The sequence below is a fragment of the Passer montanus genome, unplaced genomic scaffold (genome assembly GCF_014805655.1).
Source record: "Passer montanus isolate IOZ18808 unplaced genomic scaffold, ASM1480565v1 scaffold8, whole genome shotgun sequence".
NCBI classification, from domain to species: domain Eukaryota; kingdom Metazoa; phylum Chordata; class Aves; order Passeriformes; family Passeridae; genus Passer; species Passer montanus.
In genome coordinates this window covers 2,991,417-3,052,364 of record NW_024373256.1, presented here as the reverse complement: position 1 = coordinate 3,052,364, position 60,948 = coordinate 2,991,417, and the positions used below count along the sequence as shown (strand labels likewise).

General features: G+C 50.2%; 6 protein-coding genes across 10 annotated transcripts; 3 read left to right on the top strand and 3 right to left on the bottom strand.

Moving 5' to 3' along the window:
- The first annotated feature begins 331 nt into the window (after positions 1 to 331).
- Positions 332 to 7,527, top strand: ARPC1B (actin related protein 2/3 complex subunit 1B). Of its 2 annotated transcripts, XM_039732481.1 has the most exons (10): positions 332 to 587; positions 2,915 to 2,988; positions 3,850 to 3,954; positions 4,521 to 4,743; positions 5,191 to 5,298; positions 5,581 to 5,787; positions 6,305 to 6,380; positions 6,460 to 6,656; positions 7,036 to 7,126; positions 7,241 to 7,527. In XM_039732481.1, exons 2-10 carry the CDS (start codon positions 2,925 to 2,927, stop codon positions 7,277 to 7,279), a joined length of 1,110 nt encoding a protein of 369 aa, XP_039588415.1. In that variant the 5' UTR covers positions 332 to 587; positions 2,915 to 2,924; the 3' UTR covers positions 7,280 to 7,527. The 2 variants fall into 2 exon arrangements, with proteins under 2 accessions (XP_039588415.1, XP_039588416.1); XM_039732482.1 differs by lacking the exon at positions 332 to 587 and having other exon boundaries at positions 2,909 to 2,988.
- Positions 7,528 to 8,742: 1,215 nt separating this feature from the next.
- Positions 8,743 to 16,510, bottom strand: PDAP1 (PDGFA associated protein 1). 2 transcript variants are annotated; one of them, XM_039731686.1, is made up of 6 exons: positions 16,476 to 16,510; positions 13,708 to 13,799; positions 11,673 to 11,780; positions 11,184 to 11,305; positions 10,214 to 10,365; positions 8,743 to 9,588 (listed from the first exon to the last, which is right to left on the bottom strand). In XM_039731686.1, exons 1-6 carry the CDS (start codon positions 16,483 to 16,485, stop codon positions 9,530 to 9,532), a joined length of 543 nt encoding a protein of 180 aa, XP_039587620.1. In that variant the 5' UTR covers positions 16,486 to 16,510; the 3' UTR covers positions 8,743 to 9,529. The 2 variants fall into 2 exon arrangements, with proteins under 2 accessions (XP_039587620.1, XP_039587621.1); XM_039731687.1 differs by having other exon boundaries at positions 13,714 to 13,799.
- Positions 16,511 to 16,516: 6 nt separating this feature from the next.
- On the top strand, positions 16,517 to 18,567 carry BUD31 (BUD31 homolog). 2 transcript variants are annotated; one of them, XM_039731689.1, is made up of 5 exons: positions 16,517 to 16,577; positions 16,959 to 17,105; positions 17,530 to 17,652; positions 17,832 to 17,998; positions 18,298 to 18,567. In XM_039731689.1, exons 2-5 carry the CDS (start codon positions 17,012 to 17,014, stop codon positions 18,346 to 18,348), a joined length of 435 nt encoding a protein of 144 aa, XP_039587623.1. In that variant the 5' UTR covers positions 16,517 to 16,577; positions 16,959 to 17,011; the 3' UTR covers positions 18,349 to 18,567. The 2 variants fall into 2 exon arrangements, with proteins under 2 accessions (XP_039587623.1, XP_039587624.1); XM_039731690.1 differs by lacking the exon at positions 16,517 to 16,577 and adding an exon at positions 16,618 to 16,862.
- Positions 18,568 to 18,991: 424 nt separating this feature from the next.
- On the bottom strand, positions 18,992 to 23,623 carry PTCD1 (pentatricopeptide repeat domain 1). Of its 2 annotated transcripts, none has more exons than XM_039731684.1 (9): positions 23,208 to 23,623; positions 22,978 to 23,101; positions 22,304 to 22,444; positions 21,894 to 22,112; positions 21,465 to 21,566; positions 20,404 to 21,153; positions 20,050 to 20,166; positions 19,549 to 19,731; positions 18,992 to 19,317 (listed from the first exon to the last, which is right to left on the bottom strand). In XM_039731684.1, the coding sequence occupies exons 1-9, from the start codon at positions 23,531 to 23,533 to the stop codon at positions 19,138 to 19,140; spliced, it is 2,142 nt and encodes a 713-aa protein (XP_039587618.1). In that variant the 5' UTR covers positions 23,534 to 23,623; the 3' UTR covers positions 18,992 to 19,137. The 2 variants fall into 2 exon arrangements, with proteins under 2 accessions (XP_039587618.1, XP_039587617.1); XM_039731683.1 differs by having other exon boundaries at positions 22,978 to 23,176; positions 23,277 to 23,623.
- Positions 23,624 to 23,727: 104 nt separating this feature from the next.
- CPSF4 (cleavage and polyadenylation specific factor 4) lies at positions 23,728 to 30,292 on the top strand. The gene is made up of 8 exons (XM_039731685.1): positions 23,728 to 23,952; positions 24,875 to 24,925; positions 25,265 to 25,417; positions 26,153 to 26,248; positions 26,396 to 26,489; positions 27,196 to 27,268; positions 27,823 to 27,915; positions 29,079 to 30,292. The coding sequence occupies exons 1-8, from the start codon at positions 23,850 to 23,852 to the stop codon at positions 29,145 to 29,147; spliced, it is 732 nt and encodes a 243-aa protein (XP_039587619.1). The 5' UTR covers positions 23,728 to 23,849; the 3' UTR covers positions 29,148 to 30,292.
- An 862-nt stretch (positions 30,293 to 31,154) lies between these two features.
- Positions 31,155 to 32,749, bottom strand: ATP5MF (ATP synthase membrane subunit f). The gene is made up of 4 exons (XM_039731691.1): positions 32,700 to 32,749; positions 32,501 to 32,608; positions 31,604 to 31,720; positions 31,155 to 31,309 (listed from the first exon to the last, which is right to left on the bottom strand). The coding sequence occupies exons 1-4, from the start codon at positions 32,710 to 32,712 to the stop codon at positions 31,281 to 31,283; spliced, it is 267 nt and encodes an 88-aa protein (XP_039587625.1). The 5' UTR covers positions 32,713 to 32,749; the 3' UTR covers positions 31,155 to 31,280.
- Between the last annotated feature and the right edge of the window lie 28,199 nt (positions 32,750 to 60,948).

Genomic DNA, 60,948 nt, shown 5'->3' with positions numbered 1-60,948 from the left:
GTCTGCTGCGTGGGGCTGCAGGCACGGTGACCGCAGCCAGCCTGGCCCTGGGTCCCGCTGGGCTCCGCGGGATGCAGGAACCGGCAGCAGCTGCTGCCGCTCCCGGCCCCGCGGGGTCCCGGCGGTGGGAGGCGATGCCAGGGCACGGCTGTTCCCGGCTGGGGCAGCACAGACATCGGGGAGCCCCCATCCCCATCGGGGGCCGAGGGTGAGCAACACCCGCTGCCGGAGCGAGCCGCAGGGGATCCTTCCCTTCTGTTCTCCCGGCTCGATCCTTCCCTGGAGCTCCCAGGGCGAGCTGCCCACGCCCCAGCCAGGGCCGGGAGCATCCCGGGGCCGGGGGCCCGTCCGTGTGCGGCCCGGCCCCAGCACAGGGGCAGGGCGGCCGCAGAGTGCTCTGCGCTCCCCCAACGCCCACGTAAGGAAGTGGTTGCATTTCTCGGAGAGGAAAAGGGAAGTCGGGCTGCCTCGGCGGGGCAGGCACAGCTCCCGCCGCTCGCTCCGGGCTCCGTTCGTGTCGACTGCCCAGAGTCCATGAACGAGCCCCGCCGCCCAGGAACCGAGCCCAGCCCGCGCTGCCCAGCAAGGTAAGGACGGGCTGTGCCCCGCGGGACCCGGGGCTGTCCCGTGGGGCTGTGGCTGTCACCGCTCCTGGGCTCGGGGGTCCCCCCGGGCTGGGTCGGGGGGTGCAGGCAGCCCCTTGCCCCTGCGAGTATCGCTGTCGCTGTCTTTCGGATGTTTTGGGGTTTTTTTTCTCAGCTTTGTCAGCAAGTTTGAGGGGTTTTTTTTCTCTTGCCGGCGGTCTGACAGCTTTGGGGGGATGGAAAGATTCCTCCCGTGGGGGTCCCCTCGGGGTTGGTGCCGGCAGAGACAGAGCTGCCGCGATCTGCCTCCCCTCCTCGGGAATCAGCTGCTTCCCGCTGTGCCCGCTGCGAGGAAGAGGAGGGTCAGAGCAGCGCTCCTTGCCCTGGGACGGGGGTGTCCCCTCAGGGCTCGTGGGGTACCCCACCAGCGCTGGGCTCTGGGGACGGGTGTCCCCAGCCTGGCTGGCAGGAGCAGGGGGTGACACCTTCAGCAGGGAGCAGAGGGGCTCCGGGGGTCCCTGTTGGGGTCTTGGTGGTGCAGGGGTCTCCACAGTGTCCGGGGAGACTTTCAGGGGGTCCCAGCTGCCAGCAGGATCCTCACTGGGTACAAACCCTCCTCCCGCCACCCCGCCAGGCTCGTAAAACCCCAAACTCGGCTCCTCTGGTGTGCGGCTTCCTCCCGGGACTGGGAGGAGCCCCCGGCGCTCGGCTCTGCCAAGGTTTGGTTATCGCCTCCGAGGATGTTTCCGAGCTGCTTGGGCTGGCCGGGGAGATAACGGAGCTGTTCCAGCTCCCAATCCCGCCCTGTCTGGCCGTCGGAAAATTCCCGTTTTCCTCCCTCAAGAGCCCCCGGGTTGGGGGGAAGGGAGGGATGGATCCACAGCTCCTCTGGTGCTCTTCCAGCTGGGGAAGGGGCGGCCGAGCCTGGAGGGTCACTCCAGGGCGGGGCAGGACTCAGCCAGGGGGGAACTGGCTCTAAAGGGGCCGTGGGGAAATAAAAACACCAAATTCCCCACTGCAGGGAGGGCCCTCGCAGCCCGCACTCCTTCTCGTGCCTGGCAAAGGCTCCCGGCCCTGGCACTCAGCTGAGCTCGTCCCTTCGGGTGGCACTCGGCAAGGGAGCAGCAGGGACCCAGCGAGGAGGGTTTGTGCCTCCGAGCTCCCAAACCACCTGGAAAAACAAAAAGCATTGCTGTATTCTTAGTGTCAAAGCCAGAACGAGCCTCGGTGTGTCCTGCCTCCCATCCCTCCTCCCGGGAGCCCTTTGGGCCAGGTGCCCGTTTCACCCAAATCCCTTTTTCACACATTTTTTCTTCTCCTGATCTCTTGCAATGTGCCTGTTGCTGATGGTTTTGTCCATCCCTCGTGGTGCTGCTCCATCTGCAGGGCTCGAGGAGAGGCCCGTGGTGGCAGCAGCAGCTTTGTACCCTCCGTGGGACACCCTGTGCTGCATCCCAGGGGGGGCAGTGGGGCTGCACAGGGCAGCAGCCTCCTCATCCATGCCCGAGTCCTTGGGGCTGTGTGACAGCAGGGCCGTCCTGCATCAGCCCTGGCATTTCTTCACATACAGAAGGCAGCTGATGGAGCTCCTCAGATTTTGTTTTCCCCAGCCCAGGGATGGAGCTTTGCTAAGAGGAACTTTTTCCCCTTCCCCTGTAACGTTTTTAGCTGCCAAAGAAAACGGGACGTGTTCAGGGAGTTCCCAAAATAGCCGAGAGCAGGCTGTGAGTAATTCCTGTCCTCAGCCACGCCCTGGCGAGGTGTTTCCCTCCATCCCTGGGTGGATGGCCAAGGAGCTGTGACACTGCTTGGAGCCCTTCTGGGGCACCTGGAGGGGCCTTTGGGGCAAACTGCTCCATCCCATGGCAGCTGGGGACCGGCAGGAATGGCTGGAGTTCAGCCAGGAGCAGGGATCAGTCCTGGGGGCTGAGCGCTGATGGGGTGGGAGTGCCTCCATGGGGCTTTGGCTCTCCCTAAATGAGAGGTGTGGAAGGAGGGAGTGGACCTGGCCCTGTTGAGGTGCAGAGAGGAGGTGCTGCCCATAGTGGGACCCCAGGGGTGCACATGGGTCTGCTGGCACCAGGGTCCCTGTGTGCCCTGCCAGTTCCAGCCAGGAGGAGCAGGATGACAGCAGGGTTTAGAAGTTCCTGGAAATGGACACTTTCTGAGCTTGGAAATCCTCAGGAAAATCCTCTCCCTGGCAGAGGAGAGACATGGGCTGGAACCCAGGGCTGATCCCAGTGGGAAGGGTCACTCTGTGGGGCTGGGATCTCATCCCTGTGGCTGCAGCAGCCTGTCCTGACAGCCTGGGGGTCTCTCCCTGTCCCCAGCCCGTGAGCCATGGCCTACCACAGCTTCCTGCTGGAGCCCATCAGCTGCCACGCCTGGAACAAGGACCGCACCCGTGAGTATGCCCGGGGCACCCGACATTCCCGGGGACACCCCAGGCACTGTCCTGGCTCAAACCCCCGTGGGGGCCCTGCTGCGGGGCAGGGCAGGGCTGGGCTGGGGCTGGGGAAGCAGTTTGGGGCTGGGACAGCACATCCCGGTGTGCCCGGTCCCGGCGCCGGGACAGAGCCCGGCACGGGGGTGGCACTGCCGGGACAGAGCCCGGCACGGGGGTGGCACTGCCGGGACAGAGCCCGGCACGGGGGTGGCACTGCCGGGACAGAGCCCGGCACGGGGGTGGCAGCGCCGGGACAGAGCCCGGCACGGGGGTGGCAGCGCAGCCCCGGCCCCGAGGCACCGGCAGGGAGGGAGGGACGGGGCAGAGCCGGGTGATTCACGGGCGATGGCATTTCCCGAGCGCGGCCCGGGGGATGAGGAGAACAAAAAGGGCTTTCTCTGCTGCGCCGGAGCGCCGGGCGGGGCGGGATGGGGCTGGATTTGTGAGCTGTGCACCCAAATTGGGGCTGGATTTGGGAGCTGTGCATCCAGTTTGGGGTTGGATTTGGGAGCTGTGCACCCAAACTGGGGCTGGATTTGGGAGCTGTGCACCCCTAGCCATCCTGTTCCATCCCATCCTGTCCTGTCTCATCCCACCAGCCCCATGGGATCATACTGTAGGGAAGGGATGACACTGGGCTGTGGGCTGTGGGGTTCTCCCTTCCCACAGGGACAATTTGCAGGAGCAGGGCAGTGCAGGAGCAGGGCTGGGGGCTCAGTGGGAGCCTGGAGCCCAGAAAGGGGAGGGGGTGGGTGCTGGTTGGCCCTGCAGAGCCTGTGACCCAGGGAAGGGCTTTGTCCTGGCCACTGTCACCCCCAGAGATCGCCCTGTGCCCCAACAACCACGAGGTTCACATCTACCGCAAGGATGGGGCCAAGTGGAGCAAAGTCCACGAGCTGAAGGAGCACAACGGGCAGGTGACAGGTGAGTCCTGGCTGGCAGAGGGGACAGGGACACGGGTGGTGGCTGGGCCTGTCCCAGAGCTGCTCCCAGCCCTGCCCATGGCACTGGCACCCCATGGATGGGGTTGTGCAGGGGTGGGGAGAGAGGAGCAGGTTGTGTCCCGCTGAAGGCAGCCAGGGGTGGGATGGATGGGATGAGAGATGAGAGGGATGAGGTGGAGGGAGGGAGGGATGGGAAGGGATATGGATTGATGGGTGAGATGGAGTGGGGTGATATGGGATGGATGGGAAGGGGAGGGATGGGTAGGGTGGAATGAGGGATGGATGGATGATGGATATATGGGGTTGGGATGGAATGGAATGGTGTGAGAGGCACGGGGAGGGATGGGGATGGATGGATGAGAGAGATGTGGTGGGATGGGTTGACATGGAATGCTTTGAGGTGGGAGGGATGGTGTGGGGCAAAGAGCAGCTGTGGAGCAGAAACCACCCAGAACAACCACACCTTCAGCCATCCCCCAGCCCTGAGTGCCACCACTCCCATTCCTGAGGCTCCCTGGGCCACCATCATCCCCCTGTGCCTTCCAGGCATCGACTGGGCCCCCGAGAGCAACCGGCTGGTGACGTGTGGGACCGACCGCAACGCCTACGTGTGGACCCTCAAGGGCAACGTGTGGAAGCCCACCCTGGTCATCCTGCGCATCAACCGCGCCGCCCGCTGCGTCAAGTGGTCCCCCAAGGAGAACAAATTCGCCGTGGGCAGCGGCTCCCGCCTCATCTCCATCTGCTACTTCGAGCAGGAGAACGACTGGTGAGGCTCTGAGTGGGTCTGTCCTGAGGGGAAAGAGAGGGGGGATGGATGGATGGATGGATGGATGGATCATGGATGGATGGATGGATGGATGGATCATGGATGATGGATGGGTGGAGGGGTGGATGGATCATGGAGGGGTGGATGGGAACGGATGGAGGGATGGACACATGGGTGGATGGATGGGTGGATGGATGTATGGATGGGTGGATGATGGATGGATGGATGGATGGATGGATGGATTGGGAGATGAGAGACTGGAGGTGAAGACAGATGGGGAAATGGAAGGATAAACTCCCCATGCCCAAGCTGATACTGCAGGACAGTGGCCCAGGGCAGCTCCTGGGGCACTTGGAGCCCTGACCAGCATCAGGCAGCTCCCCAAAATCCCAGGGGGGCTCTGGGGATGGTGATGCTCCCCTCTGCTGCCACCCCCTCTCCACACAGGTGGGTCTGCAAGCACATCAAGAAGCCCATCCGCTCGACGGTGCTCAGCCTGGACTGGCACCCCAACAACGTCCTCCTGGCCGCTGGCTCCTGTGACTTCAAGTGCAGGTGAGGAGCAGGGGCTGGGTGACTGGGGCCTGATGCAGGGGATCCCCAAGGATGAGCTGGGGGCAGGCTTCACCCCAGGTGCTGTTTGGAGCCTGGAATGGAGCACAGGGGAGATGCAGGGAGGCCTGGGGACCATCCCGGGGTACAGCACCCATGGGAGGTAGGGGGACACCCCCCAGGCTCTGCCAGGGAAACTGAGTCACACAACTGAGGCAAGGGGCAGGGATGAGGGTGGCAGAGGTTCTGCATCCAGGGACACATGCAAGGCTCTCCCCCTCCCAGGATCTTCTCAGCCTACATCAAGGAGGTGGAGGAGCGGCCCAGCCCCACGCCCTGGGGCTCCAAGATGCCCTTTGGGGAGCTGATGTTTGAGTCGAGCAGCAGCTGTGGGTGGGTGCACAGCATCTGCTTCTCGGCCAGTGGCTCCAGGGTGGCCTGGGTGAGCCATGACAGCACCCTGTGCCTCGCCGACGCTGGCAAGAAGATGGCGTAAGCAGGGCTGGGGACAGGAGGGGGACTGGGGGAGGCTGTGCTGGGGGTGGCAGCAGGGCTTGACCCCCAAACCAACACGGGGATGGAGGAATCTGGGTTGGGTTGGGATAAGAGCGCCCCTGCATATGGGTGGGGGAGAGGGAAAGGTTCAGCCTCAGGAGATGGGTTAGCCCTAGAACATCCCTGGAGCATCCCTGGGCATCTATGAGTATCCCCTGAGCATCTACTTGTGTGGGGGAGGTAGAGGAGTTCAGCCTCAGGAGCTGGGAGCAGCCCTGGGTATCCCTGAGCATCCCTGGAGTATCTCTGACCATCCCTGGGTATCCCCTGACTGTCCCTGTACATGGGTGTGGGACACGGAGGGCTCAGCCCCAGGACCTGGGACACCCCTGGAACACCCCCAGGTCACCAGGGTGGAGGAGTGGTGTCTCCCCTTGTGGGCTCCACCCGTGTGATGAGCTGTGCCACTCTCAGCACTGAGGCTGAAGCTCAGCTGGTGTTTCACACCTCGCAGCGTTGCCTCCCTGTGCACCGAGACGCTGCCCCTGCTGGCTGTCACCTTCATCACCGAGAACAGCCTGGTGGCCGCGGTGAGTCCGGGCAGGGACACGGGCTGGGGGCCGCGGCTGCAGCCGGCCGGGGGCTGACCAGGGCGGCTTTGCTCCCCAGGGCCACGACTGCTGCCCGATGCTGTTCACCTACGAGGAGAGCCAGGGCGCCCTGACCTTCGGGGGGAAGCTGGATGTCCCCAAGCAGAGCTCCCAGCGCGGCCTCACCGCCCGCGAGCGCTTCCAGAACCTGGACAAGAAGGCGAGCTCGGACACGGCCAACGCCACCCTGGACACCCTGCACAAGAACAGCATCAGGTGGGGCTGGCAGGCTTGGGGTGATCCCTGAGCATCCCCTGGCTGTGCTGCTGTCCAGCCCTGGAGCATCCTTGGATAGCCCCAGAATGTCCCTGGGCATCCCTGCAAGTGGGAGGAGAGGCTCCAGCCCCAGGAGCTGTGACAGCCCTGGACATCCCTGAGTTTCCCAGAGTATCCCCAGAGAATCCTTGCACGTGGGAAGGGGAGATAGAGAGGTCTGGTCCCAAAAGCTGGGATGGTCCTGGAGCATCCTTGGAGCATCCCTGGCTATCCCCAGTGCCTTCCTGCACTGGTGGGGGAGATGAAGGGGTCCAGCCCCATTCCCACTCCTAAGGGCTCAGCCCTGGGACTGATTCCTGCTCCCTCTTTGCACCCACAGCCAGATCTCGGTGCTGACTGGTGGGAAGGACAAGTGCTCCCAGTTCTGTACCACGGGGATGGATGGGGGCATGAGCATCTGGGATGTCAAGGTAAGGGATCCCGGTGGACCCCTCAGGCTGGGAGTACCAGCCCTGAACCTTCCCAGTTCCCCCCTTCCACCTCCCCAGCCACCCCAGTTTCTTTACCCTCCTGTTTCATTCCAGAGCCTGGAGTCGGCGCTGAAGGATCTCAAGATCAAATGAAGGATCCACCCAGGAAGGGCATCCTGGCTTCCAGCTGCCCCTGCTCTGCCCCTGCCTGCTGCCCTCTGCCACCCCCACCCCGTGTCACAATGCCACCAGTGCCTGTCCCTGCTGCCAGCCAGCCCTGGTGGCTGTTTCCAGACAAAGAAAACCATTTTTCTTACTGTTTTTGTTACCATCCTTCCCAATGCTGGTCATACATTGCTTGGAGAAATAGCAAATAAAGGATTTTCCTGAATAAACCAAAATGGGGGTTTTTTTGCACTTTTTTAGAACGAGTTCAGTGCAAACACAGGTGTGATCAGGGCAGAGCACAGTGCTGTGCCACGGGTGGTCACATCCCTTCTGCCACCAGTGCAGAATGGGAATTGGGACTGTGGGGATAAAGGGAATGTCACTTTTCTGTTCCCTGCTTCGGCACCATTTCAAACCAGGATTGGTGTTAGGGAAAATGGAGGGCAGAGGAGGGAAGGGAGCACAGGTTTCCCATTCCCTGAGTTCCCTGGTCAGGTGGGCAATTCCCAAGCCTGGAGCCAGCTCAGGGACCTTGGGCTGCCCAGCTAATCCTGCACCTTCCCAGGGCCTGGGAAGGGAGCACTGGCTGCCACAGGGACAGTGACATCTGAGTTCTGCTCCAGCCCTCAGTCAGTGGGAGCTGTTACTTGGAGATTTTTCCACATTTCCATGTGTTTCCAATCCTCAACCCTCTCCCCCTCTGTCTCCTGCCCTGCTCCATCCCAAAAACCCCTCATCCTGCCCCATCCACCTCCCTGTGCTCCAAGGATCACCAAACATCCCATGCCAGGCTGTCCCACATCAGCTCCTCCCTCCTGGAGCTGACAGCACAGGCACCTCTCCTGCCAGCACTCCTCACCTCCCACAGCTCCCTGAGAGCATTTCCTACCCCAAATCTTGGCTTGGTCGGAGCCAGCAGCTCATGGTGACACTCCCTGGGGCACAGCCCTGTGTCACACCCTTGTGCCCAAGTCCCTGCAGCCAGGCCCGGCCAGGGTGACACGGAACAAATCCCATTTGTCACCCTTCACCTCCACAGCTGCAGCCCCTCTCCCAGCGCCTTCCAGTGCTCCAAGCCCTGGGGCTGATGTCCAGCCTTTGGGAAGTCTGGGAGCACTGGTGTCCCTGAACAGACCCCAGAGCCCCTGGGGCACAGCAGACTGCAGCTTCTCCCCTCCAGAGACACCGAGAGGAGGTGACAGTGCGGTGACTGCCCTTGTGACAGGGGGCCAGGCCAGACAGTGGCCTGAGGGTAATTGTTTCCTGCCGTGGTAAACAGATTGTGCAAAACATCCATCAGAACCAGCAGGAAAAGCTTTTTCCCTGGGGCTGTGTGTGCTGACAGAGCTCCTGAACCCTGAGCCAAACTCCACATCACAACCAGCAGCCCCCAAGTGCAGCTGTGCCTCCCCCAGCTGTGCCCTCACACACACACGAGGCCACAGCAGTTCTGATAACTTACAGTTTAATCAGCCAAATATACAAGTTCTCTTGGTGGTTTTTAAACTTGATCAAGTTTTTTTTTTTTTGCGTTTTGGTTTTTTTTTTTTCCATCTGGATCTGACACAATAAATGTTTGTTTTTCTCCTTTAAACAAAGGATGATGTGGTTAAAAACTGGCACTATCCCTAATAAGGAGGAGAAAAAGAAAATGAAGAGGAGGGAAAAGGGGAGACTGGCTGCAAGAAAGGAGGGATGAATCCAGGAAGGAACGGCACTCCAGATGTCCATGAAGTCAGGCTCCCAGCTTATACTGCAATGCCCTGCAGCAAAATGTGATGGGCTCTTTGCCAACTGGATTCCTCAGATACATTATCCTTTGGGATTTCATACCAAGTCAGTTCCCCACCCCATGCCCCACCCTAAAACGACCCCACAATCTATTTTCTTGCAATCTAGTATTTGAAGCACCTCCCATCCCACACAGCTCCCTCCCACCCTGCCCCCCTCCCACCGTCTACGAGTTCTTGATCCTAAAAACAGCAAAAACATTCATGTTTCCAAACTGTTACAGGGAATTGCTGTCCAGCACAGCTCTGCACTGCAGAGAGCAGCTGCCCCTAACCCCAAATGGAAATCTGTGCCAGGATGAGGACAAACACATCGTCAGTGTCTCTTGGAGGTGGAGGTGAGGTCAATGCTGCAGGATGCCCTGCGTGGCAGCGGTGGAAGGCAGAGCTCCTGGCAGGACCAGGCACAGTTCCCTGGTGTTTCCTCCTCTTGCATGGCCTGTGCTTACTTGTTAAGGGATAGTGACTGCAGTCTTTTACCTGCCATGGCCGCTTCGTCTTTTGCTGGGGAGGAGAACAACAGAGTTTCATCATTTCACGGTGCACGCCAGGGACTGGGGGAGTTGTGGCAGCCCCAGGGATCAGAATCCTGCCAGCTGGGCAATGGAAAAAATCCCACCCTTCCCACCAGCTTCTCAGAGGTAAGAGGCACAGCTCCTCTTGATGTTCCCTTCTATCCCTGCCTCTCTCCAGGTGTTCACAAGCCACCCTGATGCCCAAATTTCTCTGTGGAAGCCACCAAGGAGCCGTGTTCAGAATGCTGGTTCATGCCTCCAGAGAGGACTCCTCCAGGAGTGCTGGAACTCCCTGGGCAGTTCAGATCCCCACATGCACAGCAGACAAATCACCCAGCACAAGGAGCCTGCTAAACCCCCAAACTGGAGCCAGCATTGCCTGGGAGGCAGGGGACAAGATGGATATCAAGGGCAATTCCTTCTCTCTTTCCCTGCTCTGGTGCCCAAGTTCTTGTTTATAAAGCAAGAACTTTATGAGAGGGAAACAGCTGAGCCTGGCTTTGCTGAGGGGAGTTGATGACACCCAGCAGCACCACACAGGCTCAGAGGAGGGATGTGTGGCACTGCAAACATGGCATGGAGAGGTAGGAGAAAATGATTAATTATTCTCTAACCTTTTCTTTCTTCTTCTTTCTTCCTGGCAGCTTCTTCCCTTTGCTTCCGAATGATGGCTAATCGGGCAAGGTCTGCCTTGGCTTGCTCTGTTTTCCCAGCTAGGTGCATTTTCATGTATCTTTCTTTTGCCTTTTGCTTCTCTATTTCCTCTCTGCCCAAAGGAAACACACCAGTCACCAGAGTATCCAGGCAAGCCCACAGGAACAGGCAGAGCAGGGGTTTCCAAGCAGGAAAAACCCCAAAACTGGGCATCCTTCACCAGTTTTCAAGCACAGGTTCTGTCTATTTGCAGGGTTTGAACAGGGGTGAGGTGAGAGATTATTTCTACCTTCCCTCAGCTAAGGAAGGACATGGACACACAAGGAGGTCAAATGAATTATCCCCACATCACAGGAACTGTGACAAGTTTTTCCCTGCCTTACCCTCAAAGGTGTCCTCCTGCTGAAGCAATCTATCCCAAACAAAAAAGATTAAACCTTCCCTTCCAAACCTCACCATTACTAAATGAAACTAGAAGATTAAATTTTGATCTTCAGGTAATTAATCTGGCCAGATAAAAATTTCACCACAATATCTGGAATCTGGGAAAATGCTACCTGTCACTAGAGCACCTTCTGCAGCACGACTAAAGTGGATCCAAAGTGACCTCTGGTTAATGGATTTCTGTTCTGATTTTTGGCATAAAACCTCAGGAAAGGAATGGCCTAAATCCCTTTCTCTCAGAGCACCAGGGCAGGCTGCCTGGCTCCAGGATGGCCACAGCTGCTCCCAGAGGACAGACAACCCCTCTGAAGTTTCTAAGGAACCACATTCTGAAGCACAGTGAGCCCAGTTTGCTGCTGCTCAGTGCCTGCTTTAGGCAGCAACACACTTTTACGGGCCCCCCTGAAACACTGACACAGAGCAGGGGAAACACCTCCCTGCATCCAATTCCAGGGTGAAATTCCAGGGTGAGCAGGGAACACTCACCTCTCTCGTCGTGAGAGCTCCTTGGGTCCATCCAGGTCCAGCTGAGTGACTTTTTTGGTTGTCTGAATGACACGGTTGGGGTTCTCTATGTCTATCAACCCCTCCACTCCTTTGCGCTTTTGCTGTGGGTCAAGAACAAGAGGGAGCTTGAGCAGCTCTCACATCCAGCTCTGGTGGCACCAGAGCTCCCCAAACTCACTGCAAAGCACCCCAAAAGCACAAGGCAAGACTTTACTACAAGCCAGTAAAACAGTTTATGAATCAAGGTACCTTCAGCCTTTTAAAAAATCTTGTTGCCTTTTTATTTCATTTGTAAATGTTCACAAGTTCTCATTCTGAGGGCAAAATGCTGTCAAGTCAGCATTTTTTGGCTTCTAAAAGTAGTTCTATAAAAAATGCACTCCAGGTAGCTCTGCTCAGAATCCAGAGTGTGCATCTCCCCCCCCTGCCCAAGTATTAGGTGCATTAAGTGCCCTGAGAATGCAGTACCTGATAATCCTCATCATCTTCATCACTCTCATCTGAATCTAAAGATTTCTTCTCCTTTTTAGGGTCCCCTGTTGCTCCTTCGCCTCCTTCTTCTTGCTCCTCCTCTTCCTACAAAATCAGAGGAAATGTATGTCACTGAAAACCCCAATCCCAGCTCTTAAATGAGATTTTGGAGGGATGAGACAGCTCTGAGCTCTGGTGCTCCTGATGTGGCTTTGTGCCACCGAGGGGTGTGGCTGTCACAGAATGAGAGCTCCTCCTCAGCAACAGCATCACCTCCAAACAATTCTGCTGCTCCCTCTGACAGGAAAATGACTGTCAAAGACACCACTGGCACTTTACTTTTCCCAAATAAAAGTTCTCAAGAAGAATTTTGGCCTGGGTTTCCAGTGCACACTACCTTCTCTGACAGGAAAATGACTGTCAAAGACTGTCAAATGACTGGCACTTTACTTTTCCCAAATAAAAGTTCTCAAGAAGAATTTTGGCCTGGGTTTCCAGTGCACACTACCTCAGAGACTGGAAACTTCATGGATGCAGCTTAGAGCTTATCCTGTGGATAAATAAAAACACCTAGAGGAGAAAATTGACAACCATCAACCTGAACATTATTATCCAAGGAATTACAGCCTTTTTAGCACAGCTTCCACCAGCCAGAACCTGGGAATTAATTTCTGAATCATAAAAGAACCAGCATGGGTGTGAACAGCTTGTTTTACACTACCAACACCTCTCATCAAGCAACCAGCAAAGTGGATGAGCAAGGAACAGTAAGAGGAGTAATTTTGTTAATTGTAGGGTTTTTTTTAAAGCTTTCCTTAATATATCAGTGTTAGATGTAACCATCATCATGTGATATGGATTATCACAAAAAAGAAATCCTTCTCAAAGAGCAGTTCTCTGGTTTGCTGTGAAACAAGACACACATTTCAAGTGGGTCCTGCTCTCCTGTTCCACTTCCAGTCAGTATTTTTATTAACAACATGGAAGCAGAGAACACTTACACAGTTTGTGAATGACATCACACTGGTAGGAGTTGGAATTATTTTGGAAAACAGGATGAGACTCATATGTGGTTTCAGAATTTGGAAATATGGCATGAAACCAAGAAGGTGGAATCAAAAACTAACCAAGAGGAGTTACAGTTTGGAAGAATAAATCCTACACAAAGCTGGAATATGTGGCTAAGCAGCAAACCAAACTATCATCTCGAGTTCCAGCTGGGCAAAACATTAAAAAGGACTCAACACTATGGCTCAGAACTGCTTGAGAGAGTCATCTCAGAGGTATTCACCAGGATTTCCTACATGGGGTGTAATTATCCTCCTGTGGTCAGTGCTGTGAGGCCTCAGCTGGAACTGTGCATTTGGGCTGAGGCAGCAACTTCAGAAAGTCACAGAAAAATATCAGAGTGTCACAGAGCTGTGATAAGTTGGGAATAAAGAGAGCAAGAGCCCCAAGACGCAGCCAAGGCTTTCATGACAGCAGTCAGGTTATAGTGGAGGTGGGGGGAGCCCCAGTCCAATGCTGGGGCACAGAAACACCCAAAAGAGACCCCACACCAGAAAACTCTAATTTCTCCCACAAAGCAGAGTCAAACAATAAAATCTTGTGTCCAGGAAGAAGTCAAAGGAGTTTGGTCCATAAATCTACAATAGGAAGAGGGCAAATACAATAATTTCAATATACAGTAACATGACAAATACAATAATTTCAATATACAGTAATATGTCAAGATGTGGTCCTTGCTCTCCAAAGCCAAGCTGCAGAACATGGATAAAAAATGAGCTGACATTGGGGACTCAAAATGATGAAATATGGAGATAAGAGATCTCCAGAGCTGCTGTGTAACAGCTCCCTGTCCTCAGGAACCAGACTGGGTGACACCCTGGAGCCTCCCCAGCTGGAGATACCTGGGATCCATACTGTGATCACTGCTGGAATGATCTGCAGCACTTGGCTAAGATGCCATTGCTCCTGAGCAGTGCTAAGGCAGGAATCAGGACAGAAAACACACACAGGAGCAAACACATACCCTTGCCTTTTGCTTTTCTGCTTGGAGCTGGGCATCAATCTCCTCAGGACTCGTGTACTGCCTTGCTCGGCCTTTGTGGCCTCCTTTTCTACCTGCACAAAATAATAAAAATAACAAATGGTTTAGTGGTAACTCCCAGAAAGCTCTGTTCCTCCTGCAGCACTCTCTGGATTTTAGGTGTGGATAGGACAAACCAAAACAGCTCCTCTGACAGACCCTAAACAAACCCCCCAGTGAACTTGGTGAAATGCTCCAAGATTTTTAGGTGAGACACAGAGAATTGGGATTATTGGTATCACCCTTCCCTGTCTGTGCTTGTGGCCTCTCCAATTCCCTTCCCAGGCTGGCAAGGGATGCTCAGTCCCACAGCAGATCCCAGTTTCCTGCACAGGGGGAATCACAGTGTGCTCCTGTGGTTACAACCAACATCCCAACAAGCCTGGCTTCATAACCACTCCCATTGTGCCAGGAAAAAATAGGAAGCTAATTGGACAAAAGCTTTGGGAATTACAATGGGAGCTGAAGAAGTACTAAAAGGAGCCTCCAGTTTTACTGCTTTATTAGGAAAAATACAAACAAGCTCTAGGAAAAAGAAGGGGAGTCACTGTGGCTGGCACTGCCTCAAGTTCCAAATTCTGCTGATGAATGAACTGCTGAAGCCATCAATGCTCCCCTCAAGCCACTGCTCTGGTTATGTTCTTCCAGCCCAAAGAACTGGGAAGCAAGATGGATAGAGCCAATCCAGCCCTGAGTGAGGGAGCCTGGCAAAAAGCAAACAACAAAAAGCAGGGCAGCTCTGTGCCACTGCAGCAGTGCTGAAGTGCCATGGAAGGAGCAGGAAACACTGGATCTGTCTCACCCTCCCCACCTCACCTGTCAAGGACAGTGGGAACCCTACAGTGATGGGAAGGATGAGGGAGCATCCCTCCCTCCCTGGCACTGCGTGGGATCCATGGGAGATCTGCTCTCTGTCTGGAGCCTCAGAGATCCAACATTTTCTGACCAATTCCCCTGGCTCAGCACAAACTCTCACAATGCCTCAGTTCTGCCCCAAAACCCCGCTGTGAAGCTTTACAGAAACTCCTGAGATATTTTTCTAAAAGACAGGGAAGTGCAGAGACCAAATTCTTGTCCCTGGATTCAGCTGGGGAAGCTCAGGGCTCTCAGACCCCAAGCACAACCAGAAGCTTTGGTGCAGGCAGACAGGGGTTTTCTGTTTGTCTGCTCCAGCCATCCCATGTGGGAACACTCTGGAAGGAGATCTGCCATGGGAATGCTCCTGGGGAGACATCACCCACGTGGAACAGCAGTGACATCTGTGACACACCAAGCCCCAAACACCCAAAGTGTGCTCCCAGCCTGGCCAGGGCTCCACACTGGGCTCAGCACCAAGGAACACAAACTGCTCACTACTGCAAATAAACACTGGTGATAAGGGGGAGAAGAACTAAAGAGAAATTATTTTACATTAAAAGCCTAAAAAGAAGCAAATGGAAGAATGAAGCCCACGAGAGCTCAGCACAGTGCAGGGACAGGGCTCTGCTCCCACAGGGAGATCAAACCTCACACCAGACACCGGGAGCTGGTCCAACACCTGCCACTGACCAGCTCTGTGCCTCAGTTTCCCCCTCTGAAAACAGGGATAATGCTTCTTTTCCACCTCTGTGAAGCACTTTTAAAACAGAATCACCTGCAGATTTCACCTGCAGTAAGGCCCAGTGGTGCCCAGGCAGGCCCATGTTCAAACATTTGTCTTCAGCTTTAAACAGCTTTAAATTAAGGAACTTGGATGAAAGACAATGGGAATGATACTGATGGAATGTCTTATTTTTAAAATCAAAATATGGGGGGGGGGGGAAAAGGAAATTAATTTGAAATAATCCCATAAAAAATTTTTAGTGGCTTGTCTATACCCCTCCCTTTTATATTAAACAGAGCGTGCCAAAATCCACTCTTCTGCCACCAATCCAACTGACTTGGGGGGAAAACTACCCAAGCCCTCTTCTTCCAAAGAGTAAAATCAAACACTGAAACCTGCACAATGAACTAAAGAGCAGGAAATCCTGACTTACAGGCATTTAAATATGGAAAACGGGGTTATAACCCACCACGGTTCTTTGCCTTCACAAAAACCACGTGAAAGCTTCAGCCCTATCTGTGCAAATGGACCCAAAACGGAGCGGCTCAATAAGATCTAAGAGAGGAATGGTGCTGAAGGCTGGGAAAAGGCGATGAAACGAAGCGGAGCGAACCGCGGGCGGAGGAAGGGCGCGGGCGGGCAGGAGCCCGCTCTGCAGACGGAGCGCGTGGAGAAGGTTCTGGGTGGATCCCGACAGCCGGGCCGTGCCCCGGCCCGCTCCTGAATCACACCCGCAGCCGGTCCAAGGATCCGCGCTCGGAGCCGCCGGCACGGCCCCGGTACCCCCGGGGGAAGCGGCCGCGGCTCCCGGCCCGGCGCACGGAGCGGGCCCGGCTGCTCTGAGGGGCTCGGAGCGGCGCCTCACGGGGGCGGGCAGCGAGCGGGGAGCGGGGAAAGGGAACGCGAGGCCGCCCCGAGCACACACCGCCCGCCGCCGGTGAGGGGCGGAGGGATCGCCACAGGCTCCGCCGAGGCCGGGACAGCGGCAGAGCGGAGCGGCCGCGGCATCCCCACGGCCGGGGGCGAACCCGAGCCCGGCCCGGCCCACACAGCCCGCAGCCCCCTCCTGTCCGTGCCCCGCGCCCCCCCGCGGGGTTCGCCCGGCGCGGCCCGGCCCGCTCCCCAGCACCTTTCGGCATCGCGGCGATGCAGCGCGCGGGACAGCCCCGGGGGCGCGGCCACGGGCGGCGAGAGGACCCCGGGTGACGGCGGCGGACCGACGGGAGCGGCGGTGAGCGGGACCGGGACCGGGATCAGGGAACGGGAACGGGGCCAGGACCAGGGACAGGGATCAGGGACCGGGAACGGGACCGGGGTCCGCACGGGAACCAGGACCTGCGGCCTCCCCTCAGCCCCGGGTTCCGCTGTGGGGCTGTCGGGGCCGGGCCGGCGGCCTCTGCATCACCGGGATCTGGCCGGAGTTGTAAGCTCGGAGGAGGAGTGGATGCCGCGCTTTGTTGAACAGAAAAACTGACTTATCAGCAGTCACAGAGCTTCCGCCTCTTTCACGAGCTCCGTAAAGCTCGTTTTTATCCTTAGTGGAAAACGGGGAGGGGGCAGAGAAACCTTAGGAGAAATAGATCTCACAGCTGTTTTCCTTGCGTTTTCCCAGTGATTCTGAGGGAGTGCTGGCAGTTGCCCCTTGGCCCTCTCGTTCCCGAGGCAATGCCCAAAGTGAAGAGGAGCAGGAAGCCTCCCCCGGATGGCTGGGAGCTGATCGAGCCCACGCTGGACGAGCTGGACCAGAAGATGAGAGAAGGTGAGTGGGTGTTCTCAGGGATGGGACCCCAAAAGAAGCTCACAAGAGCTGCTTCATGAGTACAGGGGGACCTTTTTTGGGTCTCTGCCTCCAGTGGTGCTGCAGGTTGATCCTGGGCCATGCTGGTCCCTAATTTTGGGGTTTTGGAGCACAGGTTTGGTTACAGCTGGTTTAGGGATGAAGCTCATGGGTGTGTGGTAGTTCCTGTGGGGGAGAAGTCACCCCTGATCCCAGTGTGGGTCATGTCATCCCATTACCACTGGTTTTATATCCTGAAGGAGCTGTTCCAGGTCAGGTCTCTCTCATTTGAGTCTCCTCTCATTAATCTCAGCCTTATCCCTGCCATGTATTAAAGCTATGAACAGTTCACTCCAAAGTGAGCGAGGGAAGCACTTGCTCACCTGGTGTTTGTGTTCCCTCCCAGCTGAGACAGAGCCACACGAAGGGAAGAGGAAAGTGGAGTCCCTCTGGCCCATCTTCAGGATCCACCACCAGAAAACACGTTACATCTTTGATCTCTTCTACAAGAGGAAAGCAATCAGCAGAGGTGAGCAGGGCAGGGGCAAACTGGGGTGAGTGAGGTGTTCACCTGTGGGTGCCCTGAACTGGGAGCTGCTGGGATCAGGTTTCTGGGGAAGGAGGATGGAGGGAAGGCTTGGCAGCTCTACCTGCTGGTTACTACAGCTGGTAACTGCTGGTTAAGTGACAGTGTCTGCTCCTCCCCAGAGCTCTATGAGTACTGCATCAAGGAGGGCTACGCTGACAAAAACCTGATTGCCAAGTGGAAGAAGCAGGGCTATGAGAACCTCTGCTGCCTGCGCTGCATCCAGACTCGGGACACCAACTTTGGCACCAACTGCATCTGCCGGGTCCCCAAAAGCAAGCTGGAAGTGGTGAGTCTCCAGCTTGTCCCTCTGCAGTGGCTGTTCTGACTCCTCCCAGCTCAGGGACAGCAGAGGGAGCAGTGCTGTTCTTCCTGGCCATTTCCTCTGCCTTTGCTGGTAGAATTGGTGTCCAGCTGGTGCTGAAGCTACTGTCAGCTTTGGCATTCATTTAAGGTTGTTAAAAGTATGGGAAATAACACCAGAGTGTGGCAACCCTTCCCACCCAGAGCCATTCCCTGCCTGGAGGTCTGAGCCTGCTCCTCTGGCTGTGGCTTGGCTCTAACACCTTCCCCATGTTTGTTTTTCAGGGCAGAATCATTGAGTGCACTCACTGTGGATGCAGAGGCTGCTCTGGGTGAAGCCTTTTGCCATCAAACTTGTTTTTTGAACTCTGGGGACATCCTCCTCCTCCTCCTCAATGGACTATGAGTGCAATTACAGCCATTTTCTGTGATGGGATATTTCTGTATTAAATTAAAGCATCAGCATGATCACCTGGATCGTGCATAAATGGGGGGTGCTTTGGAGTAGGGTTTTGTGTAGCCATTTATTTTAAAATAAAGCTTGCCTTCCTGAGAGACTGGTGTGATCTTCTGGTGAAACACTCCTGTGCCCCTCTTCTCCTGCTGGATGTGTTCTGGGTGCTTGAAGGTTGCTCTGCACATTGTGAGCTGCTCTGGGTTTTTTCTCAACTAAGTCTGTTTAAAAGGCTGTGTGGAAAGGAAATACAGTTCCCAAATGTCCAGTCTGAGTTCTCCCCTTGCAGATGGAAGCTGGAATTCTCTGCTGAGGTCTGTAACCTGGAATTATGCACAGATCCCTTCAGGAATGCCAGCAGGCTAGAGACTTGAGTCACATGGGGAGTGACAGGACACAGACAAAACCAGCACTGAGCTAAACCCCTGTTAAATTTGATTTTGCTTCTTCCTTGTTTTGCACAGGGTTTGCTAAACTACAGCCTCTCTAATCCTCATCAGTTGAAGGAAATTCACTGAAAATGTATTTGCTCCTCCTTAAAACAAAAGGAAATATTTTATTGTGTAACTATTGCAAGAACTGAGGGTTGGGGATACACAAAGCAGCTTTACTGCAAGCCAGTTTAAAGAATCAAGTCATGCATCTTCCTTGTGCTGGAAGAACTGGAAACTTCAGCATCCTGCTCCCTTTTCCTGCACAGCCTCTGCCTCACTGTCCTGCCCCTCGGGCTTTGCTGTCCTGTACTTGGCCCAGGGGTGGGGGGTCTCCTCTCCAGCCATAACTTTTAACCACCGGTAGTAGTAGCCACGGAAACCATCGATCTTCTCCAGGTATGGGTTTTTGTACTTGTACTGAAAGAGAAATCCAACAGAACAAGTTTTTGTTAGATGAGAGCTCACATCAGAACCAGCCTGCAGGAGATACAAGATGCTACCAAAGAAACAGCAATCAAGTAATCATCAACCAGACCAGACAAACCCAAAGGACACTCAGGCAGACATTAAATCATCATATTTATGATTCCCCTCCCTTGCTGGTGTGCTTTGTGAAGCCCTCACAGCCTGGCAGTCGTGGCTCCTTACCCTGTCAAACTTGGGCGGGTAGCGCGCTGCGAACTCCAGCTGCCGGATGATCACCTCATTGGGAGGCACCTGCCTGCTCCTCATGTCCCGCAGGATCTCCGTCAGGTAACTGTAATCCAGCTGCCTCACAGCAGCAGCAATCAGGCTGCTGTAGATGTACTTGTTGGGAGTTATTCCAGACCTCTGGAAAGAACAAATTTTGCAGTTAAACAAGTTTATCTGCTGACTAGTGCAGGACTTGCAGAAGGAAAAGGCAGAGAGGCACTTTTTACACAAGGAGCACAGCTCTCACCACAGGACCTGTGCAGCAGCTTGTGCAGGGCCAGCACCAGCTAAGGCAGACCACCTGAGCTCCAGCTACTCTGCAGCTGCATGTTTTTGTGAAGAGAACAAAACCACTCGTCACAAAAACAGCAGCAGCTCTTTTAAAAGCATTAACACTTCATTTTGCCTCTTCCTGCAGCTCAGACCCCAAGCAGCAGAGGATTCTTCTTTGATTACCTTCAAATCCGAGAGCAGCTGCAGTCCATCCTGCTGTTTGTGGCAGGCAATTGCCAAGTTACAGAATGTCTGCATGTTAGGTGACAGTCCCCTCTTCACCAGAGCTGGCAGCATGCTCTGCAAGACACAAGTGTTGGCATCACTTCCCAAAAATTCTTACTGTAGCTTTCCAGACAGAGAACTGGACATGCTAGAACAGAATCCTTAAATATTTAGAAATGAACCCAAGCACCACCCTGTGGGAAACGGTGTGAGATCCCAGTTTCTACTGTGGACAGAGAAATAGGTCTCAGCAAAAGAGAAGTCTGAGACAAGGAGGTGGTGATGAGGCTGGTTCTGAGGTTTTTCTCTCACCTTTGCTCCCTCCAGGTCTCCCAGTTTACTTCTCTTCCTCATTAAAGTGTTAAAGAAGGTCACATCTACTTTTACTTTATGATCATCCAGCAATGCCAGCAGAGAGGACTCTGAGGGGCTTTGGGGTTCCACCAGCTCAGCCAGTAGTGTGAATGTTTTAATGTTGGGCTCTGCATTGTCCTCTTTCATTTTGTTCAAGAATCCCTCCACATCCCCCATCAGAGCCAGTCTATGGGATGGTGTGGCCACAGTCCCCAGGGAAACCACGGCTGCGCCAGCCACCCTGGAATCCAACAGGTTGGGCAGGTTGCACAAAGGCAGCTTCTGGCTTGGGTGTGACTGTTCCTGTTCCATCTCACTCTGTGCTCTCCTCACCAAGGCTCCAGCCCTGCTGTGAGTGACACTGGGGCTGTCAGGAGCAGCGGGTCCTGCTTCAGCCCGAGCCACGTTTTCATTTTGCTGGATCCGTTCCTCAGGCTGCACCGAACTCTCCTGAAATAATTGCTTTTCCATAGCTTCCACATCCAGCTGGACAGCAGCACTCTCTGATCCCTTCTTCCTCTGATTTTTCACCTTCTCCTTGTGCCTGCCAGGTGGCAGCTTTAGCTGAGCTGAGTTCTCAGGGGGACTGAGCAGGAGTTCAGAGGCCACAGCGGGGTTGCCGATCCCACAGTCTCTGGCCGCACGCAGCATCAGGTTGTAGGTGTGGCTGTCAGCCTTTATTCCCAGCTTATTCATTTGCTGCCAAACCTGGAGAGGGGAAGATGGGTGTTAAATAATAGGAGCATCTCTAGAAGCCTGTAAGTACACCTGTTAATGGGATCTGTGTGAGAAGGAGTGAATGCACAGCATGACAAGGACCTTGAGCTGGAGAGCCCTGTGAGATGATCCAGGATTATTTACCAGCACAGGAGATGTCCTGAGCAAAGTCTGGTTTTCAGAACTTGTGCTAGGAGGAGCTGAACTCCTCTTATTTCACCACCCCACTGCTATTTCCATGTGTTCAGGTGCTGAGTGAAACACAGCAGCACTTTCCCTCCCCTCAGAACAGGAGGACAAACCTGCAAGGCAAATCGGAAGCCGTTTTCACTGTCCTTTATGCAGCTCATGAGAAGGAAGCTGAAGGTCTCAGCTGTGAGGACATGGCCCTTCTGCACAATTTCCTAAAAAGAGCAGAGAGAGCATTAAACTTCCCAGTCACCCTCTGTGGTGAAGTCAAATACCACCTTCATCTTCTGGGGATAGATGTAACACATTTTGGACACACCCAGCCAGTTTTAAAGCCAAAACTGCCTCCTTTTAGGTAATTAAGCTTAGACTTTGGTATAGACAACTTCACTATATGACAGTAAGGATCAATTAAACAGAAACACACGATCTGTAATTATCTCTGCTGGAAGTGAAATTAAAACCCGATGCAACATGTCAACCTCCAGGAGCTTTAACCACAGCACAGAATAGGTCTAACAGGAGAAAAGCAACCTATTTACCTTGAGCACATCCAAGCACATCCTGAGGTCTGAGCAGAGGGCACAGACCTTCAGCAGGGCGTGGTAGGTGATGAGGTTCAGCTCCTGGTTTTTGCTCTGCAGCTGCTGCCGCAGTTTCAGGGCGCTCTGCAGCCCCGAGTCCTTCCAGGGAGACTCAGCACAGGCATTGAACAGGGCTGTGTAAGTGGCCTCTGTGGGGACCAACCCTCGTTTTTTCATCTAGAGGAAGAGAGAAAGGATTTGAACTGGGCTTTTTGCAAAAGGACAGCTTGAGTTTTTAACTTGTTTTTAAGTTTCAGGCTAAGAAGGTGCCAACACTAAGCAAAAGCATTTTGGAGACAAAGTAACATGACTGAATGTTTGAAATGCTTTTAGCTTAGGAAATACTCTGAGGGAGAAGTTAAACCTACATCATTGTAGAGCCTGAATGCCTTCTTCACGTAGCCAACCCTGCCACAGCCGCCAATGAGAACAGTGTAATTGCCTTCTTCTGGCTGGACACGCTCCTCCTTCAGCATCTGCACCTCAAACAGCTCCAGAGCCTCTGCCAGCTGTGAGGATGAGAAAAATCCATCATGAGGTAGCAAGAGAATCAACTGAAATGGATATTAATAGATGCAGCTGTGGGCAGATTGTAGTGCAAGCCTGCAAAGTGTGGGGTTCCTCACAATAAGGCTGGAGAAGGTCTTTGGACCAGGGCATGTGGTAACAGGATGGGGAGGATGGTTTTAAGCTGACAGCGGAGAGATCTAGGATAGGTATTGGGAAGAAATCCTTTATTGTGAGGGAAGCAAGGCATTAGCACAGGCTGGCCAGAGAAGCTGTGGCTGCCCCTGGATCCCTGGAAGTGTCCAAGGCCAGGTTCAAAGCTTGGAGCAACCTGGGACAGTGGAAGGTGTCCCTGCCATGGTTGGGGGTCAAATTGGATGGGCTTTAAGGTCTCTTCCAACCCAAGCTGTTTATTATGAGTCTACAGGAAATTCTTATTTTAATTATTTCTGTAAAGATACCAAGTGATAGAGACTGGTCAGAGCTGCACCTTTCATCAGTGCCATTAAAAACAAGAGAAGAGCTGGGCTCAAACCTTGTCCTCTTTGATGAGGGCCTTGCACCGTAGGAAGTACCAGTAGGGAGTGTTCCTAGGGCCACGTCGAGGTTTTCTTTCTGGTTCTTCTTCTCCTTCTTCTCGAAGCTTTAAATCCCGAAAGTGCGCTGTCGTTTTGTGGTAATATTTCCTAGAGGAAAACTTATCAGACAGCGTCCCAAACTCCACACCTTCATCATCATCATCATCATCGTCATCCTTCTGCTCCTCGCGCTGTGGTTTTGTGGTAATATTTCCTAGAGGAAAATTTATCAGACAGCGTCCCGAACTCCACACTTTCATCATCATCATCATCGTCATCCTTCTGGTCCTCGGTAGCTCCAGCGGAGCTGCCAGCACTGATCTCTCTGGGGTCGCTGCCGGGCAGTTTGGAGGAGCTGCACGTCCTCCAGCCCGGCACCGGGCCCTGGCCGGGGGGCCGGGACAGGAGCGGCGCCTGCCCGGGTCCAACCCCGGGGGCTGCGCACCGCGCCTGCAGCAGAACAGGGGAGGCATAGCGGCACCAGCGGGGGACGAGGAGCCGCAGGGAGCCCATGATGCGCCCGCTGTGACCGGGAGCGGGAGCGGGATCAGAACCCGGCCCCGGCCCTCCCCTCACACCGGCCCTCCTCACCCCGCCCCTGACCCGCCGCGCCTGCGCGCACGGAAGGGGCGTGTCCCCGCCTAGCCTCTGATTGGCCGGAGCGCGCGCGCTGCCCGCCGGGCTGGGGCGCTCCGAGCGCTGATTGGCCGGAGCGCGCGCGCTGCCCGCCGGGCTGGGGCGCTCCGACCGGGCCCGCCCGGCCGCCGCCTCCAACACCGCCACCATTCCGCCCCTACCTTCCCGTTGCCGGCGGCCCCCAGCTGCCACCATGCAAGAGCTCATCGCCAGCGTGGATCACATCACGTTCGACCTGGAGCTGGCCGTGGAGCAGCAGCTGGGGGCGCAGCCGCTCCCCTTCCCTGGCATGGACAGTGCGTGTGGGCTCTCTGCTCCGCGGGGGGCTCGGGCCGGGCCCGGGGGGCCGAGGAGGGTGGGCTGGGCAGGGCTGGGGGGTTTGCAGGGGTCTGAGCGTGTTCCTCATCCTCTTACCCATGGATACACCCAGCTTCTGCTTTCCCCGTGAGGTTTCTGTCATAACCCAGATGTTTTTGTTTCCTACTTAGTGAAATTCTACGTAGTGAGATTCCAGCCAGGCTGGAAAATTGAAGTTGAGATGTTGCTGTTTATAAGCATCACTCTCCTGCACAGTACTTTATATTTCCTCTTTCATTCCCTTTTGGTAGATGAGGTATTTCGATGGGAAGAGTCATCAGACTTAGGTATATCCATGGCTGACTCTCTAAACCTTTCCTCCAGTCTGACACAGACTTGGGAGACTCATAGTTTGATTAATTTTTCTGGCTGGGCTGCTAAACTTGTGTTTAATTCCCTTGAATGTTCCTCTCTGTCAGGATCTGCCAAGGATGACATGCTAATGGTTATTTCAGGCAGTACTGGTAAACAAATATAAGACTTTTAACACCATGACTACAAATAAAGGGTTCAGGAGTTGGATTTTGGTGATCCCTCTGGGTCCTATCCAGCTCAGGATATTCTGTGATATGACTGACTTAACACCAGAGGAAAACCCAGTCAAGAACTTACATAGCTGAAAAGCAAAACAAGCACCTCCAGATCTCTGCAAACTCCCCTTACTGTCCCTCAATAAGAAAACAGATATTTTTGAGTGCCAGCCTTTCACAAGGATCTCTGCAGGACATTAAATTCCTTGAACCAAAATGTTGCTTTTCTCTTGATGTTGGAGATTAGATTTTCTTTCTAGGGCAAGAAATATTTTAAAGATTGCTATGAAGCTTTGATAAAATAAATAACGTTTCTTTTTTCTCTCCACAGAATCGGGCGCAGCTGTCTGTGAGTTTTTTTTAAAGGCAGCATGTGGAAAAGGCAAGTTGTGTGGAATATTGGAAAAAGCAATTATTCTCACAGGACTGGGGGGGTGAAAGCAGATTTTCCAGCACTGTTTATAGTGCTCCTGTTTTGTAAAGTTGAGGGGATAACCTAGATAGAGGAGAAAACTGAAGGCTGTTGGAATATCTGCAGTAATTGGGAAATAATGGTGTTTTTTAAGGGAGCTGGGAAGTAAGTAAGCAAAGCCACTATTAAAGGAAGGTCTGAACTCACCATAAGCTGAAGCCCCTCTTGCAGAGGGGTTGCTGTTGCCCTGTGTGACACACTTTAATTGTTCTTTTTTGCCTTCTCCTTGCCCCAACCACCCTTCCACAGGAGGCATGTGCCCGTTCAGACACATCAGTGGGGAAAAGACAGTTGTTTGTAAACACTGGCTACGTGGACTGTGCAAAAAGGGAGACCAGTGCGAGTTCCTGCACGAGTATGACATGACCAAGATGCCTGAGTGTTACTTCTACTCCAAGTTTGGTAAGTTGCTCCTACAGCTGTGGGAGTCTGGAGAAGATCCCTCCTCAGAGCATTACATTCTGCTGTGTCTGATGTTAGATTGACATTTTTCCAGATCTGCTTCACCTTATCATCCACGTAAATTTGTGTTGTATTGTAGATGTCTTCACTTGACTGCTTGTCCCTTGCAGGAAGTGGGGGGAAACTGCTGTTTTTACTGCTTTTTTTTTGCCTTAAGTTCACTTTTTTGGGGTGTGAGATGAGTAGGCTGAGCAGCTGGTCTTTGCATGACTCTGATTTTGGGGAGCTGATGAGCAGCAGAGGGCATGGGTGTGCAAAACTTTTGTGCACTTGCTTTCCAGCTCTGGAGATCTGGACATAATGAGGCAACTTGGTGCCAGAAACTTACACTCTTGTAGGTTTCCTTGGATTGAGGTTAGTGTGCAATTTGTAGTTCCTCCACACTTCTGGTGCACTAAATGTTTGGGTTTTATTACCATGACTGCTCTTTCAAATTTAGTTCCCCCATTTTTTTTAAAAAACATAAATCATCCAGTCTGGTAGAACTTGGCTCATCAGGGGTGAGCCCTTGGAGCTCTTCATGGAGGTTAAAGCAGGCAGTGAGACTGTTATGGCTGAACTTACAAATGCTGGTAACAGCTCTGTGGGAGCTACATGATCCAGGTAATGTTCTGAGAGTCATTTTGATCTCAGACCTGCACAGTTGACTGAGAGGTGTGTTTGCCTTTGCTACAGGGGAATGCAGTAACAAGGAATGTCCATTCTTGCACATTGACCCGGAGTCGAAGATCAAAGACTGTCCCTGGTATGACAGAGGCTTCTGTAAACACGGTATGTGCTCCCACGCTTTGTTCCTGTGCCTGCAGATCAAGGGGGAGTGTTGCTGCTCCATCTTTGCATTATCTGGTGATGGATTGCTGGGATCTGCTGGGATGTGGATGTATGGGATGTGACCTGCTGAGCTTTGTGCTGTTGCAGGTCCCCTGTGCAGACATCGGCACACTCGGAGAGTCATTTGTGTGAATTACCTGGTAGGATTCTGTCCAGAGGGGCCTGCCTGTAAATTCATGCAGTGAGTATGCTCCAGGCCTGCCCTGCAGCCTTGTTGTGTTTCCTTTGTGGTCTGGTACCATGTTAAACGAGGGTGCTCCCGTGCTTCCCAATGGTTTGGAGATTTGCCAGTGTTTAGCTGGGCCAAATTTTTACTGATGTGAGGATTGAAAAAGTATTTACAAGAGCACATAGTGACAGGAGAAGGAGGAGTGGTTTCAAACTGAAAGTGAATAGGTTTAGATTAGGCATTATTAAAAAATTCTTCCCTGTGAGAGTGGGGAGGCCCTGGCACAGGTTGCTCAGAGAACCTGTGGCTGCCCCATTCCTGAAAGTGTCCAAGGTCAGGTTAGATGGAGCTTGGAGCAACCTGGGATAGTTCAAAGTGTTCCTGCCTGTGGCAAGGGGGTTGGAACTGTATGAGCTTTGAATCCCTTCCAACCCAAACCAGTCTATGACATGGGGCAGGGCCTCTCCAGGGGGTTCCCAGTAAGACTGGCATGGTGATTAGGTGCCATCAGTGCAGTGGAATCACATGGATTTCTATTCCAGAAGGCAGAGGGGTATGCAACACATATGTAAAGAGAAGTGAGGAGGGGGAGGTCTGTTTCCTGTGAGCCAGATTTAACTGGCTGAATGTTTTGTTGTTTGGAGTTACTTGACTGAGCTGATGATAAAATGTTGGCATATGATTTGAGAATCAATTTTCTTGTTTCCATCTAAACCAGCCCTCGGTTTGAACTGCCAATGGGAACCACAGAGCAACCACCACTGCCTCAGCCAACACAAACACAGCAAAAGGTACCCAGATTCCCTGCCTCCCCACACAGCCACCCTCAAACCTCTCCCACAGTGCTTTAAAATAGAATAGGTTGTCAAGTGGTCAAAATTGGGCACCCAGGCTCTTGGGTTTGGAAGGGAGAATTAAACAGTGAGCAACCCTGAGTGCCATTGTAGTGATGAAACCCCACAATTGTTCCATCTTCACATGGAGATCATGTCACAGAACACTCCCACGCTACACAGAAACACATCATGTGTGGTTGTGCAGCAGTCTGCCAGGTTTTGTAATCAGGGTGACATCCCTCCGTGATGGCAATGATATTTTAGCAGCCTAAACCTACTCTCCAAATCTGCTTTCCAGAGAAAAAACAGGATCACTGGGCTTTGTAAGGCTCAGTGCTTGATTTCTTCTTTCTGGTGCTCCAGCTGGCAGAGCACCCACACACAGATTTGGAGGAAAACTGATCATTTGACATATGGGGTGCTCTTTTCCCTTCTTAACAAAACAAAAAGCACTAAGATCTTTCTCTTTGATGCACTTAACGAGTCAGAACTCTTCTCCTACCCAACAGAGGACACCCCAAGTCATTGGAGTCATGCAATCTCAAAATAACAACAGTGGGAACAGAGGACCCCGGCCATTGGAGCAGGTCACCTGCTACAAGGTAATGCAGAGGGGAGGGCTCAGGAGGGAAAGAAAAAGGCTTTTTCACAGTGTAAAAAGGTTTATGAATTCTGAGCTCTGCTCAGCAGACATTGTGTGGTGCCTGGATACAACTGTGGGAATTGGCCTTGAGTTGCCTTGCTGTGACAATGGCAAATTCTGTAGGACTTTGCTGTCTGCTAATAAACAGGAAAACCCTGCCCTAAAGACTGAAAGGAGACTGCCAAGTTGCACATTTCCAAATAAGAGTTAATAGTAATTTTGTGTCTCATAAGCTGATTTGCTTGCACTGGTGGGTGTAGATTCTCTTCTCTCCTGTTTCCTGGAAGATCATTGAAAGTAACAGAAATTAGGTTTGCAAAGGCTGCTCAATGTTTGAGCTGTAAATGCACCCTGGGGTGTCAGACCAAGGAATGAGTTGTTCACCTTGGTTGCTCATTGAGGAGCACCAGGAAAATTAGGAGCCATGCAAGTTGCCATCTCCTTATTTTTCCACAAAAGCCACAGTCACTAGAAGAGGACAAAGAATCTTCCTGTCCCTTTAGGCCTGACAGTTACAACATTTTACATGTCAACTCTGAGCCTTAGGTGCTGCTTTGGGTGAAAGTCACTGTGATTGGCCAGGGATATTAAATAGCTGAATCCATTTCACTGAAAACCTTTAATAGATGTCTCTTCTATCTGCAAGTAAATTACAGATCTGGAGAAGGCTGTTGCACAAATACTGGCATTTCTCTGTGTTTGAGTAGCTTCAAGATGCAAAGTTGTGAATCTGTGACTTTCTCAAGTTCAGAGGTGCTTTTCTCTGTTTATTCATGAAGATCAGGAGAGTCCCCATGGATATGGTGCATATCACGTGGAGTAGTCTGAGAAGCCTCAAATGCTGAAATCCTCCTTGTGTGCTGAGGGTTCTCTCCTTGGAAATGCCTTAGAATAACATGGCATCAGGTTACTCCCAGCATAGAAGCAGTTTTTGCTCCAAGGTGTGGTAGCAGCCCGTAAATCCTGTCCCCCCTGACACCCTGTTTCACTTCACCTGCTAAATGCTGCATATCCCACCTGTGGAAAGGCTTCCAAATGGGAGCAGTTGCTGGATGCCTTAATAAAGCAGCTAGGAGGAAAGAGCTGTATCTCTGCAATAATTCCTGTCTCTTTCTCTTTCAGTGTGGTGAAAAAGGTCATTATGCCAACAGATGCACCAAAGGACACCTGGCCTTTCTCAGTGGACAGTGAAGGAGCAGCAGGAAGGTGTAAGGGAGCTGTTACCACTGAGGAAAGGTTTCTGCCTAGCACAATGTCTGGAGCTATTAATCAGGTTGTTTTTTTAATGCCATTACTGAAAGAACTGGTCAGAGGCTGGCTGCTGCTAAGCAACATTTTTGTAATTGTTCCCAACTTTTTTTTAAGTTTTAACCTTTTTAAAATCGATTTTGGCCTCCGCATGTGTTCATTGAGCCCTTATGAAAGGTAGATCTAAAAGCCAGTAGATAAACCAAGCCCTTACTGGTGCAGCACTCCACATAAACACGTCTTAGGCCAGTGTTTCTTTAAAGTATTTTCCTTTTGCCACTTCTCTTCGGAGAATCTGCAGCGTTTCAGCCCTCCCTGTGGAAGCAGGAAGTCTGACTGGGAAAACTTAACACTTGCAATGTCTTCTCCTCAGTGAGGAAGCAGGGATGCTGCTGTCCTGTAGCTCTTCAAAAGCAAAGTCCTGTTTCCAGCTCAGCCTGGTGAGCTTGTCCTGGTGGCTGAAGAAACCTCTCACGTACATCAGGCAGTAAAACCTGTGTCCACTCACTTTGTTTCTGTGCTTCTTGCTGTACTGGAGGTTAGAAATCAATCCTCTGGGAGAGACCTGCTCAGGGGGAGATTAAATTGGCATCTCTCTGGTTAGCCAGACAATGAGGAACAATGATTATAGGAAAGCTGCATCTGTGCTCAGTTCCCACTTGCAGAAAGGAGGGACAAGAGCACGGCTTGGAGTAGGAATAGAAGAGCCTTGTCTCAGCCCCCATCATCCAGCTCACACTGAGCAGGTGTTCCCACACTGGAGAGCAGGAAGTGGAGCTGTATATTCTTAGGGAACACTGCTTTTAAAGTGTTGGTAGAGATTCCTTCTGGGAGTATTTTTTTTCAACACAACCCCCCTTTATTTTGAGATGACTATTTCAAAAGGGCCAATGACAAAATGTGAATTAAAACAAAAAAAATACCCACAATGTGAGCCTTACTGATTCTACCCCATCTCTTCATTTGCTACCTGCCTTTATACTTTGTTTTTATTGAAATGTACTGATGGCAAAAGCTGCCTGTGAATTTATTTCTCTTGAAGAACAAGGTAAATGTGGCTGGATTAAGAGAAGTGACCAGAGAGCCTGTGTTGGTGTCAATGACTGCAGTTATTTCAGTGTGGAAGTTTCAAGTCTGGAGTCACAGACCCTCAGACACTTTGATAACACCCTGTGCCCCACTCAGACCGAGCTGTGATCTGTATGGAACTGGGCATGTGGAAAGGGAGCTAAAACACTCCTGTGTCTGACCACCTTCCCCATTTTGCTCAGGAGCTTTTGGGCTTCAGTACCAGTTTTCCAGCACTGAAAGCCTTCCTGGAAGCCTTCCTGTGACCACTCTTGGGACGTTGTTCGTGTCCCTCAAGAAGTGGTTTTCACTCTCCCTGCTGTTCAGACAGGGATGGTTCAGGTGGGCAGCAGTGCCCAGCTCCAGGTGCTGGTGTGACTGGGGCTCCTTTGAGCTGCATTTAAGAAGGAAAGTTTTCTTTATTTTGATAGATTAAAAGTCTGAAGCTTATTCCCACTCAGAATGACCTCCCAGTTTCAGCAGTGAAAGGAAGTAGATTTGTGATGGAAATTTTGGTTACCTGAGGCAGTGACAGGAGAGCTGCAGCCCTGTCCCATCTCAGTGCTCTGCAATGATGGAAAACTGCCCAAAACACCTCCAGCCCCTGGTGAGAGCCTGACTGAGAACCAGAAACACCCACAGGGCACACAAAGCTCAAACATTCTTTCAAATCAAAACTCATCCTGTCCATAATGGCCAGGAAGAAGCAATCCCATGCTATCATTTTATCAAACAGGAATCAGTTACCAACAGCTCCCCCAGTTTCTAATACAGCCCAAGGAGCAGCTGCTTTCCCTCTGAACTTACCCTGAGGGGTGGAACCCTCAGAAGACAAGTTTATTTGCACAGTACAATTAGCAATTCAATTAGGAGAGTGTCAGCTCAGGAAATGTAAAGTGTATGCACTTTATTATTGGTCACAAGAGTACAGGTTTAATATCCGTGGTTCTGCTGTCTCGTGTCAGGGTAGCTGTGCCAGGAGCTGCACCTTCACCTTCTGAGGGTGCTTCAGTGGTATTTCCTCCTGCGGTCGTGCTCTGCAGCAAAGCACAGCAAGTTAATTCACAAGAAAAGAACCCCACCACACCTGGAATTACAGGCAACAAAGCATTCTGAAAAACCCATCAGCATTTATTTTCTAGGTGCTGTCAGGTCTAAACTTTCTTCGTTGCCAAGAAAATACTCAGCATTCAAGTTTTCTATGGCTATAAGAAATTTGTTTGTCAACAATCTTTCATTTAATTTCTAAAAGCAGCAGCAGGTAATTGTTTTTATTCCCCAGGTAACCTCCCAAGCTGCCCTGCACACACTCAGCCATGGTTTTTACTTACTCACGTGACTGTAGCTCCACATGTAGCTGAGGATAACATACCCAGCCAGCACCATGGAGAGACCCCCGAGGCCCCCCTTCCTCACATTGATGTATTTGTTGTAGTATCTCTCGTGACCTGTGGAGGAGGAAAAATTTTCAGAGCAGCCAGATGAGTTGTGTGTTACCCTGAGAGAGAAAGAAGCAGCCTGGATTCACAAAACTTCAGAAACTGGTTCTAATGAAACATTTGAAGGTGTCAGAAGCAAGTCTGAGAGGAGGCAGCCTGTGTGTTGGTTGAGCAGGGTGATCCCAAGTTAATAGACCTAAGCCTTAAAAAATAAACAAAAGGGAAAAATCCCCATTTTCCCATTTTTTCCTAAATGTTATTATGACTTTCATAAGCTCAAGCTGCTTTGGAATTATCTAACTCTTCCATACAATATATACATCCACACATGAATGATCAAAGGCAGACACTTGCATTTGACTTTTTGTGTTTAAATCCGCCTGAATGACGTTTGTATCTACAGAAATGACATTAGTGCCAAGTGATCTAGAACGGCTCTGTCTCCCCTTTAACCATCCGTAGGAATCACTGCATTTTAATCCTTTTTTGTTTACTTGTGATGCTGTGAAACCTCAAGATTTTCAGCCGATGGGTTCAGGACTAAGGGCACCCCATTTCCCCTTTATACAAAAAGGAATACCGCCAGCAGATAAAGCCCACATGAGAAATAAATTTACAGATGGAAAAACAAGATATTACAGGAAAAAACTGCTCTGGGAAGGCAAAACTGGCCCTGTGCTGCCAGACACTCTCCCCCCGGGCACCATCCACTCCGGCAGGCAGGGATTCTCGCGTGCTGCTCTCCCTGGCTCCGTCAGGAGCAGGAATCGGGGTCCCGCAGCCCCTCACCTCTTCGCATGGCCCCCAAGATGCCGCCGGGGGTGAAGTCCCTCATGGCCAGCCAGCTGCCCAGCTGGCCCAGCTTCACGTCCATCAGCTTCGTGTCCTTGAGGAGAACTGCGGCGGGGAGAGGGAGCGAGCCCGGTCAGCGCGGGGCTGAGGGGGGAAGGAGGGGAGCACCGCGGTCACCTTGATCCCCCACACTCACCCGGCTTCGCCATCTTGAGGTGCCCGGAAGGGACGGGCGCGGGGGCTCATGGGAGGAGGGAAGGGCGGGAACGCGGGCGGCGGGCGGGACGGGGCCGGCGCCATCTTGGGTGTACCACGGAGCCATCTTGGGTGTGTCGTGGCGCCATCTTGGGTGTGCCACAGCGCCATGTTGGGTGTGTCACGGAGCCATCTTGGGTGTGTTACGGCCCCCTCAGGAGGGGCCATGGCGGTCCCGGTGCCGCCTTGAGCCCGCCCAGCCTGTTCTAGAGACAGGACAAAGAGTAATGGGTGCTAATTAGAAATAGGGGAAAATTTTGTTAGATATACAGAAAAAAATTCCTCCCTGTGAGGGTGATGGGGCCCTGGCGCAGGGTGCCCAGAGAAGCTGTGGCTGCCCATCCCTGGAAGTGTCCAAGGCCAGGTTAAACACAAATTGGAGAGCAACGTGGTTCAGTGGAAGATGTCTCTGCCCATGGCAGAGGGTTGGAACTGGATGATCTTTAAGGTCCTCCCAATCCCTTAACATTCCGTGATTCTGTGATCTGCTCTCTGGGAGTCAAATCCCCAGTGAGGGCTGCACACTCTGCCCCAGCTGCCACAGGCACTGCCAGCCTGGCAGAGAGCTGGGGCACCTGAGGGATTTTCCCTTCATTTCCAGTCCAGCAGGTCCCTTCATCAGCTGTGCCCTTCCTCAGGGGATGGTAAACAACTCCTGATCATGTCCTTCAATCCCCCAGGGCAGCGCCTCTCACCGTCCCACGTTTTGGGGTGTCAGGTGCCCTCCTTGCAGTGCTTCAGATTGTGAGGAAATATAGAAAAATTCACAAGTTGTCATCAGCATCTTCACACGTCTCCATCAGCAATCTTGTCGATGTCCCACAAATGAACCCTTTCCAGTGTGTTCTTAAGTTGCAGCTCTAACACAGCAAATATGTGCTCACAGACAGCATATACTGCAACATACATTGAAATTCTCACTTATTGTACTGTAAGAAGTTATTTTTTCAGTGCCCACTGATGACTTTTCCCTGTGGGAATATGCTGTGTTCTGCTCCAGCTCCTCTGGAAGAGTGTCAAAGACAAAAGGAGAGGCTGGGTTGGGGTATGCGGTGTAAATAAACCCTCATAACCAGAGTGGTAGAGCAGTTAATGTGCAGATAAAGATAAATTTTACCTTCCTGAAACAGGAATTGCAGAATATCCCAAGATGGAAGGGACCCACAAAGATCAAAGTGCTGGCCCTGCATGGAACAGCCTGTGCAGCCCTGAGAGTGGCTGTGACCATTCCTTGGGGAGCCTGGTCAGTGCCCCACTCCCCTCTGAGAGAAGAACATTTTACTGATATTCCCCCTGACATTCCAGCCATTCCCTGGGTGCTGTCCCTGCTCCCAGAGAGCAGAGATTGCAGCTGCCCCTCGGGAGGAGCTGCAGCCCTGATGAATCTCCCCTCAGACTCCACCAGCAGGACAAACCAAGTCACCTCAACCACTCCTTGTTTTGCTTCTCCCCAAACCTTTTCCCATCTCCATATCCCTCCTTTTAATTGCTTTATATCTTGTATTGTGGTGTACAAAATTGCATGCGTGACTTGAGGTAAGACTGCACCAGCTCAGAGTAAAATGGGAAAGAGCCATCCAGATTTATTTTGTTTTTCCCCAGAGCCTTGCTGGGGGGTTCGGGCCCACCCTGGGCACACCTGCAGCCCTGGGTGGTGGCACCAGGTGTGACTCCAGCAGGTGTCACTCGCAGGCAGCGGCTGCGGCTGATGGTCCCCGTGTAGTGACCTCTAGAGGCTTCAAATCCTCCCGTGCAGGTTCATGGCAGTGTCAGGGTTTGTTGTTGTTTATTGTGCTGAAGATGAAAAGCAAAGTGCTGCAGCGGTAAGCAGGGAGCAGCCCCTGACAGGTCAAACAGCACCCCGGGATTCCTGGATGTGAAATCTCCATCCCACAGAGGACTGGTAGAGCGGATCAGAGATGAAAACTAAATTAAGGAGGCTGAAAGGAGCCCACAGGGCTCCCACATAAACACTAATCTCTGCAGCTTTTACTTCTCTTAGCCCGCAGAGTCTTATTCCATACTGCTCCCTCCTGCCACTGCAGGATTCTTGGAGTCTGCAGGGTTGTGTTACCTGGTATTAAATGAGGTGAGGGACTTGTGCTGCCTGAAGATATATGGAACTGTGTCACACATCAGAGGCTGGTATCCGTGTCTAGCTTCACCTTCTATTTTACCAAAATTAATTTATTTACATTGAGTACTTCTATAGCATAACATAACATAACATAACAAACATAACATCATTTTAAAACAAAGGCAGAAGGAATCCATTGCTTGCTGCTTGATTTTTAATTTTTTTCCCTTTTTAACAGAAAGTAAGATTAGGAATGTGTAGTGTGTCTGATCACCTGAAGAAAGGATTCCAAATTTAGACCCTGCTAAATGAGTTTAAAATCCTCTTATTAAATTATCCTTTATTTTATTATTGGACTGTACCGGTAACTGTCGTTTTATGGCTGAAGTGTCCCCTGATGAACTACTATGTGCCCTTTTTACAGTACTTGCAGAAAATCATGCTCCAAACTTGCCTCCCTCATTCTTGCAAGGCAACCTATTGTTTTAAATAGGATTACTCATGCAAGGCAGATTAATTCACCTACAGGAAGAAAGCCAGTGGCGGGGGCCTCGTTTTAAGGAGTTCCCTGCAGAGTAGAAGAGCACATAAAGCTGCTCAAACTACTTATAGCAAGATCTGGGGAAATTTGGATTGTTGGGGTAAGAATGGACATCCTTAATGAGGATCCATCTCCAATTCAATTAGAGGCAGCCGTGACTCAAGCCTTGGCCTGAGCTGCCCATGCTGGCAGGGTGAGAGGAACAGGGCTGTTCTCTTTATGCCACCTTAACCTGACCCAGCAGGAAGAGTGGAATGGTGCAGATGTGCAGGAGGTTTTGCTGCACATTTCCTGCTTTTGACCTGTGCTGCTGGCCAAAACTCAGGGTCTTGTTGGTTGATCCAGATGGGAGGATCTGTGACAAAGAAAGATGTTTCTGATGTGTTTCTGTTTGCTTACAAGAATTCTCGCAGCCCTTTTTTCCTGACCACAGAAGAATTCACACACTGAGAACCAGTTGCTTGCTTAGAGCTCCAGACCTGCTCCAGGCAGCAATGTGACCCCAAATCCTTGTATTCAGTCCAGGTCTTATATCAGTGATTGTTCAGGCTCTTTGAAGTTTCCGTTCTCTGCTTGTTTCCATAGTCTGTCTTTCTGTCTCTTCCTCCACCTGAACCATAGCATCCACACATAACCTTCTTTCCTTTTAATATCCTACTCCAAACTGTCCTCCCAGAGCCTTCAGGTTCTTGAGCAATCTTGTATTGTAGGTGGCAATAGACTTAATGTCTCCTTCAGCTACCTTAAATAAAGGAATCCAGTTAAACCTACCAAATTCAAGAAGGTTTAGCCCAACCTCTAAAAATAAAAGCTTAATGGAGTGTTGCCCTGAGGTTTTCGTCTTAGTGAAGACCTCTCTAGAAAATGCTGTGAAGTTTGTACATAATGGCATAGAAATAATAGAAGTAGAAATAAAAATAGAAATAAATTCAAAAAACACAGAGCATTTTGCAAAAGACGTCAATGGATACAAAAGAGATTTCTTTCTCCACTAACAAGGGTAACACATAATATTGTAGTTTTTAGTCCAAAGATTCAGATGTGGCCCAAAAAGTTAAGTCACACTTCATCTGAGTTGCTGAAAAGGAGAAGCAAAAAGCAGAACAGTCTCCCTCAGAGGTTGGGATCATATTTCCTGTTTTGTGTGCCATCCTTTGAAGATTCAAGGTCTCACCTGGGTGGTCAGTGGTCCTGCAGGAATATACAGACACAGGGTCTGCAGGTGTGTGAGGTAGCACAGAGTGGCCTTCAAGAAGGTCAAGAAACGAGGATTTACCTAAATGATCCCGTGCCCACTGAAACTGATGACAAAGCACCCAGTGCTTTTAATAAAGGATAAAACCTTCAGTGGTTTGTGGACCAGATATGGTTCTGAAACATGTGGTTTGGCACAGGATGCCTCTTGGCTCCAGAGCACTCATTTAAATCTGATGAATTCCTACCAGCACAGGTTAAGGAGCTGCAGCCATCAAGGAGAAAGAGAAATCACGGGCTACCAGCTCTTGCAGAAGCTCAACAGAGAGATGCACATTCTATCAGCCAGTAATTTGGAGAAAAGTTATGGCCCCAGGTTGCTTCATCCAGTCAGTTATTTTTTAATTGTATGAACTGCCTGGTGTGGTGAGAGCAGAGCAGCTGCTGGGGTTTCGGCATCGTTCATCTAAAATTGTGCTTACAGTGGAAACCAGACTCCAGCGTTGAATAGGGTAAGAAAAGGGTGTGGAGTTTGAAATCTCTTCCATGGCCAGGCTTCCTCAGGAAAATGGTGAATTGCCTTGCAGAGATAATAATACCTAGGGACTGACATGGCAAAAGCAGTTGAGAGAATGAACCTGTGATTGCAAGCAGATTGCTTGTTCTGTGTTATTATAGAGCCATTTTCCTTCATCAACCTCAAAACACTTTGCAGAGGAGATCACTTACCAATGATTAATAGTTTAGCATGTACATAGTTCTTTTCTCCTTCACAGCACTTCAGTGTTGATGCATCTTCATGCTCTTGTGATAAAATGTGTACATTAATGTTGTGATTATCTTTTTAAGGGGTGAAATTTGAGCCCTGGGTTTGGGAGTGGGGAGGGGGAATTCCTCCCTCCTCCTTTGGTTCCGTCTTGCTGGCCTTTGCTTGCATCTGGTGTCAGTTGCAAAAGTACCTTATTTTATAAGTCTTTGATCAGCCTGGTGGTTAGCTAAATATATACCTGTGGGGAGATAATTACATGCTATCAGTAGTAAAGTGTACTAAAATAATGTACGTTAATTAAAACACTTGCAAAACCAAAGCAGGAATTTTCACAGAGATAAATCTGCTGCAGCAACAGCTGTATCTGAGGCTGCTTCCCAGAGACAAACATGGAAATAGAACCAGGGACCAGTAAAACCCAGTTTCTTCATGCTAAAAAGAGGAGAGACGTGTACCCACTGGGAATGGCATGGTGGTATCAGTCCAGAAGGGCAGGGCGATCTGCCTTCATTAGTGGGAGAAGATTGGTGTGATAAATTCCATCTTATCCATGTGTCTGTTTGGCTAAGTGCGAGTGGCCCAGCAGGGATGATGTACAAATGGGCCTCATATTATCAGGGGAGGATTTGGAGACTAATTAAATGATGTGACAGAGGTTTAAAATAAATCACCTTGTTACCATCTTTGAATCCATTGTCAGTTCCTCCAGCACAATCCTTGTAATTCTCTCTTCCCACATTTATGTCTGATGAAAATAAATGTGGAATTTGTCTCTCTGACCTTCCCAGCTGAAGCAGCCAATGGCTGTTCTCCCTCTCCTACCTTGTTTCTTGGAAGAAGCTCAGTTGCTGACATTGAGCCTTACGCAGACCAAAGATAGTGGTGGCTTTGGGACATTATTGCCTCCTGTAAAGCCCTGTGGCACCTGTTGATGTTGTTTCCGGCAGATCCCAGACCACAGCCAGACTCAACCCAGCACATCTTTCCATGAGAACTGGAAGGGTTTGTATCCCAGGCTTTCTCTTCCTGAAAGCTGCAGTCACTTCACCTGAGACAGCAAGGAGACATGAGGCTGAAGCAAGTGCCAAGGAGCCAGGGAAAACAACTGTGCCAGTGAGATCTCAGGCTTGTACCAGTGGGTGAGCTGAGCATCTTCTTGGAAGACACAAAGGAGTCAGAAAGTTTGCAGGGCTGCAGTGGGAGAGCCACAGCTCAGCCCCCACCAGCCAGTTGTGTCTCACCACATGTAGCCCAGGCCTTGCACATCTGGAGGGTTAGATGAAGGCTCTTTCTCTAATCCATACATTCAGTTGCCATTGGATTCACAGCTGTATTGATCACTGGTGAATGAGTTGGTGCTGCTCCATCTATCCCCCCACCATGTGTCTGTTTGCATCATATCACATATCCCTGTTTTTGTTGTCATACTTTCTCACAAAAGCGATCCTTTACATTCCCTCCCCAGCCTGCACCAGATCAAATTCTACCTTTTTCCTAGGTAGTGAAAGTGGCATAACAGATCTGTCTAATCAAGCTTGGCCATGTTATCCTATATGCTCCTAAAGCCAGGGTGAGAGGGAGATTCCTCTCTAAAGATCAGCTGAGAGTCGGGTGGGATTTCAGCCATGAGACACTGACATTCAAGAGGGCACGTGGGCATCCCCCTTCCCTCTGCTCTGCAGTGTGGACTGGGAGGGATCACAGGGGACCAGGACAGGGGAGCCAAGCAGCAGCAGGAAGCATTTAAATGTATTTAATTTCAGGGTGACCTTTAACAGGTGTGGATTTACAGATGGGGAGGGGAGAGGGAAGTAAGCAAGGGATTAAAAGGACTTTACCCTCCCTCCACTTTAAGCACCAGCTTGCACAACGTTCCAGGACTGTGAGATGCAATTTGTAGCTGTGTGGTTTTATATCTTCTGCCTCCTGGGTTCCAGGCAGGGTCGTGGCTGCCCCTGGGCTTTAGAACTGCTTGGGGGCTTGTGGAAGGCATTGTGCTGCCAGGTGCCTGAGACACAAACCTGGGGAGCAGGGTGGGGGTGAAAAATCCCCCTCTTCTCTGCAAGAATTGGCATTTAACCTTTTGTGGAAGTGCACGGTTGAGGCAAACACAAGGTGTGTGATATATTCCCTGGGTGACTTTGCCTGGAGATGTTCTCTTCTTGATCCAGTGCTGCTGTGTGCTGTTGAAAAGCTGCTTTCCTCTACCCCAGCACCTGCTGCAGTTCAGTGATGGATTAAAGCAGCTCTCCATTTTCCTTATCCCTCTCTGGGGGGAGTTGTAAAGTTTAATTAATTACATTTTGTAAAACATGATGAGATTCTTGGATGATAAATGCTACACAAATGTAGAGTATTTTTTAATGAGCACTGTATGACGGCTGCAACAAAACGCTTGTTTAATCAAACTGATCTGAGCTGCAAAAAAAATCCTCATCCTGCTGCTATCAAACAGGAATCAAGTACTCTGTCTTTCATGGGCTATTGGTTTTGAGGATCCCAAGGCATTTTTCAAAACTTTAGCAAAATAAAAAGGCAAGGAGCATATTTGTGTCTCTATATTTTATAGATCTTTCCCTTTATGTGTGCAGTTATATAACAAACCACTTGGCAACAGGGAAGGGAAGGATGAGAATGGTGTGGCTGGATGTCATGGCTGTGTGACAGGGTATACCTGCTTCTGTATTACTGGGCCACATCAGGCACCACACTTCTGGCACTGTATATTTGGTGTTTTAGATGTTTGCCAGCTGTAGTCATGTGAAATCACCCAGGCTGCAGCATCTCTGGTTCCCTCTACTAAGCAAACAAGGATAAAGTGAAGCCTGGGAATGTTGGTCTTCAATGCACATGCAATGTAAACCTTCCCAAGGAACCAGCAGTTTCCATGCTGGGAACTGCAGCCTAGGGTAAGGACAAGCAGGGTGCCATTTTTTTTCCCTGGAATTCTGTTAGGAAAAGAAAGAATAATTTCTCAAGCTAAAAGACCAGCCTTAGTTTCCTTGCTGGGAACTGCAGCCTGGGGTAAGGACAAGCAGGGTGCCATATTTTTTTCCCTGGAATTCTGTTAGGAAAAGAAAGAATAATTTCTCAAGCTAAAAGACCAGCCTTGGGCCACTTGGAGGTTAGAACTTCCAGCCATACGCTTCTTGTGGAAAGCACCTTCTCCTGTTACTGGAATGCTGAGGTGTCAGATCACCAGTGAACAGAGGAGATATGACTTGAAGCAGCTCTCAGAGCAGAGCCTGGAAGGAGCAATCTAAGATTTCCATCCTGTGATGACCCAGCCCAGTCCCACAGCCTTTGGGATCCAGGGATGTTCCCAGCAGAGGTTACTATGGCTTCTGGCACTGGTGTTGTGGGACTGAAATGATGGCAGCAGCCAGGCCCTCTGTGTTTCATCCCCACTGCAGTTTCCTTAAAGCTGCTGCTTTCCAAAATTTGCCTTTTCTGGACTTTTGATAATCTCTGCTGCTTTTGGCCAGATGGATTTTTCCTTAAGGGGAGAAGAACAGGAGGAGAATGGCCTTGATATAGATATTGTCTGGCTGCGCTGGGAAGGAAAACGAAGACAGAAGAAATGAGCTGTTGAACCCATGGTGTTATGAGAGGGATGAGTGAGACATTTTAGGGAATAACCAACCAATCAGCCAATCTCACAAGCAATTTGTCTTTCCTCATTAAAAGGCAACACCATAGTGGGAGAAATGTAGAGCCATTCTTCAGAAGATTTATTGCCCTGTAGCATCTGCGCAAGAAAACTCTTAAGTGCTGAGTAGAGCAGGAAATTGGAAGTAGATTGCACAACCTGCAATTCAACAAAGTTCTTGGATCTTCTGTGGAAAGAAAGTGCTGGGATTTCAGAGCTGTAAGGCTTGCTCAGTCCTGGGAGAAGAACCAGTGCACATTTGGTTAAAGCTGATGGAGACTTTCTTATTTACTGGTCTAGCTAATAAGAGCACCTTAAAGTGCTGCTTTAACCAGAACAGATGGAAATACTTCCCAGGGCTGTGATGGATCTAACTGTGCCTATGATTAGTGAACCAAATACACTGATACGAGCTACTGGAGTTCACTGGACCTCTGACAAGAGAGGGGTGCCTGTGCTCCCTGCTGTGAACATATCTCTTTACAGCCCTCTGTATGTACAGCATTTTCTCAGAAACCAGCCTCAGGGACAATTATACATTAATAGCTACTTCTTTCAGAAGCAGCCAGCCCTGCTCCTGAGAAACAGCTATTTTCAGGCAGTCTTGTTCCTGTGGAACTGCTATTTTTAGTGAGTTCTATTTCTGAGGCCAAAAAAAGAAGAAGAAGCCATTTCTGTATCCCTCCACCATGGCCCAGACCCACTGGCTGTGGTTGACTTGCATTTTGCAATAAACATTTCCTCTTTACATCTCAGTAGCCTGAAGAAAGTGGTTCTCCAGCCATTACAGAAAGCAGCAATCTGAGCTGGGGATAATTATGCAGGGAGGACTTGTGGGAGGCAAAGCCGTGCTCACATACTATAGATTCCATTAGAAGGAGTAGGGAGATGTAATGGGGCTCTCCTGGGAGATGCAGGACTTTTAGATACCTAATTTGGAAGTCCGTTCTGGTATCCATTTTCAACATCCCAAGAGTAATGATTAATCCTGTACTCCAGGTTTCTCTGAATCAGTTTGTAGCTGTAGTAAATACGGGCTGAACACGATAACGTCACTGGTGCTCTGGGTAAATGACTCGAGGCACGAGGAGCTCAGGGGCCGTGGCCAGTAACTCACTGTGCACCCTCCTCTGGCAGCGGCTGTGGCTCAGGAATCTGCCACGGAGATAAAAGAGGCTCCGTCAGAGCTGAGGAATGTGGTGTTTTGCAATATAAGTATCTCATATGCTGAAGGCCCCATAAATGCACCCCAGCAGTGCTGTGTTCTCATTCCTGCAGCATCCCAGCAGCTGGGACCCGGAGATCTTCCATGTGTTCTTGCTGCTGTGTTATTTCAAGGGGCATTTGGTAGATGTAACCACATGAAAATTCCAGCAATACCTTTTTGTTATTTGCGGGATTCATGCAAACGCTGGTGTCCTGACACAAGGGTGAAGTGAGTCTCACAATGCTAAATCTGTCCTGAATTTCAGCAGTGCCTGAGCAAAGTTCATCTCAGGTGTGTTGTGATCTCTTCCAGACAGCTGCTTCTGCCTCTGATCAGTGTGTGGCTGCAGGTAAAAGGTTTAAATTAATTTTGTTGCCCAGAGAAGATGTGGCTGCCCCACACTTGGAAGTGTTTAAGGCCAGGTTGGATGGGGCTTGGAACAATCTGGGACACTGGAAGGTGTCCCTGCCCATGGCAGGGGGTAGAACGAGGTGAGCTGAAGGTCCCTCCCAACCCATTCTACAATTCTGTGAACAGTGACATCAGCAGAGAACATGGACTGGAACCACAGCTTGCAGGAGTGTGTACACTGGTAGATCTTTTCTTGGCAGGGTGTTGCTTTCCGGATTCAGCAGAATCAGCAGCTTTAGTCTTTGCACAGGGTCACAGCAGTACTGAAAAAGCCCCACCCGTCCTTGCTCCAGCGCCGTTTGCTCAGGGGCTGCTCTCGGAAGACACTGGGGGTGTGTGTGGTCTGAAGGTCACTTTTCTCTGGAAGAGGCTCTTCTTTCCTGTCTGAAAGAGAAGGGGAGGCTGTTGGCAGTTCAGCCTTGTAAGCAGTTTCCCTCCTCTTTTGTGCAGGCAATACTGATGAACTTGGTCTCTAAGTGAAGATTATTTATCTTGTTTTTAACCCTCTGCAGGAGAGGAACTCGGTTGTGTTTGTCCTGTAAAACCAGACACTTCTCCAGCCCTTCTTTTTATAAAATATTCCTCCTATCCTCCCATCTACAGGAAAAGTCATTATCTCTGGACAGTTTCTTGAAACCCATTTGCCTTTATATTCTGGTCATAAGCAGAGCATTGTTCAAAGCGTGAGTGAATCGTGGCTGCTTTTATCACAACGAGAGCCCATTACTGGCACTTTTCCCTTTTTACTGCTTCACTAGAGAAAGGCAGGCAAAAATGGGACAGAAATCTAGGAAATGAAGGGTAATTTACAGTTCACAAAGGAGCAGTAAAAATTAATTAGCTGTCTGAGGATCCGTTCTGACCTGGGCTGTGGAGTTTGTGCCAGCTCTTTGTGTTGCATAAACTGGCTGTGCTGTGCTGGGCTGCTGAGATCAGGCTTGTGCTGTGAAATTAAGGCTGTTGCTGAGGTAGAAGTCCTTCAGGGCATGCAAAATGTGTATGCACACCTAATTTGGTGTGCCAAAGAGACATGATGGTGCATATAACACAGGTCATTACATGCTTAACTGGCTACTTAAGTTGTTCACTATTAGTTGTCACAGTAACTGCTCATGTAAATTACTGATGCAGTTATTCACATAATTTAGCACTGAGCTCCTTTGGAAATCCAGGCCTAATTCCTCCTCTTTTTCCAATATGATATCGGCATGAATGAAACACACTTTACACACCACATCCATATGATCCAAGTCCAAAAAGGGACAGAGCCCCAGAGGGATCAGAGAAGTGACAAGACACTGTCCCAGCTGGGCTCTGGGCCAGTTTGGTCCTGCTGTGGGATGCAGGAACTGAGCAATTCCAGCATCTTGCCAATCATGTTGCCAGCCCTCCAGTCAAGCCTGAGATCCCCACCTGGAGAAAGAACTTCACAAATCAGAAATGTCCTAATTTGGATCCTTTTTTGGTACATAATTTTCAAAACTGTAATTTCCATTTGAGAACTATTTGTCCTGATCCTGAGCGTCAGCTGAACTCTTTTTTTTTTTTTCCCTGTAGTTTAATTTAGGCAGCAGATGCCATCAGAATGTTAATGCCTTCTTAATTCTCACCTACATGCTTTTATTCTTATTAATTTGTTATCTGGGGCTTTAATATTCTATTTTTTTCCTGATTTGATCAGTTGAAATAATTTGATGGCAGCATTTCAACAGGGCTTGCACTGGGGAAGTGTGTAATGGTGCATCACCAATGTGTGTTGCTGTGTATCCTGCAGCGTGCTCAGCTGTTGTACTGCCAGAGCAGGAATCATGTGATGGTTTTAGGTGATTATAGATGAGGCCTTACTTATCCCTGCTGTGAACAACTAGAGAGGGAACAAGCTTTAAGGGCAGTTTCCCTGCTTTAGGATTCTGCCCTCTGCAATCAAGGGTGGGCGATCCAGGAGTGTGATCCCTGTGGAAGTGCAGCTGAGCTTGGATCCAACGTGCTTGGACAGCTGCCCGGCCACAGCGGATGCTTTCAGTCAGCACCCTTAAACCACTGCTATGGGGAGGCCACGGAAGTGTCCCCACAGCATTCCCTGCTCCCAGCTCAGGGGCTCAGGGATGGCACTTCCTGACTGAGAGCCATGGGGAGCGAGGCAGGGGTCACTGCCAGCTGGAGGATGGCACCTCCCAGAACCAGGGGGCACAGAAATGGAGGGGGGTGGGTTCTTTGGTGCTCCCCAGGCGATGCCAGATCCGACTGCAGGGGAGTGGCTCTGTCACTTGGGTGCAGGGAGGCAGCAGGTTTGGCTCTGAGACAGATTTAGTGAACGTTACCTAGGAAAGGGTGTTCTGAGCTGTCTACAAGTAACAAAAATAAAGTTAAGGAGTGATAGAGAGAATGAATGGTTTTGCTAGTTTAATCAAAACATTTCTGAACGAAAAAGGAAGGGAAGTGCCCAAGTCCCAGACAGCTTCTCAGTCAGTGTGGTTCCCTCCCTCCTGGCAGCATGGAGAGGGGAGGCCTCAAGAAACTTTACTGGCTACTTTGGTACAGCCTCAATAGGCAAAGGAGCCCTTGTGCCCCTTAGAGGTTGGGAATGACCCAAATTTACCTACCATGGGGTAAATGAATAAAGGGAGAGGGGAACTATTTGACCCTTCACCTTAGGACAAAACTCTGCTCTTACAGAACTCAGACATGGGTTTGGGGTGGGCAGCAGGAAGGTTCTTTCATCAAAACTAAAAGATACAGTGAGGTTTTTCTAGAGGGACTGTTCCCATCGTGAGAGAAAAGACAGAAGAGAAGGAAAGGGGTGAGGATGAATCAACATTTAGCTGTGTGGCTTCTCAAACCCAGTTTCTACAGCATCTTCCCATATGTGCATACTTAGTGCTCCCAGTTGGCATTTTTACCTTTTTAACTCTTCAGTGTGTCCTAGCAAACCTTATTCTGTGGGTTTGCAAATGCACCTTTTCCTAATGCCCCTGCCTCAGCTTTGGGAGACAGGAATACGGATGTGACTTTGTGTTCTTGTTATTGCTTGTTATTTGGGGAATGAAATACAGAATGATAGAATCATGGAATGGTGTGGACTGGAAGGTACCTTTAAGCTCATCTTGTTCCAATCCCTGCCATGGACAGACACCTTCCCTCTCCCAGACTTCTCCAAGCCCTGATCTTGAACACTTCAGGGATGGAGCAGCCACAGCTTCTCTGGGCAGCCTGTGCCAGGGCCTCACTTGTGTCTTAGGTTTTCCCTTTTCTGGCAAAAGCATGGGCCCAGTTTCATTTTATCCCTTCAATATTTGCAGATACCAGAGGGTCAGAGCAAACATGTCTTTTCACTGAATATTACCTACAGCATGGGGGGTGCATGAAGTTGCCAAAATCACACAGTTGGCTTTTAAAAGGATTTTAAGGAAGTTTTTAAAGGTGACGTTTGTGTTCAAGCAAGCAGTGGCTGCTTTTGCACTCCCAGATATGTGTGAGTTGGGTCCCACTCCAGATGTGCCTTGTATAGACTTTTATGAGTAACTGGCTGCTCTGTGTGGAGTTTTACACTGGATCTGTGCTCCAAGCCAGGCAGATTCCAGCCAGTGCTCTCTGCTGGGAAGTGCTGATGGAGTTTGTTGGAGCACAGAGCTCGCTCATGTCCAGGCAGCCTGAAGGGTGACTGAAATGGTAACAATCTTCTGAAGGAAAACCTCTGCATTCAGACCAAGGGCTGCACAAGGCCTGGGTAACAGCTGCATCCAGCAGTTTGGTGGGAAAAATCTGAGCAGGGTGAAACTGTAGCTTTCATTTGGGCAGATGGAGTCCATCTGTTGATGGGATCAGGGATGGGACAGCATCCTCTGGAAAGCTGGGATTAAGATACACAAGCGTTGCATGCAAATTAGGCATCAGATTATGCACATGAGAAGCACAACGATCTTCTGGCATTTTGGTTGGCTTCCAGGTTCGGATTTGGAGTCCTTTATTTGTGGTGCATGAAGGCAGCAGCTGATGTGCTGAGCCTCAAAGGATGCCTCTGCCCGCAATGTCCGGATTCCAGCAGGACCCGATGGAATGGCAGCACACACCCTGCTCAAGCTGCTCCCCTTCCCTCTGCCCTCCTTCCACGGGACAGTGGATCCTCCTGCAAACCATTCCCAGCTTGGATAGAGGTGCCAAAGGACCTTGTGCAGGCTTTGCCCTGCCCATCACGCTGGCAGGGCAGGCCCATTAAGAGGTGACAGCTTTCTGGCTGCTGTGAGGTGCTGCATGACACATCGGGTATTGTGTGTAGGACTTCAAGAGGTCAGTGAGAGCTCTCTGAGTCATTTATTACCCACCAAAGTAGGTGAGTGACCACTGTTGTCCTTATCCTTTTAGAGAAGGATGCTCAAGCACAAACAGGTCAGGATATTTAGTGAAAGTCCAAAAGAAGGAAGTATCACAGCTCAGAAACAGTGCTTGGTCCCATGCTCAGACAATTATTCTTCACTTGTTTCTCTCTGAAGTCATGTACTAAGCATTAGTGTTATTAAGGCTGGTCAGCTCATGCTGCATAAACACCATAATGTGAATTTAGTGTTTTCCGCTGTTTTTTGGTTATCCATGAATCAATCCCAGTTCACCAAACACCTCCCACTGTGTCTGCATGATGAACTTCCTCTCTTGGTGCTCTGTGTGCTTGGTTCATCCAATTCACATGGGTTTTTTTCTCTGATTCCTGTTCAGAGGAACAAGCCTTGCTTTAAAAACAAAGAAACCCTCAATATTTGCTGCTAGCATTCCCCAGGGCTGCATGGAAGGATTTGTTCTTTAGGCTTCCTGAATGGTTTCTTTGGTTTGCAGGAGCTCTCACACCAGTCCTGAACAATGCTGTTATTTGTGTCATTATTGCATCCAGACACTGGCCTGGGCACCAGTGGTGCAGGTGCTGGACAAACACTGAGCAGCTGGGTGGTCCTTGTCCCAAGGAGCTCAGGAAATCAAGGTTTGCAGTGTGCTGCAAGTTGGATCTGTCTTCATCCTTCTGGCTCCAGTGCCTTGTGAGAGGTGAAAATTAAAGAACAGAGTGAGAAGGTCTGGGATGTATATTTGAGTAATCCCAGGATAAAGGGGAATAGAGGTATTCATATACATTCACTGGTTTGATGTATAAATGAAGGATTTGAAGAGACCTTCTATCTGTTTGGAAGCAACTGGAATTTCTACTGAATAAAACTCAGCAATTCGTGTGACAACTAGGGTGGTCTTGATTTTAAACTGATGAAAGAACCAGCCTCTTGATCCTCAGCTTTTCTGCAGTATGTTTCTTTTTCTCCTTCCTTTTCCCAGCCAACATACCCAGAAAAGCCTGTTCTTTTCCCAGCTGGCTGCATCTCAGCGGGCAGAATCTGTGGCCCTCTCCCATTTCAGGCCCATTTGACCTTGCCTTGTAACCAGATGTTTCACTGGAGAACGTGCACTTGGGAGAGCCTGGGTTGCACTCAGCTGCTGGTGAACTCTCTGCCTCGGTCAAGCAGCTGTAAACAAAACCAGCCCAAGAAAAACAAAACCTTTTCTAAACTGAGTTGGCCAAGGACAGAGCTGAATCCAGAGATGCAGATGGCCATTACTATGTTGAGGAGGCTGCAGAGAGAAGCTCATCTGCCATCCCTGTTCTTCCACCATGGGTTTCACTCAGCTAAGGAGTTCTTCTTTTGGAGATTACAAGTATTGTTCCCCTGATTGCCAGGAGTTTGGAGATACCTGACACACAGACCCTTTCCAGTGCTGCCCAAGGCACGTTGTACTGTCTGCAGCTGTCCATTCATTCAAGTGAATTTTTGGCCAAGAGTATTCAGAAAGTGTTGGCTTGGTGGCCTGAAAGTCTTAGAAGAAGGACTCACAAGACCACCATAGCAAAATTATGCATTAGGGACATCCTTTCTTTCAGAGGTGTGTTGGGATTATTCCCCTGGCATTTTTAGACAGGTTCTCTGCAGAAATTGTTCTGTCTTCTTCACTTGATCAGGAGAAGACATGAGGAATGTCTTTTGGGGTTAAAGCAGGAGTTTAGATTGCCAGAATGTTGTTCTTCAAAACTGGGAAGTGGCCAACCCTTGGAGCTCCCATTTTGCTCAAGATAGAGGGGGATGCTCATTAGCTGAGATGTGGGGAAAGCCTCACTTGCAAAGGAGCCTCTAGAATAACATGGGGTCCTCTCAGCCTGTAGTGAGAAGTTACAGGAGTAAGTTGCTTTGTAACAGGCAGCTTGGTTTGGACCTGGGGTTCAGATCTGAAAAGGCTTTTTCCATTTGAGTTGTGCTTGGCCAGGTTAGAGGATGGAGGAAAGATTTTTCCCATATCTCTGAACAGAATTGCTTCCAAGCCAGGGCGATTCTCCAGAAAAAGGGTGCATTATCCTGAGCTGAGATCTCTGGGAGAGGGATTGCTTGGCACACGGATCCCTGCTGTACCAGGGGGATGGATGCCTGGGACTGAGCACTGTACACACAGAATTCTGTTGATATCCACATCAGTGATTTCTCCTCCACAAGGGTCAGGCTTGCCTGTCCCTGAACATCTGCTACCACTCAGCAGACATCCACCACTGTGTTATTTATCCAATATTCAGTCTTTTTTCAGAGGAAAATTTGCCATCTCCGGCTCCTATTTGTATACTACTCCACTTTCTACAGCCAAGTACCAGCTTGCTGTAGGAAATGTTGAGGTTATGTGGCTACAGCCCATAGACAGTTTCTCCTCTGATCCATCTCTGGCACTACAAATGATTTTTAATAACCAGAGTGCTCTTAATCTACTCTAAAGTGGGCTAGATCTGTTGAACCTAATCTGAGTATTAAAACTGGTCACAGTGATATCTGAGCACCTGTGACTTCCTCAGGCCAGCTAGAATTCAGGACTGAGAAGCCAATGGCTTTTCCTGTCCATGCTGTACTGACAAATCCCTTCTGGGGTGATTGATGCCTTCCAGAGATGGCATTAGGGTCAGTTACACCAAGGTAAGAAGTGATGAATGGGGCCACAGGGCAGATATTCCTTTCAGATTCCCAAATAAAAGGGTTTTCAGGCTCTCCAGGCCTTGGCTTCAGAGTCTCAGGGAGCCATTCTTCTTTTGTAAGAGGCTCTGGGAATTGCACTGATCAGCCAGCTGGACACAAGGAGAGAGCTGGAAAGAGGAAGGGATCTGCTAACACTGTTTTGCCCTCTGTGCTTGGATCGACACTTCGCTGTGTTTTAAACATCCGCTTCATCATTCCTGCCATCCAATATCCCACTATGGCCCCAGCAAGAGCTATTTTAATCCCCCATCATTCATCAGGAGGCCCCTTCCTGTTCCCTTTCTATCTGCTCCTGCATGCATGTGTGTGCATCTCTCCAGCAAGAAATCCCCCAGGGTGGCTGTTGTCGGAAAGGTCACTCTGGGATATTCACAAACAGCAGGTGTAAAATTAACAACTGGTGCAATTCCAATCATCTGGCAGGAAGGAAAACATTGGACAATAGGTAGAGCCAGGGTAGAGTTTCCAGCTGAGGGCTCATTGCCTGATATAGGATGGCAGATTGGTGGGCTGGGAACTCTCCTAGGAATGTGAAACTGATAGGGTATTAGCAGCCCCCCTGCCCCTCCAACACAATTGTTTTCAGCTTGCTCAAAAATATTTGGAAATGTTACTGAGTGGGACGTGTGGGCGAGAAGGCATCTTCCAGCCAATCAGCCGGGGAGATTCCAGCCCTCCCCTTGAATTTCAAGCTTTTGTTTTCCCTGATGGAAGGGAAGGTGAATCCTCCATGATTAATTTAGGGATCTTAAAGCATTTTGGATGGGTTCCTGCAGTGCACTAACAAGTGGTGCTCTCAAGGATTGCGGAAATTGCGGAGAGATGGCAAGAGAGATGGGCGGATAGATGAGTGATACGGATTCTGACACCTTATCATTTTTGTTAGTGGAACTGATTTTAGCTGCATGAAACAATGGGAGTTTCAGTAAGGGCATCTGGATGGCACAAATCTTCTGGAGGCGTGAATGGAATAGTAGATCCTGTTAGACCTTGACTAATGTCAGCAACCAGAACGGCGGCTTGAGTCGAGGAGCACAGGAGGAAGATTTACTGTGCTGTGGATGTGTCCAAGGAAAGCTGGCAGCACTGAACACAGGGAAGGCAATGGGGAATGGCAAAGGCTGTTGAGAAGTTTGGTTTAAACCATGGTGAGCCGAGCTGCTCTGCAAGTAGTGAGCTGTAGCCATTCCCTGCATGGAGAAAGTTGAGTGCTGTAGACATTCCCTGCATGGAGGAAGTTTGGATAGAGGTTTTACCTAAAACACAGCCTTTCCTCTGCTGGAGCTCAGCATGGAGTTCTGGCCTATATGAAATAAAAGTAAATGCATGAGTTGCTGCACCTCACAAGTACCTACAGGTCTGTGTCTTCTTCAGTCTCCTCTGCCCCTCTCCTTCCCCACCCTCAAAGCTCTCATCATGACGTGACACCAGGAATCCTTGGCAAAATGCTACCACACCACAACCAGAACTTTAAGGCTCCTGTCCAGCTCACACAGTGTCCATCCTCTGTGTGAAATGTTCGGTACAAGCTCTGTCCACCACAACACGATTAGTGCTGGTGAAGTTCTCTCGCGGGTCCCTGAGCCTGCGTTGGGATCCCGTTGCTCTCGCTTAGCTGGGATCGCGCACGTGGACTGAGTTGACAAAGGGTGCTGGGCTGAGAGGGGCCCGATAAGGCAGTGTGACCCTGACATACGTTGTCAGCAGCGCTGCCATCGCCAGTGAGAGCAGGGGGAGGACTGAAATTCTCCCGTTCAATTGGGCGAATTTGATACCTTCTCGTTCTTGTGTCCTCGTGGCTCGGCCACTTGACATTTCTAAACATTCTCAAGCAAGTTCACTGGAAAACTATCCCAGTCAGGAGCTGGTGATGTCAAGGCTAATAACAGTCCTGGGGTCAAATCCTTCTGATCCTTCAGGCAAGGACCTCAAGATTTGGCTCCAAGTCAACAACAAGGTCTGTCACGTCAATGATGGCTTATTATGATCCCAGTGCAAGCCTTTCCCAAACAAAGTGCTTTCATTTGGTTTCCCATGCAGGAAAAGGTTAGCAGTTTCCAAAGGCAGGTTCTCGCTTCCTTGTGTGGAGTGGAGAGCAAAGCCAGTGAGCTTGGAACAGGCAACAGCACTTTTTCTTAGAGCAGGAGACAGGTGAATCTTTATCTGGGAAATTCTCTTCCCATTTGGAATGGTACAAGATTATTGTTTTCATTTCTAGAGGTACAGGGAGTTTTTTCTCTGTCTCTGTCCATCATTTGGATGTAACAATATCACCGGGCTGCCTTTGTTAATGTTACAATGGACCTGAGAAAGCCGAGCGAGCAGTACTGGGAAATGCTCGGCTGGGTGTCGGGGAAGGAGATAGCAGGATCGTACACGCTCACACTCGTGCTGCACTGAAAAAGGGAACTGTAAATTGACATTCCCTCAGCTATTGCTTTATAATCCCAGCACTGTGTTGAGAATGATGCCACCGGAATGGTGTCCAAAATGATAATTATAACCACTTCCTATTTCTAATTTCCTCCTAATAGGGGACACAGTGGTCATCACCAGAACAATAACGATTCTGCTCTGCCCTTGCAGATGTCAGAATATTATAAAGCATGGATTAACAAACACCGATGTCTCTCTACAGACCTTCCTTGTGAACTGAAAACGCTGGTGCTCCCCAGCTGACACACACACCCCACCAGGTACAAACCTCAGCACTATGGGAAGTGCTGGACCTGCTTTGCTGCTGGCCTCATTTTGCAAGGGGGTATTTGAATCATGGAAAAGTAAAGTGATTTGCTCCATGTCCCTTGGTGAATCAGTGACAGAGAAGAGATCCAGCTGTTTCTATCTCCCCATTTTTCTCTGTCAAATGGCCTTTTTCCCCTCTGTATTTTAGGATGCATTTGACATGACGTTCCTAAATATGTGAGCTGGTGTTCAGAATTGCTGAGTCCTCACCAGCTGCCCTCCAGGCAGTACCCAAACAAGATATCCATGGGGAAAGCTGTCTTGTCTTGAATATCAGCAACTACTAATAGTTATTTCTCTTTATAGACCCATCTATGTTTTTCAGGTGGACTCCAGCTCTGCACACTCATCCAAGGCAATGCACACAGAATAAGCACAAGGCAATAAGCACTGCAGATATACCCAATTTCCTAAAGGTGACTATTTCCCAGCTATTTCCCTCCTAAAAACCTGCCTGGTGATAAGAAATGCTTTGGCTGGGAAGGTTGTGAAAACTCTTAGCTAAGGGAATACTGCTCCATGTTGTTGGCTGAGTGACCCTGTGCTTCCAAAAAACTCCTGACTCCAAAGAAAGTGAATTGCTCATTTGGCAAAGCACTTACCAAGTGCTGGCTGGCTTCTAGGAAGTTTAAGTAGGATCTTTCTCCGCTGAAGGTCAGATTTCACATATCTCCTGAGATCTTAGAACCAGGGTGCTTCTGAAGGAGAAGCAGAAAGGAGAAGACTATCTGGGGTTAGGAACATCTGAGCAAAACTGCATTTTATGGCTCAGACAGCAATTCCAATTATCCAGCACTTAGGCATTGGGAAGATTGAGATAAGAGGTCTCAGATTTAGCTCCTTTCTTCTCTTTGCAAGTTAATGTGCCACTTTTCTTCATTTTTTTTTAAGCAGACAATCAAATCTATGATAGCAAATTTCAAGTTAAAAGGAAAAAATTGTCTCTGCAGAGAATGGAAAGAACCATTTTGGTTCTAGGGTGAGTTTTGTGATCCACCTGAAGTACGGGTAGCTGTCATTGCACACACTTTAAGCACAAGCTGGTGAGCTTCTTGCAAGAGTAGCTGGATAGAATTCTGTGGGATTTTTTATAAAATTATTTGAGTGCATGGTACATACCAAACTGAGCTGCTGTTATGCTTCCATCAGGCTATTTATACACTGTGACAGTGCAGGAACCTCGTTTTTGACTTCTGCCTTAAATTTGAAAATAGTCAGTCGAAAATCATGTAGTTGCTTCAATCCTATGAAAATATTCACAAAAACTGTGCTCCAGAGCCCCATCCATTTCTTCTCCATTGCAAAGGGCCAGATTTCAAAAAAAGAATTGCTATCACCAAGCTGATAGGAGCTGCCTCCCTTCCTTCCCTGGAGTATTTGTACAGGTCAGTCCCTCTCATCTCCTGACAGATTCCTCAAAGGAGAAATTCCCAGTTTTCCACCTCTCCTCACTGCACAGCCACCCACAAACAGCTTCTCAGTCATCTGAGTGCTCGTACATCAGTAGCATATAGCAAAGATTTATGGAGCATGTGCAACCTATACACTAATCCAACAGCATCGTGTGGAGGCTTGTGTTTATTTTCTGGGCTGGATAATCATCACCTTTTGGAGAGCTTCTTCCTGAACACCTTGCTCCTAGAAGGCCATCAGTCCAATCCTGAGTCTGCCAAGAACTATGGCTGGGAACCCCGTTATCCTTCTGTGTGGTGCCTGTGTCTTTCTCACTCCTTCTGGCTACTTCTGGTCACCTCAGCAAAATCTGCAGAGTCCTGACAGCTGGTGTGAGGGTTAGAACAGCAGAAAAGCTCTGCTTCTCAGAGCCTTTTCTATCTACCCCAGAGCTGATTGAATCTCTCCCCCTGCTTGCCCTTTGTGTTGCACTGTGGAGTGGAGAGGAGCAATCCTCTGGATCCAGCACTCTCCCTACCCTTCTTTTCCTGCACAAGTTAACTCCCAGCCCTTGCTGCTTCTGCTCCAGCCCCCTTCTGAGCGTGCTCTCATTAAGACCCCAGAGGGAGGAGGTGATGCTCTGAAATTGTCTTAATTGCTCTTGTTTATGCTGGTTACGATGGCAATAAGTTGCCATGCAGAGGAGGCTTTATTCAGATGTGCAGGTTCTCCATTGTTCCATACTTTGAAGGATTGTCTGTAGGCAGCTCCAAGTCATTTACAACAATAGATTAATATGAAGATCAGTAATCCTGGGTGACTCACAGTCACACACATGCGAGACCCGCCAATCGCTGTGACCTGCCACTGGCTTTGAGGGGAGGTTGAATGTTGCTGGCATGTTCTTGCAGGATGCTGAGGAGATAATGCTCTGCACTTGCACAGCTTCTGCTCTCCAGGAGCCTCCCAAACATGAATGGAGAATGCTCTCTTTCTAGGGCAGACAATGACTCTTACACTTGCTGCAAAGCAGGGAACTGGGGCGGAGTGTGTCTTTTGTCCAGTGTAAGTTAACCTGTGCCAAAGTTTAATCATGGGTCAGGAATCCTGATTTTTAGTCCCTGATCAACCTTCCAGGCACTCTATCACCCAGGGCCTGATGAGCTTTTTTTATGCATGTTGTGTGCTGCTTGTTCTGTGTCCCATTTATCACCCTTGGACACCTCTGTCTCACAGGTTCCTCTCCAGACCTCTGCAGTTCAGTGCTGGGATCTTCATTTGGCAGAAATCGACTGGAGACAATGTTGAGACACCTCAGGTGTGGGTTTGTCCCTTCTGTCACATTGTTCACACTGGGAGCCTGTGCTGGGACTGACTGCACTGGACTAGGAGCATTTTGCTTTCCATTCTTACTTTCCTGGATAATCCCACTCTCCCTCACTGATCCACCCTTGACTCAAGAGATGTGTGTGCCAATTTCCCCCCTAAATCCTTGGCTCAGGGATATATGTCCTCTGTATTCTGTCCTTCACCCTGGACCCACCATTCTCCTTCCATGTCCCAGGCAGTCCACAGCTCCCCTGTCCCCCTCATCCATCACTCTCCCTGCTGTCAGGGACACTTCATTTCCCCACCTTTCCTTTCCCCCATGCCAGGTGAAACAGGAGATGCCCTCTCCTATTTTTTCCCTGTTTGGGAGATACATTATCTAACAGCAGGGAACACAGGCAGAGCTGTGAGGGAGGGTTGTGCTAGAAGGGATTAACAACTGTCATCAACCTGCTCTTGACTCTAAAGTCCATTACAGAGACGGGTCAAGCTGTTGAGACTCCTCACCAGATTCCTATTTCCTGCCTATTTTCAGTCCTTGGATGCTGACAACAGCCCCATAATTTCCAGTGTCAGGTTTGGTTCTCTGTGTTACCATATTGCAGGAACTCCAGCAGACAGACAAGTGCAGAAATTCTTTCCAGCTGAGTGTGAAAAATTGCCTCGCTCAGTCCATAAGTAATGTGCCTTGTTGAGTTGAGCTAATTTTCCTCCCTGTACAAAACAGTGAGGTTTCTGCATAATTTTGTGCATTACAAAAACACCAGATCTCAAGGGCTCCATGGTGGGCCAGGCCCCCAGTGTGTTACTGAGCAATTACTGAGTCTTCACCTGCCTCGAGCTGAATAAAACCTTGAGGGAGCAGCTGAGGACCTGACCCCTGCTTTTCCATATTCATACAAACAGGAGTGAGTTCTACTGGGTCAGCAAAGGGCTGATTCAGGATCATGTCCTGTGATCCCAAAAGAAGGTACCTAGAATAGACTAGGAAGCCTTTTCTTCCATAAATATGCATTTAATGTAGAAATATAACTTATATAAATGGCTGGAAGTTCTGTGTAATTAGTAACCTTCACTGGATTTCTCTTCCACAAACTTTTCCAGGTTCTTAAGTTCATATATATTTTTAGCCTTTTCAGCATCCTGTGGCAAGGAGTTCCTCAGCTTAACCACATCTCCTTCCTTTTGAACCTGAGTTCCCCCCCTTCCTGGGAGGTTTTGAACCACCCACTTTTCACAGTGGTACACATTCACAAAGATCCTGAATTAGTCATATATTTAGCGTTAATTTGTTTTCTAATATCTCCTTCCCTTTGAAGCCACCATCTGCTGTAAACCTGCCCTGCAGCATAGTCACCATTCTGGAAGGAGAAACACAGAAGAACTTGAAGCTCTTGGAGTGAAACAGTGCAAATCACCTGCATGAGGTACCAGTGGTCACCTGTGAAGCAGCTCCCTTGGAGTCACCACGTGTTGCCATCACCAGACAGTGACATCTCCCATCTTTGGAGCAGGCTTGGCTGTGGATCCAGAAGAGGGCAATGGTGACACATCCTTACCGAGGCTCCGAGCACCAAACCCACTGAGGGCAGCCACTGCAGGAGTGGAGCCAACAGCCAGACCACCTTGGCTAGTGGATCTGCCTGTTCCTGGCTGTTTCGTGGCAAGCAGATTGAAGTGGGAGGCAGCTTTCAGCTACTGTCTCAGGTCAGATGGGACTGTCAGTCAATTGTTAATTATGACTCTTCTTCTTACTAATTTCTCTAACTTCTATCACCATGGCAGCTAACTGCCATGGAAAGACTCAGACAGAAAAAAGAGAAGACAACCAAACTTTTCATAGCAAGGGAACAGGAATGAGCTACAGAGGAAAGGGGGTGGAGGAAGAGATCTGTAAATTGTTTTCCAGGAGAGTCTAACACAATGTTCTGAATCCTAAAATGGCTTTTGTTGAAGGAACCTTAAAGATCATCCTGTTCCAACCTCCCTTCCACAGGCAGGTACACCTCCCACTAGACCAGGTGGCTCCAAGCCCTGTCCAAACTGGCCTTGGGCACTTCCAGGGATGGGGCAGCCACAGCTTCTCTGGGCAAACTGTGCCAGGGCCTCAGCACCCTCACAGGGAATAATTTATTCACAATATCCCATCTAACCCTGCCCTCTGTCAGTTTGAAGTCATTCCCTTTTTTCCTATTATCACATCTGCTCTGCCCTGACCTGGTCAGTCGATCAGTTTTAATCTTTGGTGATGGCTGTGTGTCCAGAAAGGGCAAGGGGAGGAAAAATTTGACAGCACTTTGAGCCCTGATTAATTTTTAAACTTCCTCCCTTTCTGCTTATTTTGTAGCTTTTCTCCTGGTGCTGAATGTGTTCTTTTCCCCGTGTGTCACTTCCAGAGGAATACTGTGGAGATGAAATGCCAGTTGGTCATCACAGGGCATTTCACCTGTGGGGGCTGGATGGAAACTCACAGGCTGGGGCCACACAGGGCCCAGGGACAAGTGGTGACTTCTGTCACTGCAGCAGCTCTCAGGAGCACGGTGACACAGAGCCTGAGTGCATCAGTAGCATGGGCACAGCAGGTTGTGTGGGATCAATAAAACAATGGCCATTTTGTTGCTGTTTTGCAGCAACACCACGTAATGCTTGCTGAAATCACTGGCTGGTCCATTCAGCAACTTTCATTTCTGATTAAGCTTTCCAGCCAGTAGGTATCTTCTCTCACACCTGTCTCACCATTTCCATTTACAAGGGCTTAATTTAGAAACCCATTGTACTTGGGCCAGCACAGACCAAGCTAATTTATTTTACATAACGCCTCAGCACTTTAGGAATCAGTCTTGTTTTAAGTCCATCCTGGAGGGAAGGATGGACTTCTGCTTCAGGTTTTAGATTGAGTTTTGAGAGAAACAGACCCTGTTCTGACAGTGTTCACAGATTCCCCTAGACCTTTCCCAAATCACTTACCCTGCTTTGAACCTAACCTTTGAGTCTGGAAAATAATCAATATGACACTTTCCTTAGCTCTGGTTTTAGGATAAACATAATGTCTAGATGGCATCAAAGTCCTTGTGTTCTGTGCTTTAGAAGCTGAATAAAAAGCTGGTTTCTGTGTGGGGGACTCTGGTGCAAGAGGAGGACAACGGGCAGGTGCAAGTCTGCTGAGAAGGAATGCAACAAGGCAGAGCCGACAGGCAAATAGACCTGGGCATTGCTGCTGCCAGCTTCTCCATGGGCATCTCACCAGGGATGGGAGCGAATCCGTCCCTGGGCGGGCGCAGGAAGCGGGGGAGAGGCCTGGGAATCCTGGTGGGTGATCTTCCAGCAAACCTGGGCCGCAGGAGACGCCCTGATGTGCCTGAAGGAGGCACAAACAGCCCCCTCCTCCTTGGCACAGGACTCAGCTGGCAAGATCTGATCTTTTTGTTCGCTCGAGGCTTTTATTTGTTCACTAAATCCCCCCGGACTTTGCTTTTCAAGTCTCTTCCTCCTCTGTCGTTGTCACTGACACAGCAACAGGTGAGTTGGAGAAGTTACACGTGAGGATGATGAGTTGCACTGAGGAAATGACTCAAATCCTTTGCAGACCCCCCTGGAGCCAGTAGATCTGAAGACAGATGCCCTCCATCCACAGAGCTGCGAGCATGGATGAACCATCCAGTGCCCTCCAGAGCTCTCATCACCACCAGTCGAGCTCTTCCCCACCAAACAGCAGTGGAGGAAGCTCCAGAAGCGTAGTTTCTTTATTTCAGTGCTGCCACACTCACTGACGTCCTCGCTGAGCCTCTTGCAGCAGCAGGCTGCTAATCAGAAACTCTGCTGCTGCTGCTCATCAAAACCTCTTTGCTCGCCACTTTGGCATCATTCTGGGAAGCCAACAGAGCGCGGAGATGCTCAATTCCTCCCCCTCCACACACCTTCCATTGTCTTCAGGACTGACAGCTCTGATGTGGAGCAGTGATAAAAGCCAGCTGATGCTGTCAGGGCCTGGTACAATTGCACTGCAGGGAAAAAGGCGACTGGCTCTGAGTCATCGGAGCCGCCTGGAGCTCAGGATGCCTGGCACACGTGCTGTCTCCTGGCACGGCTCAGCACACAGCAGTGCACCTCTGGATGCTCCCCTCTGAGGAGGGCTTGACCAGAGGGCTTGAGAAAAGCCAGGGCTGGTGGCCAAATGCATGGCCAGCCATCCTTTGAGGTGATAGAAAAACGTACAGGGGTTAAAAAATGACTTTTTTTGTAGAATCATAGAATATCCTGAGTTGGAAGGGACTCACAAGGATCATCAGTCCAAGTCTTGGCCCTGCAGAGACACTCCAACAATCCCACCCTGTCCCTGAGAGCAGTGTCCAAACCCTCCTGGAGCTCTGGCAGCCTTGGGGCTGGGACCATTCCCTGGGGAGTCTGGGCAGTGCCCAGCACCCTCTGGGGGAAGAACTTTTCACTGATATCCAGCCTCAACTTCTCTGACACAGTTCCAGCCATTCCCTGGGTCCTGTCCCTGCTCCCAGAGAGCAGAGATTGGAGCTGCCCCTGTGCTCCTCTTGGGAGGAGCTGCAGCCCCAGATGAGATCTGACCTCTGCTGAAGCCTTTGGTGTGTAAGGAGCAGTAAAGGTGCTTGGTTGGCTGTTCCTGTACCTGACCTGTGTTCAGGGGTGTTTACCAAAGCATTTGTGCAATCCCTGAGTGGCAATCTAGAAAGTAACACCTCTCCTTCAGCTCCTCACATTCCTTCCCATCCTTATGGAACGGGCTGAGTTGTGGTTGAATTTCTGGAAGGCTCTAAATAAGAGGGATCCAGACCTGAAAATGCATCAGCAGTGCCAAGCCAAGCCAGGAAGGACATTCAAATAGGGGAAATTGGACTGTGATGTGAACTTCTCAGTGACCTTGAGTAAACTGGCTCAGTGCTGCCCAACCTGCCCAGGTCAGCAGCTGAAATTTCCATTACTGAAAGTAGAAACTCAGGGGTCATTTCTGTTTCATTTCTCACTTTTTCCCAAACATGACATTGAATGAGAGGCATTAGGAGTTCCTCCTATAAATAGGATCACCCCTGTCAAAGCTGGTTAAGTCATAGCCAGTGTCAAGCCCATAAACAAGGTGCCTCTCATGCACTGTCTGGAGGGGGCAGAGGGGCTAAAGGGAAGTGTGACAGCTCCCTGTTTGACCACTTTGCATGGGGACATTGCTGTTTGCAAGGCAGCAAACATAATCATCCCCAGCTCCCATCTGGAGGATTTTTGGAAGTGGTGCAGAGGCAGATAGTTGAGGACCACTGCACTCTGTTGTAGCACAGGTGAACTCTTCCAGCTCCCAACCTCACAGGTGCTGGGCCCTCCATGGCTGCTGTCATGGCAGGGGTTAAACACCCTGATTGCATCTCTTCCTTCACGGTTTTTCCCCAGTTCTGCCCTGGAAGTCTGGGATGACCTGGAAACCCTGCACTCCCACTTGTCTCTGTTTCCCCTGGAGGGAGCTGCAGTTTCCTCCTCCTTTGGAGCTCCCCAGTTGCTCTTCATCTCCACGAGGAGCAGCAGTTCCAGTGACATCCGTGACAAAGCAGCCTTGCCACGTGGGAAGTCAGCTGGGGCATGGCAGTGAAGCCAGAGGCACAAAGCAAAGAAGGGAAACAAGGGAGCTGTAAGTGTCCCCCCGTGCCAGCTGCAGGGACATCTGCATGGAGCTGCCTTGGCAGAGCTGCGGGGTCACCAGGGCTGTGCGTGGCCGTGGTGGCTCCAGAGCAGAGAACTCAGGACAGCAGGAGCTGATGGAGGCACCTGAGGCTCCTTTGCTTTCCTCCTCCCCCACCCTGGAGCTTCTTTCCACCTC

What these genes read in the sequence shown, in the direction of transcription:
- BUD31 (XM_039731689.1), top strand. Translation starts at nt 17,012, where the DNA reads ATGCCCAAAGTGAAGAGGAGCAGGAAGCCTCCCCCGGATGGCTGGGAG. An exon ending in GAGGAAAGCAATCAGCAGAG is followed by an intron (nt 17,653 to 17,831) that starts GTGAGCAGGGCA and finishes GCTCCTCCCCAG; the next exon opens with AGCTCTATGAGTACTGCATC. An exon ending in CCAAAAGCAAGCTGGAAGTG is followed by an intron (nt 17,999 to 18,297) that starts GTGAGTCTCCAG and finishes TTTGTTTTTCAG; the next exon opens with GGCAGAATCATTGAGTGCAC.
- CPSF4 (XM_039731685.1), top strand. Translation starts at nt 23,850, where the DNA reads ATGCAAGAGCTCATCGCCAGCGTGGATCACATCACGTTCGACCTGGAG. An exon ending in CCCCTTCCCTGGCATGGACA is followed by an intron (nt 23,953 to 24,874) that starts GTGCGTGTGGGC and finishes TTCTCTCCACAG; the next exon opens with AATCGGGCGCAGCTGTCTGT. An exon ending in CCTGCCTGTAAATTCATGCA is followed by an intron (nt 26,490 to 27,195) that starts GTGAGTATGCTC and finishes CATCTAAACCAG; the next exon opens with CCCTCGGTTTGAACTGCCAA.
- ATP5MF (XM_039731691.1), bottom strand. An exon ending in CTTGGGGGCCATGCGAAGAG is followed by an intron (nt 31,721 to 32,500) that starts GTGAGGGGCTGC and finishes CCTCCTCCACAG; the next exon opens with GTCACGAGAGATACTACAAC. An exon ending in GTGGAGCTACAGTCACGTGA is followed by an intron (nt 31,310 to 31,603) that starts GTAAGTAAAAAC and finishes GCTTTGCTGCAG; the next exon opens with AGCACGACCGCAGGAGGAAA.
- PDAP1 (XM_039731686.1), bottom strand. An exon ending in AAGATGATGAGGATTATCAG is followed by an intron (nt 11,306 to 11,672) that starts GTACTGCATTCT and finishes CTTGACCCACAG; the next exon opens with CAAAAGCGCAAAGGAGTGGA. An exon ending in GAGCTCTCACGACGAGAGAG is followed by an intron (nt 10,366 to 11,183) that starts GTGAGTGTTCCC and finishes TCCTTTGGGCAG; the next exon opens with AGAGGAAATAGAGAAGCAAA.
- ARPC1B (XM_039732481.1), top strand. Translation starts at nt 2,925, where the DNA reads ATGGCCTACCACAGCTTCCTGCTGGAGCCCATCAGCTGCCACGCCTGG. An exon ending in CTGGAACAAGGACCGCACCC is followed by an intron (nt 2,989 to 3,849) that starts GTGAGTATGCCC and finishes TGTCACCCCCAG; the next exon opens with AGATCGCCCTGTGCCCCAAC. An exon ending in GACGCTGGCAAGAAGATGGC is followed by an intron (nt 5,788 to 6,304) that starts GTAAGCAGGGCT and finishes CACACCTCGCAG; the next exon opens with CGTTGCCTCCCTGTGCACCG.
- PTCD1 (XM_039731683.1), bottom strand. Translation starts at nt 23,533, where the DNA reads ATGGGCTCCCTGCGGCTCCTCGTCCCCCGCTGGTGCCGCTATGCCTCC. An exon ending in GACGATGATGATGATGATGA is followed by an intron (nt 23,177 to 23,276) that starts AAGTGTGGAGTT and finishes TGATGATGATGA; the next exon opens with TGATGAAGGTGTGGAGTTTG. An exon ending in TGTGCTTGGATGTGCTCAAG is followed by an intron (nt 21,567 to 21,893) that starts GTAAATAGGTTG and finishes TGCTCTTTTTAG; the next exon opens with GAAATTGTGCAGAAGGGCCA.